Genomic DNA, 72,089 nt, shown 5'->3' with positions numbered 1-72,089 from the left:
ATATATGTATGTATGTATGTATGTATGTATGTATGTATGTATGTATACATATACATATACATATACATACATACATACATACATACATATATATATATATATATACATACACACACACACACACATACACACACACACACACATACATACATACAGTATTCAGCTTTGTTCGTGTATTTTCCCACGTCATTGTAGTTGTGCTTTTAAAGTTGTAGCAACATTTCGGCAGAATCTCATCTGCCATCATCAGGCTTCTGTATTGTGTTCGTCTGATGACGTGGGAAAATACCCAAACAAAGCTGAATACCATACATGTAAGTACCCGTGAAAACTTAAGAAAACAAGTACATACATACATACATACATACATACATACATACATACATACATACATACATACATACACACACACACACACACACACACACACACACATATATATATTTAATATAAAAGTAAAAATTTTATATTAAATATATTATGTTTTTTTTAAATTCGTATTAGTGGTCCTCGGGATTTAAAAGTATGAGTTTGGTGGTCCCTGAGGTCTAAAAGGGTGGAGACCCCTGCTCTAGTGGACATATAAATCATTACACGAAGTACAGAAATGTCTCTAAATATTTTTAAGATCAATTATACATTACGATGAGTGAGTATTGCATATTGCAATATTGCAACACATTCTCCATCTCAGCACTCATAACTCAGTATTCCAGTCATATTGAAGAAAAGTATTCAATTATCATTTTGTCAGATCCCTAAAAGTCATACTGCCATCCAATTGGGAGAAGGGGGAGCCTTGGATTCAATTAATTATTATTCCCTGTGACAACTGGTATAACTTGTATCCTGGTGCCGAAGTGCCCTGAGATTTTCTCACCTCTTGGGGAATGTATAGGAGGGAGGGCCATGTGGGTTGTTTCACTTTAATAGCCAGCGGAAGATGGCCATGGCTTATCTGTTTCTCAGAGTAGCTGGTACAATAACATCTTCATACCTGTGGATTGACTGAATCTGCATCTGGCTAAAGAGAGGGGCCTCTTTTGCTTTAATTCCACTTGCCTTGCCTAAGGGTATTCAGATGCTACTTTGGATGTATTGCTGTCACTTCTACTTAATGAAAGATTCCTTTTGATGTACTTCATTTCAAGAGTCTTCACTTTCTTAAGTTAGGAGAGGCAACCCTTACATATTTTGTGTTTAGTTCCCAAACTCACAGTACTTTTTATATTTCATTTTTATATTTATATTCAGGCAATTACCAACTACAAAACCTAGATCCTATAATTTTGTGTCTAGCAAATAGACTAAATTCTTCTTCCACCTTTTTCATAATTTTCTTTGCATTTTGAAAATGTTTTTTTCTCTCCGAGCTTAATTGTTTCCAGACATTTGCTTGCAGACATTTCATTACCCAACTCAATAATGAAAGTAAGTATTGCTTATATATAAGGAGCTTCACCTGCCAGTTTTTGTGGGGATGTAGTATTCTTTTTTACTTAACTGTTAATTGATTAAGTTCATCTGAGTGTTGGCTGCCACACAAAGTGAAGACTCTTGAAATGAAGTATTTCAAAAGGAATCTTTTATTCTGATCTTTTTCCTTCCTTGTTTTTTATTGTCTCTTTTGAATGGTGTGTAAATGTGGTTTATGTATCTATTGATAACTCATTCCAAACTTCTAGAAATTCACTTGCATCTCTGGATTTAACCTAGTCCAGGATGTTCAGTTTTCCAGTTGAAACTATGTGTCAACTCACAAAGCATCCCTGGCCTGCTCTCGAATTGACATAGGCAAGGGGAATGAGAAAATGAACAAAAGCACATTCCAATCTCTGTCAAGGCTGTCTCCGGGGTTGCACACAGTGGCCGGAGGGGAATGATCACTACAACCCATAAAATTGCTTCATTGGAGAATGTGACTGATGACACACCTTGGGGGGAAGGGAAAAACATAATCAGAGCTGGACTGTAAATTACATGGGGTCAGAGTTGACTTCATGTTGGAATGGTGTGTAAATGTGGTTTGTGTATCTGGGAGAATGTCAAAAAAGCGCTAGCTAAAACAGCACAAACCTATAAGAAACAGGCAAACAAACACTGAGCCCCACAACGGCCATTCCAACTGGGGGAGAAGGTCTATCTCTCCATGAAGTACTTGAGGTTAAACCTTCCCAGTAGGAAACTGGGGCCAAAGTTTATGGGGCTATTCCCCATAGTGAAGATCATCAACCCAGTCACGGTACAATTAAAATTGCCCTGACTGCTAAGGAAAATACACCTGGTATTTCATAGCAGCCTCTTAAAACCCGTGGTCAGGGGAAGAAGGTGGAGCCTCCTCACTGACGGACTGTAGATCACGACTCTCTGTGGCTATGGTCCGTGCTCTTTCGTTGGAGACCCCCGATCATTACGATTAGGGGCTGAAGCTGCCTTGGAGGAGTGGCGGAGTAAGGGGAAGCCGCAAGACAGGTTGAGGGGAGCCGCATCTCCCCTCCTGGGCTTGGTCTTTTTCCCCCCAAAGATGACTGCAGCGGTGATTTAAAATGGCCACCCCGAAGAGGAGGACTCAGCTGGATTAAGCTTTGTGCAGGAGGAAAAAAGAGGTAGATAACATCTGAACCGGGACAACTGGGCAATACAACTAAACAAAAGTACCCCGGGATTAAGGTAACATGGAATTTTTAAGAAAAGAAAAGTGAGCGGTAAAATTACTAAGGGACAGGAAAAAAAATAAGAAAATATTTTTGACAGCTAAGCGGGGCTTCGAACCGGGAAAGGAAGAAGCTGGAACTAAAGATTTAACTAAATTGGACTAAAATATTTTGGGAATAAACAGGCATAAAATAAAGCTGGACTTAAGACTGTCAAAAAATAATAATAATAAAGTTTACAAATTGGAGACAGGACTGTGCTGGAATATTGAGGTTCGAAAAACCCTAAACAAAAAAATAGGGGAAAAAGGAGAAGACTTTGTATAATGGAGAGTGCCACCTTTTGACAAAAACTTGAGCTCAAACAAAAGGGAAAGCATCCTGTTTCTGAATGAACTTGTGTGGATATAACACTAAAGAAATATTGAAACAAAGTAAGAATCTTAGAAAGTGAAAGCAGAACTAGAATAAAGAAAAAAAGCAAGGAAAGTCTGACTGTGGGATTGATTGATGTTTTTGGTATAGACCCTGGGCTGGAATAATTGAGAACTTTAGAAAATTGAAAGAAGAAAGAAGGAAAGTAAAAGTGGTTTTTTTGTGGACTTTAACGATCATAAAATACAAGAGTGTGTAATGATGATATCTCTTGGGGAATTAAAAATGGAACTTAAAAATATGAGAGAATTACTACAGGAAAGAGGCAAATCACTTTGCTCTGCGTTAGAAAAAATGGAAATGGCGATTGAAGAACAAGAAGAAAGAGTTTCAGAGGAGGAGGAGTCGATTCAAGGAGAAGACATTTTAAATAGACAATTAACACAAAGAACACTACAAAGAAGTGGGAAAAGAAGGAACGTTAAAAAGTTGAGATTTAAGAAGGCAATAAAAAGGGGGAATACCTGTGAAGTCGGGAAAGGCAGAAAGACCCAGCAGAAAAGGGGAAAGGAAGATATGAAGAAAGAGAGGGATATAAACTGGAATGAGAAAAGATATGGGGAAAAGAGGGAGAGGAGAAGCAGTAAGAAGCAGGTGCATGAAATAAAGAAATACGGAAATAGTAAAATGTTGAAAAGAAATTGTTTTTTCAGAGATAATGGTTGATGAATTAAAAGGGATTCTGCAGGGAGACAAGGGATAATAAGAATATTTCTGCAATTAAAAATATTTAGAAAATAGGGTAATATAGATACTGATAACTTTTATTAAAAATTAAGGTGGGAAAATATGCTGCGGAATCCAAATGAAAAGATGTAATGATTATTATTGTAACTTCTTAAAAATAATGGTTTATTGGGAATCAAGATGAGGGAATAAAGGTATATTTTAATCATTGAGGTGTCACACTCAAATAAGTAAAAGGGGGGAAACCTATACTTGTTTTTTTTCTTTAGTGTTAAAATTTGTATTAATCTAGAATTTATAAAAAGAATGTGTAATGGGAAGGAAATATGACAGACTAAAGAACCAACTAAATTAATAAGTTAATATAGACTATTAAAAGCAAGGAGAGACATTGGTAACCTTTTTATCATTATCATTATCATTATCATTAGGCAAACACATATTGTTTATCTTTATTTTTAAAATAAATATTAAAGGATTATATTTGAAATAATTGAAATGAAACAAAAAGATGTTTCGATTGAGATTAATGAAAGAGGCTAGAATTAATGTGTTTGTTTCTCTCCTTCCTGAAAATTTGGAATGGAAAAGGTAATAATAGAATTAAGTATGCATATATGAATGTATAATTGCTGTCATATTTGTATGTAAAGGTGATGACCCGGAAATATGTTGTCCACTAAAAAGAGATTTTTGTTTTTAATGTGAAAAACTGAATAAAATTTGTTTAAAAAAACATGGTCAGATTGACCCTGAGGCCACTACTCTGTGAGCCCCCAGATCCTGTGGTCATATGGGGCCAAACTCATTATGAGGTGCAGTGAATCCTTGACTCAAGGTGGCACAGGAGAACAGCTTCATTACCTAATCAAATGGAAGGGCTACCCCTTATCAGAGACGTCTTGGGTAAAAGAGTAGGAACATCCAGGTTCACCTCCTCATAGCTAAATTCCATGCAGACAACTCAAATAAGCCTGAGTGGGGATCGCAACCCTGAAATCTATACCCTGAAATCTAAAAGTTGTTTTTGCTTTGCATAGGTTGCCTTCAGGAAGTGAGGGGAGCCAAATGTCAACTCACAAAGCATCCCTGGCCTACTTTCAAGTTGCCATAGGCAAGGAGGATGGGAAAATGAACTTGCAGCACATCACTCAAAACAAAAGCACATCCCAGCCATATCTCTGTCAAGGCCATCTCCAGCATTATACACAGTGGCTGGAGGGGAATGATCTCCACAACCAGCAAAATTACTTCGTTGGAGAATGTAACTAATGACACACCTTGGGGGGAGGGGGAACAGGATCAGAGCTGGACTGTAAATTATGTGGGGTCAGAGTTAGCTTCACTTGGAACATGCTGACATGAAGCTCCTAATAAATAATTGGATTTCTTTTTAAGGTTGGCTCAAGGCTCATGATTTAATTAGGGCGTTGGTCAGAACCCTGACACTATGGCTGATCTGTCTATGTGTTATAAGATTAATTTTCATCATGTCTTCTGACTGCTAGTTGGTGTTCAGTCTTCTGTCTGTCTGTCCTGTTACAGTTCTTACATGTACGTTGTAAATAACTTCTGTTTTTTTTTCTTCTTCTTGGGCTATGGGGTCTTTTGGATAACCTATAATAAAATGCTTTGGAGAGCTTAGTTGATTTATGTGCCACACTGATAAGTTATAATAATTTGTCAGTTGTTTCTGATATATTTTTTGAAATATGGCAGTGTTAACCTTTCTGTAGCTTTTGCTTGTTGTGCTTGTTGAAAGATCAGACACTTTTTGATAAAGTAGCATGGGTATCCATTCTATTGGACAATCTTCTACAGGTAGTCTGGAGTTCTGGGGTGCTGTAGAGTGTTGTACTCAGTGATGGGATTAAAATTATTTTACTACAGGTTCTGTGGGCATGCTTTATTTGGTGGGCATGGCTTAGGGTCATGTGACTGGGTGGGTGTAGCTTGGTGGCCATGTGACTGGGGTGGGCATGCTTGGTGGGCATGTGACTGGGTGGGTGTGGCTTGGTGGTCATATGACTAGGGTGGGTGTGGCCAACTCAATGTCATTCACGTCAAGAGGTGCCTCACCCGGCCTCTCGCCTCCCAGCCATTCCTGGCACACCCAGCCTCAACATATCTATAGTTCTGTAAAAATGTTGTTCACCATTTTTTTTACTTTATTATCTATGTACTATAGATGTATTTTCATGGGCCACTGAAAGGAGGAAATGTGTCATGCCCCTGGTGGAGACTGACTCTGAGGAAGAGGAGGAACAGCCAAAAGGGAGTGGGAGTGTGGCTCCAGAGGTGGTGGAGGAGGCTGGGGAAGGGCAGAGGCCGGCTGAGCAATCAGAGGAGGATCCAGGCCCATCCCCTATCCATCCTAGGGAGGAGGGGATCAGGGAAAAGCGAGGTCTACTCAAGAGGAGATTACCATGATCCTCCTCGTGGCTTGCAGCTGGGAGCTATGTATATAAGTTTGTAACTGCGCAGTCAGAATTGCTGGGGTCAATTTAGTGTTTACTTTGAAAGAGGTTTATCTTTGCTAGCATTCTTCCCATGGACTCTCCTCAGTTATTTTCCTGGAGTTTATGATTAGTTATCTTGGCTTGCTTTGGAACTCTCGTCAATGCGGTTTGTTTTGGTTTTCTTTTTGCCTCATTATTTACTTTTGTGACTTTAAACTGTGCCTAATAAAACAGTGAAGTTAAGTTGAAGTCCTTACCGGATTTTAATGTATGTTTTGGGTTTTGGGTTATTTTGAGAGACTACGGGTCATCACAAAATGGCTCACATGCTTTGCCCAAGAGTGTGGCAACAGGCTTTTAAGGGGCTGCCAGAAAGGGGGGAGGCAATGTATTTTCCAAAGCACCAGAAGGCAAACAATATATTTTCCAAAGCACCAGAAGGATAGAAACTGAACAAAGAGAGAAGCAACCTAAAAGTAAGGAGAAACTTCCTGACAGTGAGAACAATTAACCAGTGGAACTGCTTGCCTCCAGAAGTTCTGGGTGCTCCAACACTGGACGTTTTTAAGAAAAGACTTGGACAACTATTTCTCTGAAATGGTATAGGGTTCCCCCCAGGGTCCCATCTAAGAGTTATTCTGTTATTCTGACACTTTTCCCAGGACTTCTCCCCAGAGTTTGGCATCTCAGAGTTTTCCTTCTTGAGCAGGGGGTTGGACTAGAAGACCTCCATAGTTCCTTTCAACTCTGTTAAACACACCTGTATTTATGTTCTGCATGTAAACCCTGAAAAATACCTGGGAAAAAGAAAGGCAGTAAAATCACTCGAGGTGTAGGGACAGTATAAAATATTAATATATGATAACTAATGGAACAATTAAAAATACCGCAAAGTTTTTTCTCTCTCTCTCCCTTCCTATTTTTCTTTCTTTCTCTTTCTTCCTTTCTTTGTCTCTGTCTTTCTTTTCTTTTTTTCTTTCTTGTGCTCTCTCTCTCTCTCTCTCTCACTCACTCACACAATGACACACACACATACCCCTGGTCTGACTGGGATGGCACAGGAAGGCAGAAAGCGAGCGGTGGGGGTGGCAGCGCTGCTATGGGAGACAGCCCCAGGAGTCCCCACTTTCCTTTTTGGAGCACCTCTTACCGCGACGTCAGACAGGCATTCCTCCCACGTGGAGTAAGCTCCTGCACAGCCCTGCCTCCCAGAAAAGCAGCAAGAAGCCTGCTTGGGTGGGGAGGAAGGAAAGCCACGACCCACCCTTTCTGGCTGGCAGCTCTGCTCCCCTTGCTCTTCCAGTTCTGGCACGCTGGCCAGCTTAGACATGGGACAGTTGATGCTCCACCAGCAAATGCTGCCCCGCCAGGTGCTCCTGTTGCCACCAGGAGCAAAAAGGCGGCAGCAGTTCTTGCCCGTCTCTCGCTGCTGCTATTTTGGGGAGGCAGGGCGTGTGAACTATCGCTGCCCTCTCCCCTCCAGTGATGGCATGAGCAGCGGGCAGAGCCAGGGAAGCGTTTGCTGGCAGGCTTACCAGTGCGCTGGAACGTGGAAAAGAGCAAGGGGAGCAGAGGTGCTGGCACGCAGGTCCACCCCATTGAGCCTACTGCACCAGGTGGGGAGGAAGGAAACCCCGGCCCACTCATTCTGGCTGGCAGGCATCAGCTAGGAGACTTGCACCAAAAAATAGAGGCAGCAGCTGCAGGCAACTCGTGACAAGGGCGAGATGTGGGCTGGCGGGGAGCCCAGTGGCTCTCAGCCCTGGCTTGCCTTCCCTGGCAGCCAGCCACTGGAGGACGCAGCCAGGGATGACATAGGGGATGAAGTGAGGAGATTAAGGGCCAGGCCAGGGCCTCTGAAGGAGGGGAAAATGGGTGACGCATCGCGCTTAAGGGAGAGCGGGTGGTGAGCAGGTGGCGAGTGGGCGGCGGCTCCAAGGCAAGGCTGGAGCTGGGAAATCATGCGTTCCCCAACCCAGCCAGGCAGCTGGTGGTTCCAGGCCTCAGGAAATAGCATGCATCCCTGGGGCCCCAGCCCCAAGGCAAAGGGTCAGCAGGAGGCATGCATTGCTTACCTTTGGTGAGCTGAGCTGACCGAGCATCAACAAGGCAACTGGCAAGGTGATTAGCTGAGCCACGTGGTGAAGGCAACATATAAAGGGCGGGCGGGGGTGGGTGGGGCGAACATCAAGCAGCCAGAAAAGATGAATGAACATCGAGCATCGAGCAGCCAGAAGGGGCGAGTGAGAGGCAACTGGGCGACTGGGTCGGGGGTGTGGCCAGCCAGAAGTCACTTCCGGTTCGGCGACCCATGCTAAATTCTTGCTACCGGTTTGCCAATCTGGTGTGAACCGGCTGAATACCACCTCTGGTTGTACTCATCTGAATAATGTTCTTACACAGCATCTCTTCTGATAAGTTTCTTTTTTTATTAGACAACATGTCTTTTTCAAACTTTCAGAAACTTCACTAAAGATTTTAAGTGTCCAGATTGAGTCTACATTCTTCAGTGGGAATTTTATTTTTCTCTCAGTGCAAAATTGCTTTTAAATTGTCCAACCAATTTTCAGATTGATGTATATGATAATGTGAAGTTATTTTTAGTCACTATTTATGCAATATGTGCCTTGCCCAAATTCATAGACCCCAATACATATTTACGTGTTGTTGTTAGTGTTTGGGGATAAACCCCTAGCAGAGTATGCAGCAGCAGTCAAGCCAGGCAGCCAAATGAGAGAGGAAGGGTTTTAGAGTATACACACACTGAACACAAACACTGTTTGTAGTTTAAATAGTTTTTAATCCAGTTAGAGTTTAAGCATTGTCAATCAGTCCGTATGTCATTCACAATATATCCATTCAGTAAGACTCACTAACTCAGTCCAGATAATAGTCCTTACTATATCTTTATCAGCCGATAAAGATATCTTCTCCTCCTCCGATGCCTTTCTCCAGAGGATAACGCTGGATATTCAGTAGAACGATCAAACAGTAGACAGTCACAGTAAAACAGTAGTAAACAGTTGTATCCAGCAGTAAACAGCAGTAAACAGTAAACAGCAAACGGTAAACAGTAAAACAGTAGGCAGTAGGCAGCAAGCTTTCTCCTGCTTCCTCTTATTGCAGTTTCTAACCGCACCCTTAATTGGCTAATTACATGCAGTGTGGTGCTTAAAGTTACAAACACTTAAACTATGATACCTTAGTTTATATATTTATCCACCCAAACCTTGTTGGGTATCAATGTTATACCTAACATTTGTGACGGAAAGGACCGATCCTGCTGTGAGTTTTGATTCTGATGACTCTGAGGATGAAAGGCTGGAGCCTGCTGAGAATTTGGAGTCTGAATTGTTAGAAGACACAGATGTGAGCCAGGGGGATGAGAGGTTATCACACAGACATTCTTCGCCTGAACCCTCGACCTCATTCATGCCTGCAATTGAGCCACAAAATGAGTCAGAAGAGTCGAGCGAAGAAGCTGACAGATCGTGGCTTGATGCCAGAACAAGAAGGAGGCTGAAACGTCGAGCTGTGGGGAGAACATCAGGCCAGACGTTGATTTAGGGAGATTGACACGCCCATCTAGGTGGTTTACGGAGGCAAACTCAGTTAGAAGGGAGGGCGAGTCAGTAATTAGCACGTTGCCTCAAAGTGTATAAAAGAACACAGCTGTGTGGGGGAAGATTGTCAGGAACAAAGTGACTGATTACGTGCAGAGGTTTTCAGCAGAGGCTCGGAGCTTTGAGAATTTGTGCCAGGACTGTTTTGATAAACAGGGCGTGTGTAATATAATCTTGTAGGACTCCTATCTGTTGGATTTAAGTTTTGGAACGGCTGCTTTTGGTTTTGTGTTGTTTGAACTCTGAAGGGGGAGCCATAACATTTACATATATAAATAAAAGGATTACACTTTATTTTGCACGATCATAATTACAGCTAAAACAAGCAATGGTTTTACATTATGTCAATCAAGTTTGTGTGAATAAAGACTTACTCATCTCACCTTGTATATTTGAATTAGCACATCTGTCCAGGCTCGCTTACGCACAGCCTCAAAGATAGAGTCATCCAAAACATGAATATAACTCTCATCTTCATTAGATTTTTGAATCTTTAAATAAAAATAAAATGATTCTGATTTACATTTTGGTTTTCTTTCATCATCTACCACAATGAACTAACATTAAGTATTATCTGAAATAAAATTATTAAGATGTTCTGCATATTTGGGTGGCATTGAGTTGTAATAAATTAGTAGTATTAATAAATCTGTGGATGCAGAAAATGCTGTGTTCAAAATACTATATAAGATTATAAAAATGGTATTATACGGATATTTATTTGGTAACGTGATCTGCTTTCAAATAAATATGCTTCAGTGAGTTTAGACTGCCATGCAGGAAAGGAGGGTGGGAGCATGTTATATTTCCAGCAAACATCCTTTGCAAATCTGTATATTTCCTCTTGATGTAAGTTTCACTAAAGCACTACTGCTGGCTATAGCTTGTAAATAACTCACAACAAAATAAAAAGTGGTAGATTTACATATTATAGTATTATTCATACAACCAGAGAAAAATCTTTTGAATTATTACAGTATATTAACATTAAAAATATGAAGTTTAGCTAAATTACCTTCAGCATAAGCTGCAAATGGGACCATATCGTATAATCTTCGAAGTCAAGAAGAAACTGAGGCATAATGTGGGAAAGAGACGCTCCTTGACTTCTAAAGTCAACATCAAAAGCAAAGTAATAAATAGAAACAATGCAAAATATTGGAAAAGAATGACTAACTTCAAGAGGTTTTATCCATAGCCATAAATTTGAAATCTTATATCCTCCAAAAAAGATACTTAAACAGATTACTTTTTCTCATAAGAACATTTGTCCCTCTTGAATAGAGGAGTAGACTATTGCAGGATTTCAAAAAAAACCCAAAAATAGGAATCCTAAGGATACTTGGGAATAAAAGCCATTGAACTCAATAGAATTTTCTACAGGTTAAGTATACATAGGTTTATGATTGCAAAATGCAGCATGAATGCTTGTTGAGCTTTTTACAAACAACTGTTTTCTTCTTTTCCATCCCAAATTGTAACTCCCTTTCTCATCTTTTCCCAGTTTATTTATTTATTTATTTATTTATTTATTTGATTTGCCAATTGTTTACAAGATAATAAGTATAAGTGTATACATAGTTGTGAATACATGAAATGGGTACATATAAGAAAAATAAAAGAATAAGAGAAACAATAGGACAGGGACGGTAGGCACGTTGGTGCGCTTATGCACGCCCCCTACAGACCTCTTAGGAAAGGGGTGAGGTCAATAGTAGACAGTCTAAGGTTAAAGTTTTTGGGGTTTGGGGAAGAGACTACAGAGTTGGGTAGAGTATTCCAGACATTGACCACTCTATTGCTGAAGTCGTATTTCCTGCAATCAAGTTTGGTGTGGTTTACTTTGAGTTTGTATCTATTGTGTGCTCTTGTGTTGTTATGGTTGAAGCTGAAGTATTCATTGACAGGTAGGACATTGCAATGTATGATTTTATATACCATGCTTAAGTCAGACCGAAGACGGCGTAATTCAAGGTTTTCTAGTTCTAGAATTTCAAGTCTGGTGGCATAAGGTATTCTACAACGAGTAGAAGAGTGGAGAACTCTTCTTGTGAAATATTTCTGGACTTTCTCAATTGTGTTAATATCAGATACGTAATGAGGGTTCCAGACTGATGAACTGTATTCGAGTATTGGTCTAGCAAATGTTTTGTATGCTCTGGTTAGTAGTTTGATATTACCAGAGAAAAAGCTACGTAGGATTAGGTTAACAACTCTTAATGCCTTTTTGGCTATGTAGTTGCAGTGGGCTCTAGCACTTAGATCATTAGAGGTGAGTATTCCAAGGTCCTTTACAGAGCTTGGGTCATCAACAAGATCTTGGCTATTCAGCTTGTATTTTATTTTCTGATTTTTTTTGCCAATATGTAGGACAGAGCATTTATTTGTTGAGATTTGAAGTTGCCATTTGTTTGACCATTCAGATACATAGTCAAGATCTTTTTGTAGGGTAGCAGTATTGTCTGTGGTATTGAACAGCTTTACATCATCAGCGAAGAGAACGCAATTGCTCTTAATATGATCACAGAGGTCATTTATGTAGAGTATGAAGAGAGTTGGTCCTAGAACACTGCCCTGGGGGACACCACTGTTGACAGGTACTGGATTTGATAGGACGCTCCCGATTTTGACCATTTGTTGTCTGTTTGACAGGAATGCTTCTATCCAGTTATTCAGTTGTCCAGAGATACCATAGGATTTTATTTTTAGGAGTAGTTTGTCGTGTACCACTGAATCAAAGGCTTTACAGAAGTTTATGTAGATTGCGTCTATTGCTTTGCCCTGGTCAAGTTGTGTCATCCATATGTTTTTGCAGTGTAAGAGTTGCAGATTACAGGATAGTTTTTTCTGAAACCAAATTGTTTATTGGAGAGTAGGTTGTTTGTCTCTAAGTGGAGGATGATGGATTGGTTAATAATTGATTCCATGACTTTACAGGTGACGCAGCATAAGGAGATTGGCCTGTAATTTTCAACTAGGCTTGGGTCTCCCTTTTTGAAGATGGGGATGACTGTGGCTTGTGACCATAGGTTAGGCAAGGAGCTGGTCCTGAAAGATTTTTCAAAGATTATGCTTAGAGGTTTGGCTATGGCAGTGGATAGCTTTCTTAAGAAGTAGGCACATATTCCATCCGGTCCAATAGATAGAGATGGTTTTAGATTGCGTAGTGATTTTTTAACATTGTCTTCTGTGAAATCGATATGTATTAGATCATTGTTGTTATCTGTGGTACGGCTAGGAAATACTGGGCATGATCCATTGCTGTTTACAAATACTGAGCCGAAGAATGTGTTAAAGATGTTGGCTTTAATGGTGTCGTCGTTGCAGTCTTTACCATCAGGTCCTATCAAGGGAGGGATGGACCTTGAGTCTTTTAGTTTGTTGTTTACAAAATTGTAAAAAGCACGGGTGGAATTGGTGCTTAGAAGGTTTTCCTCTTGTTTAATGTGATAATTGGTGCATTCGGTCTTTATCTGGTGGCATAAATTTTTGTATCGGTTTTTGAAATTGGCAACATGACCAGATTTGTTTTTCCGTCCCTATTCCTGTCATTTTATCACCATCTTCTTATTTACTGCATTTGATGGAAGGAAGGAGGAAATGAGGGTTAATATATGTACTTTTACATACTTTATTAATTTTACAAATTAGATAATTAAAACTATTTGCCTGTGAAATAAGTTAACACCTTTTAATTGAAATAATATTGATTTTATATTTTTGCCCTTATCTTCTTCATATGTGGAATATGGCCTCTAGCCAGTGTATCTATAATATATGTGGCTTTTTATTGTGGTTTTAGAGGTCAGTCTTCAAATTAATATTTTATTTCAGAATGCTTAGCATAATATTAGTACTTCAATAAATATGTACATATCTAGAAAACTTTTGAAACTATATGCAAATCATACTAGTATTTTCAAAGCACATACTTAAGAAAAGTGATCATTGTAGAATGTTGCCAGTGAAGTTGCACCACTCGTTGGATGGGATCAAAAGGCAAAACTTGACTTGAACTAATTCCAGGCAATAATTGTCCACTTAAATGAATCAACATGTCATAAATTGTCTTGGTATCCTTACCAAGATTTAGCTTAAGTTTTTCATCTGATGAAGTCATTTGAATTTTACAAATATCACTAGAGGATACAAAGAAATCTGTTTTATTATTAAAAGTAAGGTAAATTAAAGAACCTCCTATTGGAATATTTTGTTATTTTGTGGTACAGGTAGTCCTTGACTTATGACCACAATTGAGCTCAACATTTCTGTTGCTAAGTGAAATATTTAAGTGAATTTTGCCCCATTTTTTGACCTTTCTTCCCACAGTCGTTAAGTGAATCACTGCAGTTGTTGTGTCAGTCACATGGTTCTTAAGTGAATCTGGCTTTCCTATTGACTTTGCTTGTCAGAAGGTTGCAAAAAGCGATCACATGACCTCAGGATGCGACAACCTTCCTAAATATGAGTCATTTACTAAATATCTGAATTTTGATCATATGACCATGGGGATGCTGCAACAGTCGTAAGTATGAAAAGTGGCTGTCACTTCAGTGCCATTGTAATTTCGTATAGTAAGTAAATGAACTGTTGTAAGTCAAGGACTGGCTGTATTTACTATTTGATATGCTGTCTGACTACCAACAAGTCTAGGTAGCATAACAACTAAACAAGAACAACCGATGCAGTGCTAAACAAAAAATAAAAAAAGGCAGAAACAACAAGCCCAGAAAGAAGGAAGCAAGGGGGCTTCACACACACACAGACACACACACCAAAGGTCTGGGCAAAGACTCAGGTCTTCGAGGAAGGCCTTCTAAACAACAATGGGAAAATATGGTTTACTGACTAGTAATTAATTTAACCAAATAGGATGAACATTTATATTATTTTATTTAAAAAGATACACTATGAATAGAACACTATGCATAGTCAATGTCAAAGTTCCAGAAAAATCCAACTCCAATCAAAAACTCCGAGAAGGGCATTTTCTCAGTTTCCTTTTATTAGAGTAGGTATTACTGGCACATCTGGGAAAACCTGAATCTGAGACTTCCAGGTTTTCTTTTAGTAATTCAAAAGTCAAAACCCAACCCATCAGTCCATCATATGGTCCAATCATCAACTGTTCCAACTTGAGACATCCCTTCAACCACTCCTCCTCCAGGTGCAAGAATAACATGACCTTGACCAAAAAGAAGAATGCTATTATGTCTAACTACCAACACTCTAAAATCCCCCCCTACTTTTCCAGGCACAGGAATGTGGCAACGTGGAAGCTTCTGGTTCTAAATATGGCTTCCAAAGCTGACGGGCTGGTCAACTCATACATAAAAATATGGCGCAGGAACAAAAAGGAACTTACTTTGGGATTGGTTCGTGTGATGTGATAATGAGGGAAAAGGGATGGTTTGTAGTTTGGGACATTGTGGGAAATCTGGGAAACTTTTAGTTTCAAGATTCCACAGATGTTTCAGATGCTATTCTAATAAAGGTACTTTTGAGATGATGTCTGTCTTGGAGTTACTGACTGGAATGGAGGTTTCCTGGAATGCTGACATATGCCTCTTTTAACTATCAATGAAATTGATATTTTATTTTTTAATAATTTATATACTATCGAAACTCATATTTATCTGTGCATAACTCTTTGTCTGTATGTAATTTTTAACTGGGTGAAATGGTACATCATAGGGCAACAGTGATGAACCAATGTACCTTAAATGAGATAAGTTACAGAATGCATTCACAATCCAAAATCCATGACTCCCATGGAATCGGAATTTGGCAAATTTTATATAAGGTTTTATGGCATAATACAAAAGGGAGTAAAACATTCCCATGCTCAAATGTTTGACTGCTATACATGGATTGTTTTCAAGATAGACAAATCTCCGAACATCTTCCTGAATTTTTAAGAACTTTTCCCCTGAAAGCAATACATTAGTTGCTTTACTATTGTTGAAAACACTGAGAAATCTGATAAGGAAATACCAGTAAAACCAATAATACCAGTAATACCAGTAATACCAATAAGTCAAGGGTTGTCTAGTTTACAACTATAAATATAAATCACTGCTCTTTTCTCCAACTCATACTAAAATATTTCCTAAGTTTAATAAAGCATTCATTTAAAAAAGTTGTCTCTGATAATCTGTTCTTACTGTCTTAGAGAATATGGAATTGAAATTGGATTTGGTCCTTTAGACCAACCAAAAAGCGTAAACCAGTTCTGAGCTGCCATTACAATTTTCTGGAAGAAAGTATATTTTATTGTGTCTTCTGCAGGAAAAACTAATTCATTTGATGTATTCCTCCCAACCCATTTATTTTGGATGACAACCTCCTGCTTCTTTATGTTTTCATTTTCAAGGATTTTTTTCCATAAAAATACAGTAATTTAGTTATCATTGTACCACTTGCTAGCAAACCATTACATATTATTTAGTTATTTAACACTCAGTTTTTGCTGAAAACAAGATCAAATACTTCAGGTATGTCCAAATGTATGTGATTATGCTCCAATAATCAGTAAAGTCTATTTCTTACTTTGGAAATATAAGTAGTTATCCAATAAAATAAAAGTCATAGCTTCATATTGAATAGGTTAGACTTGATTATGAATATGTCTGTCAACTCATAAAACATTTTGTATACACATTTTATAGTTGACAACAGAAAGAAAGGGGGTGTTTTCAAACAGCAGGCAACATTGTGGAATGGAAAGTACATTCCATTCATATTTTCTTCAACAGACTAGTTAGATGACTGAAGTTTCTGCTGTGAAAAAATCGAATTGGAGAGCATGATTGATGACTCTTGGCTATGGAGGTCTTTTGTTGGATGATACACCCAGAGGGGTGAGGGGGAAAGCAGGATCAAGGGTGACAGTGAATTATGTATCTCAGAGTTGGCTACGCCCAGATTAGTGCCAGACGTAGAATGTTAACTTCAAATAAATCTTCTTTAGTTTTGGGAGTGTGGCTCGAGGCTCATGATTTAATTGAAGTAACTGCCGGAATCCTGACAGATAGCCAACTCTCCTAATTAATCACTGGGGTGCCTGCGTCCCGGCCTTTTCCATCACTCCCCGACAGTTGGGGTGCATGGAGAGAAACTCAGGCAGCCATGGCGGAGGCTATCAGGAGAAAGCTTGGCTTCCAGCCAGAAGCAAACAGAAACTGATAGCATAATTACAGAAGGAGAACAGTTCCTCTTCAACTCAGAGGAGAAACCTGTTCTGTTGGGAGGGACAAAACCAGATAAGTACCTGATGGAATCCCTGGGGAGATCCATAGAGCAGCTGGAGGGATATGAACAGGCCACCATTCGAGATAACAGCCTGTCCTGCCACCCAAAACAGGGGAATTTTTACAGGGCCTTTTGAAGTGGGGAGAAGCAGGCAAGACCGTAGCTCTCCCTCTCTACATACCAGGAAAAAAAGAGCCCAAAGTGGCAGCCAGTGCCTCCCCCACGCAGCAGGCAGTCCCTTCCCCCTGTGCGAACTAGAGCTGGGGAGGAAGGTCAGCCACCTCAAGTGCAGGCTTACAGAGGGTGACAGGGAGAGGAAGGAGAAGAGCCCAATGAACTGCCCTGGTTCAGGGGGAAATTTGATGGAGACCCAGACCAGCTAGCTTTATTCATTGACTCATCTGAGATCCACCTGGAATGCTATGGACACCTCTACCCCTCCCCTAGAGCCATGGTGAATGCCATTTCTGAGGGGCTAGAGGGAGAAGCAAGAGGATGGCTACCAACCATCCACAAGAGAAGGGGCCCCCAACTACATGATGTAGATGACTTCCTACAACTGCTAGAGGTCAGATTTGAGGAGGCAGAGAAGGACCCGTAACACGGAAGATGAGCTCAGCAGCCTAAAGCAGGGAGGGCGGCTCATCAAGGAACACATCCATGAATTCAGGAGAATCAGTGGGAAGATACCCCTTTTGCCTGAACAGATGGTGGTTCATTTTTTCAGAACCAGCCTGGACAAGCAAATTAGCAAAGTAACTGCCTATCCGGACATCTTGAACTAACTCTCTGAGTGGTTCTGAGTGGCCATAAAAGTTGATGGGGCATTATGTGCTAATGATACAAGAAAGCTGTTGGGAGCCAAAGAGAGAGAGCAGCCAGATCAGAGACCACCCAGCCGACGGGGACACCACACCACGATGATCAGCCCTCTCACGAAGTCCATTTAAATGTTACTGATGTGGGGGAGTAGGGCATATAGCAAGGGCATGCACAACCTCATATCTGAAACCAAGTCTGGAACCAACCAGAGCACGACCAGAATGAGGCCCCAGACTAAGACATCTCAGATGTCCCTTCAGGTGGCAGAAGTCCCTCCCCACCCAGCCAAAGGGGGGGGGGCAATCTCAGGCAACAGTGATCAGTTGCCAGATTCTTATGACAGCGACGACGATGGTATAAATGACCCAATGGTGGGTGGACTGGTTCCCACTTTCGTCTTCCCAATAGGGCTCACGGCCCCAAAAACAGAAATTATGGGGACTTTCCAAGCCCTAATAGATTCAGGATGCACTAGGTGCCTGATCAACCAAACCACGGTCCTGAAACTGGGGATCAGAGTGAAAAAGCTGACCCACCCAATCCGTTTCGAACAAGTAGATGTGTCAGATGGTGCTCCATTCAAAATCCAAGAAAGAAATACTTAGACTCCATTAATTAGAGAAAATATATCTTTTACTGGAAATCAAGTGGCAGCAACAAAAGAATTCTGAATCTGAGAAAATGAGCACTTAAATCACATATACAAAGTAATGGCAATGTTCCCACCCCCAATATTTCAATTGGCTCATCCAATTAAAAGTTGTGTATAGCATCATCCAGGTGGTGATAAGGCCTCTGTCCATTGACCTTGTCATATTTTGATAAAGAGTTGCGGCTGCGCATAGCATAGGCTAGAAGCCTAAGCAAGAAACTTCCCCCCCAACTTATACAGTTCTGTTTTGTAAAACCTCCAGCTCGCTTCCCATAATCATGTCCCCCCTCCTCTCCCCATTACTTATGACAGCTGAAAGATGCAAAGCAAAGGAAGAAAATCTTGAAGGCTGACATTCACCCCCCCCCTGAAAAAGAGGCGTTAGTCCTGAAAAAGAGAAAGAATACAAGATAAAAGAATAATATACATATAACATCGTAATACTCAAGTTCAGGGTTTATCAGGATATTTCGTACGAAATGCCTTGACAAGCTTAGCAGCTTGAACATCCTTCTCATTCACCCATTCGGAATGGGAAGGAGCAAAATGTTTCCAAACAACTAAATATTGGAGCCGACCTCTTTGTTTCCTAGAATTCAAGATTTCTTTAACTTCAAAATGTTGCTCACCTTCAATTAGCAAAGGCACGGGGGGATCGACCTGAGCCGGTCTCAGGTCGGAGGTAGGTTCAGGTTTTAACAAACTAACATGGAAGACAGGGTGGATTCGTTGGAGGGTTTTCATTAATTGCAGTTGGACTGCCACAGGATTCACAATTCGTTCATTTGGAAAAGGTCCAACATACTTAGGTCCAAGCTTTTTTTATTTTTGTGTAGTCTGCAAATATCTGGTGGATAAGAAGACTTTGTCACCCACTTGATATGGTTTTTGTGGAGTTCTCCTTTTATCTGCAAATTTTTTATGAGCTTGATGAGCATCATCTAATGCTTTATGGGTAACAGGCCAGGTAAACTGGAGTTGGGTTATCCACTCATTCAATGACTGAATGTTAGGTTTCTCCTGTGGAAGCTCGGGTATAGGTACAAAGTCTTGTCCCAAAGCCACTTAAAATGGAGTAAACCCAGTACTGCTGTGTACCGAATTGTTATATGCCACCTCAGCTAATGGCAATAGGTCAGCCCAATCATCATGCTGATAATTTATATAAGATCTAAGATACTGTTCCAATACAGAGTTAGTCCTCTCACAAGCCCCATTGCTTTGTGGGTGGTGGGCAGAGCTAAAGCCCTGGGCGGAGCCCAATAATTTCAGGAACACCTTCCAAAAGTTTGAGGTAAACTACACCACTAGCCTCTAAGGCCTTAGAGGATGAGCATAAAAGACTTGAAAAAGAGCTACAGAAAATGCCACAGAAAAAGGACATCAAGCTAAAAATGGATATAATTAAACATAAAATGGGTCAAATAGAAACAGAAGAATTAGCACAGAAAATTAGAGGTGCTAAACAGAATTACTTTTTTTTTTTTAAACAAGTTTTATTAATTTTTTTCAAAACACACAAGTCGTCATTATCCATTACATATTTAAACCTTTTTCCATTATAAATTTAACAAGTCAGATAAACTATAATTCTGTTTTAAACCATTTCCATATAAACATACAAAAACCTCTTATCCATTTTCTCTTTCTTTCTCTTTACTCTTATTCCATTTTATTATTATTATTATTTCATCTATTTCTTTCTGACTTAGTTACCATTATTCTCATTCTATATTTCTGCAAGTTTCATTAATTCTCCCCCCACCCAAAAAAAAACATATATACACAACACACAAAACATAAAAAAAAGATCTTTTTGGAAAGTAACTTGGACCCAGGTATTTCTTTCTTCATGGACTTCAACTGTATTCATACTCATCTTACATATCATTACTTATTTTGTTTACCATTCTATATCTTCTATATTAACTTCTCCCCATATTTCACTCTTTTTAATTCTATCTTAATTAATCATCTTAATTTGAGTCATTATATTTGTATCTTTTGTCCATTCTTTATTGTACCTTTGTCTCATTCCTTATTAAAAAAAAAGAAATTTCTCCTGAAATCACTAATCAGAGTATGATGCCTTTCTATCTCCCGACTAAATTAATCAAATTAATCTTTAGAATACCCAATCCGATTTTGCTTGGTACATTCTAACTGAATAATACATCCAAAATAATTAAATACATAGTTAAACAATAGATCTAAATATTAAAAACAAATACTATAATGAAAATTTTATAATAACATCAATCCCATAATCTTATTAAACTCTTTAATTATTAAAGCTCAATATTCTAAATCTCCCCTCATATTATATTTTAAAACCAATCATTATTAACATTTCAACATTTTAATCTCTTATCAACTCTTAAGCCATTTAAGTTTTCTATTTCTAATACAATACTACCATATCATCTTATGTACCTTGCAAAATCTCTTTGAAGAAATTATACTTATCCTTTATCCCTAAAAAATTCCTTTTTCCCATTTAATTTCAAAACTTTGTAGCTTTTCTCCACCTTTTCCCTTTCTTTCTTCTCCCAACAAACCTTTCTACCCCCTTCTTCTAGCCTCTGCCTTACTGGCTTCCCTTCTCTGTCGTATTCCTCTTCCCTTTTGTTTACCATCCTTATATTGATTTTGCACCTTGTTTTTCCCTTTCTTAAATGTTTTTTAAATCTTAAGTCCTTTATTTCTCTTCTCTTCCCTCTTCCTTCCCTCTTGGTCGAGTTCTGAGATTTATTAAAGATGGTTTCCTCTCCTTCTTCTTCTTCTGCTGTCTTCATCTGCTGCAATGTTTGTTGATAGTTAATAAGCGCCATTTCTAAAAAAAGGAAGGCTTCTTTCAAACCAGCTTTACCATTTTTTTTTGCTTGCTCATAATCTTTTCTCAGTTCCTCAATAGAAGGAGCCATTATAAATCTTTTCTTTTCTTTTCTCTTACGACAGTCAGAATATTCCAAAGGAAAAATAAGACAATCCCAAAGTTATCAGTCAGTCCAAACCAAGACAGAGTTCCCACTCTCTCCTCCTAGGGTAGTATCAATCAGAGAAAAAGAAAGTCCAAATCTGTTTCTTAAAATCTTATTGCAATATATTTTAGTCTTTCAATCCTTAAGGCATCTCCTCCAACAAAGTCTTAGCATACAAATATTTTTTTTTAGTCCTCTCTTTTCCCACTCATCGCTTAAAGCCAGTTTTCACCTAAAAAAAAATAGATTTCTTAATATTCACTTTTTATTCCGTAGAAAAAGAGGGTAAGCTATCCTTTCAGCACCATTAAACTGCCGCTTTTTTCCTCTTCTCGAAGGTATCATTCAGAAAGTCATACTTTTCAGGAATTTTGTTAAATATGTCTTAGAGTCCTAGGAGCCAAGAAAAACTTTCTCCTTTCAAGCACTTTCTCCACTTCCTCCTGCGCATTCTTACCCGGCTGCCAGCTTCTTTGTGGCGGCCATTACGGACCGCCGCTGCACCGTCCTGGGAAAAGGGGGTTCTGCCGGCCGGGAGGGGTCTGCAAAACCCCAAACCCTTCTCCGGATCCCCTACCTTCAGCTGCCCCTGCAGGGCAGCCTAGCTCGTACCCGTCTGGGTCGGAGCCCCAAAAATGGCTAGCGCGGCAGGGATCGCGCAGCTTCGCAAATCCCTGCCGCTCGCGAAGCCGACAAACCGGAAGTCCCCTAAACAGAATTACTTTGAAGACGCAAACAAACCAGGTAGATGGTTAGCATACAAATTGAGCAAGGAGAAAGAATCAAGGAAAATATTGCAATTAATAGATGACCAAGGCCAAGTTTGCCATGGTAGCAAAGAGAAGAAGGAAATCATTCAAGACTTCTATGGGAAATTATATACGCAAGAGAATATTGATGAGGAAAGAGTTAAACAGTACTTACAGAATGCTAATTTGACTGAAAAAAATGTTAGAAAGCAATATAACGATGATGGAGTTAACTGAAGCACTCAAGAAACAAAATAATGGAAAGGCACCAGGCCCAGATGGACTTCCGGCAGAATTTTATAAAACATTACAAGAATCGTTGAATCTTCCATTGCTAGAAGTTATGAATGAAGTTATGTTAAAGAAGAAGATACCTAAATCATGGTCAGAAGCCTATATTACACTTATTCCAAAAGAGGAGGCCGACCCATTACAAATTAAGAACTATAGACCCATTTCTCTGCTAAATGCAGATTATAAAATTTTTGCTTCAATATTGGCAGAAAGACTTACAAATATTTAAATAACTTCATTCACCCTGATCAAAATGGATTCATGTCAAAGAGACAAATCAAAGATAATATGAGAGTAATCTTGGATACCTTGGAATACTATGAGGCACATCCTGAAAAACAAATGGCTCTGATATTTCTAGATGCACAGAAGGCATTTGATAATGTTATTACTGTTGGAACAGATGGGTTTTGCTAGAAAATTTATTCAAGCAATAGAAGCTATATACTATAAGCAAACAGCAAAGGTAATGATAGAGGGAGAACTGACAGACTCTATCAATATAAGAAAAGGAACAAGACAAGGGTGCCCACTATCACCTTTGTTGTTTGTGTTAACTTTGGAAGTGCTAAACAGAAATATTAGAGATGAAAAGAATATAACAGGAATGAAAAACAAAAAGGAAGAATTTAAGCTGCAAGCATTTGCAGATGATCTGGTTTTCATCTTAGAAGACCCTTTAGAAACAGCATCAAAATTGATAGAAAAGATAGAGACATATGGAAAGGTGGCTGGTTTGAAAATAAATAAAGATAAGACAAAGATCTTGACAAAGAATATGCTATTAAGACAAAAGGAAGAACTGGCAGACCTATTGAAAATTCAGGTCACGAATAAGATCAAGTACTTGGGGATATATTTGACAGCAAGATGTAGTACATTAAAAGAGAATAATTATATCAAACTTAAACAGCAGATAGCACTAGATCTGGCGAAATGGGAAAATTTACAACTGTCTCTAATAGGGAGAATTTCAACAATCAAGATGAATATATTACCCAGAATTTTATATTTGTTTCAAACAATTCCAATTAGGCTTGGAAAAGACTACTTTGAAGATCTAAATAAAATTGTGTTGAAATATATATGGCAAGGTAAGAAAGCGAGAATAAAGTTGAAACTTTTGCAAGATGCTAGAATTAGAGGAGGATTTGGTTTGCCTAATTGGGAGTTGTACTATCAAGCTACAAATCTGATGTGGGTTAAGGAATGGATAACACTAAGAAATATTAGATTGTTGACATTAGAAGGACATGATTTGTTGTTGGGGTGGCATGCTTTTTTATGGTGTAAAGGAACTAAAACACAGGGGTATTTTAGAAGACATTATATACGGGAGTCTCTGTGGTTAAACTGGGAGAAGATTAAAAGACAATGTTATTTGAAAATTCCAGTCTGGTTATCAATTATTGAAGCATTTTCTTATCCTATAATATACAAAAAGGAACAAACAGTTAGATATGGTGAAATATTGAATGAAAAGGGTGAACTCAAATCTATACAAAAACTAGAGGAACAAGGTATAAAGATGAATTGGTTTTCATATGCGCAAATACATTCAAGGTATGATAAAGATTCTAAAATGGAAGGTTTCTATGATAAATTGACTGATTTAGATAAGATTTTGACAGGTACTGATGAAAAGGTGATTAAAAAACTGTATGGATATTTATTAGAAATTAAATTAGAAGAAGAAGAAGTTAAAGAAACTATGATTGCTTGGGGGAAGAATTTTGGATATGGGATCAATTTAGAGAAATGGCAAAAATTGTCTCAAAATTATAAAATGACAATGTCAACAGCGTATAAAGAAAATTTGTATAAGATGTTTTACAGGTGGCACTTCCCCCTGACAAGAATAGCAAGAATGTTCAAGAATAAATCCGAAAAATGTTGGAAATGTCATCAGACACCTGGCTCATATTACCATATGTGGTGGACTTGTGCGGATGCTAAAAAATACTGGACTAAAATCCACATGTGGTTGGAAAAAATGACAAAAAAACATATAGACTTGAAACCAGAGATATTTTTATTGGGAATTTTACCTGAAATATACAGTAAAGACTTGAAATACCTGATTGTAAATGTATTAACAGCGGCTAGGATTGTATTTGCTAAAAACTGGAAAAATGAGAAAATACCATCACAGGAGGAAATCATTAAGAAAATATTGGAATGTGCTGAAATGAGTAGATTGACATTTGAAATTAGAGAACAAGAGGATAAACAATTTTATAAAATTTGGGATCTTTTCTATCAATGGTTAGACAATAAAATACAGTAATGAAATATGTAGACTTTTCGAAAATAATAAATATATAAAGATGTACTTTCTTATGATATCTACAAAATGATTTTAGGATAGATTTGGGATGATAATATGAACTGTTATAAAATAAACTAAGTAAATTATGATTATCTTGTAAAATATGAATGAATAAAAGTATAGTCAAATGATTAATAATGATACTAAAGTATTTAATTTTTGATTGAAAATATGAGATTATATGCAATGTAATTGTAATTGAAGACTACAAAATGGAAGCACAAAACGATTTGTAAACCAACCGGCACACTGTATGTACACATATGGAAGATAGCTTGATGTTTTTATGTTTGTTTGTTTATGTTTGTTTTTAAAAACCAATAAAAAAATTTTTTTAAAAAAGGAGTGGCCTTTACTCTGATAAGGAACCACAGTCATCCCAGACCTTTTTTGGTCCGAAAACTGCTGGCAAGGCATGAGTCTTGTTTAGGAGGCTCCATTCATCAGGACCCAGTAGGGCCCAATTGAATTTCTACATCGGAGGGGAAACATGGGATGCTCTAGCTCAAGGGTCAGGGTAGGCTCCCTGGGAGAAGACTTGCTTGATACCTAGGATGAAAAGAGGCAGTTGCCTGTCTAGGTGGGCATAAAAAAAGAAAAAGAAAAAAGGTTGTGTAAGAAGTGGGCTTTGGTCAGGGATGAAGCTGGAAAATCAATTTGGCTAAATAAAGGTACTTAAAAGGGAAATATATAAATAGGTAGGTTGGGATTTTTGTTTGTTTTGTTTATCTGTTTGTTTGTTTATTTTTCTCTCTTCCTGTCTTCCATGCAACCACATGGTATGCTTATTAAGAGTTGTGCCTTCCCTAATTTAACTGAGATTTATGGTGGGAATGAAAAGTGTGTGTAAACCTGAGAGTTCTCTTTTGTTTTTCTTGACTTTGTGTATATGTGTGTGTGTAAATCTTTGTGTGCTCTTGAGGTAATTTTAACTGTTAAATATCTCAGATCCCTAAAGATATGAATTTTAAATTGTTAGAAAAGAGTTGGGAGCACTGAAGGAAAGGAAAAAAGCCTTCATTTTGTTTTGTCTGGCCCACAGAACAGAGTGAAGAAAACTGAGTTCAATTTTCTTTCCTCTCTTTGCTTTTAACCCAAGGTTATGTGCAAATGTTTTAAGTTCATTTACAGAAAAATTTCAGCCTTGCACTTACAGTATGTGTTTAAATGGTTTTACCTATTCATCTTTTTCCTGAAGCATGTGAATCCAGTTTTTTTCCTTTCTCATCTGTTGTGTCTCCATTTTGTTGAAACTGATTTATCTGTTTATTAACTGCAATAGTGATGCATTGTTTTTTCCTCAAACCTTGCCTGCAATCTATCTACCACCCCCCACCCCAAAGCTCTTATTCTGCAAACAATGCCTTTCCTCACCCACAAAAGCGGGGAGGGGACCTTGTTCTTATCTTTCAGCCCTGCAACATGTGGAGACATTCCATCCATTGGAGTCAAAGAATTGGGTTTGGATCCAGTCTTCCACTGAAAGTTATCACAGCAACCAGAGTGGAGCAGACCTTAACAAGCCTGACTGACCAGGCATACCACCAGGGCAAGCCTAATGCCACCCAGAGACATGAAGGAGAGGATACTGAGATGGACCAGTAAAAGACTAAAAGGCTCTTTTCAATCCCCAGAAGACAGTTGGAAAGTTTATGTGGGGGTGGGGGTGGGGGGTGAAAATTCATTGTAAGGTTTTCTTTCTTGTCTCATTTATATTGTAATCAGTTTAATGTATTAATGTAAGGATTTTATTTGTGTGGCTGGCACAGCAAATTCTGAACATCTTGGACTTCTGTTTGGTGGGAGGGAAATTTGTCCAGCATGTTTGTATTGTCTGTATTGTAAAAGTAGCTGCATACACAAGCACACACACAGAGACACGCCATTTAGAATTAGACAGAGGACTAATTCACCTACCTCCACACAAAACTTCTCCCAGCTTCCTTTTTTATGTTTTTGTGGAGTTTTGTTTTGATCTGTGGCACTAAGGCCCAAGTAGTCATATCTCCCTGCTAATCCCATGGGGGAGAGGGCATCCCTCTCAGGCAATTCCCTCACTTGAAGAGGTAGCAGAAAAAAGAGATCTCCAAATCCCAAGCCCTGATTGTGACTCACAAATGATGCTGCCCAGTTGCCCAGTAAAGCAGGATATGTTGCACTGGTGGTTTCATGAGTAGGAGTCCCAAGGATCTCCAAATCCCAGAGTCACAGGGAATTTAAAATTCCCTGTGTGCAATTTTAAAAATACTAAATAGTCTGGATTACACAATGGCTAACCTCAATTTGGCCTCACAAACCCTGGAAACTAAGAACTAGGGCAAGTTTAGTAACCATCCCTTGGAAATGGGCAGTGTTATGTATTAACATACTTACCTACAATTGGTCAGTCTGTGGAGGCGGGAAAATTAAAGAGCCGTCACTGGCCACAGCTGCGAGCAGCCTGACCATAAAAGGGCTACTGCGGTTTCTTCAGTGCGCAGTTTTCTAGAGAGAAGTAAAGATGACTGGTTACCAAGCTAGTGTCCTGAGTCTCATTCCCGTGGTCTAACCCTGGCGACGAGGGTGGGATCTTGAGACAAAGGGAACTAGCCAGCACGTGGTGACCAACGAACACCAGCAACTCATCGAGACAAAATGAGTGGAAACAACACGCCACCTGCACCGTTCGATCCAGCAATCAAAGACTGGGAATCGTACATTGACCGATTTCTCATGTTCCTCGAAGGGAGCGACCTCAATAACATTTCCGAACACAGAAAGAGAGCCGTCTTCCTCACACATTGTGGGCCTGCCGTATTCAAAATGGCCAAAGCATTAGTGGCACCCACCGACATGAAAACAATGGCCTGGCCGGACCTGGAGCGAATACTGAGGGCTCACTACACACCAACCATTTCCTGCTTCATCAAACGACATGAATTTTATCAGCAAAAAGAAGGCAAGAGCATCGGCGATTTCGTTGCAACTCTGAGGGACATTGACAGAGCGTGCGAATTCCTAAACATGGATGAGGCCATGAGAGACTGAGTGGTCCTGGGACTGAGAGATCTTACACTACAAGGCCAATTATTAACTAAACCCAAAATAACACTCGAAGAAGCAATAGAAGAGGCTACTGCAGCAGAAGCAACACAGAAATTGGCGGCTGCCATGCGGAAAATGAATAAAGCACCACCGGAAACCTCAAAAAACACCACCACGACCCACCACGAGGACATCGAGTCCACATCGGGAGATGAAGAGGGAGATGTGGGGGTAAATCAACTCCACTCGGAACATAGCAGAAGGGACCAGAACGGAAAAAGGAAGGGATTCTGTTGTGCCGGCTGCGAGGGGAACTATCCACATTCAGAGTGCCATTTCCTAGACGCAATCTGCAAACATTGTGAATGGCGGGGACATATTGCTAGGGCATGCCGAGCAAGGAAAAACTACGGCCCTAGACAAAGATGGAACACACACACACCCCTGAGAGAGGGAGAAACAAACAGAGAGCCGTTGGAACCAAGACAACCGAAACAGGTGAGGAAAAGAGGCAAGCAGCGGAAGAGATGAAACACACCAGACGGTGACCATTGGACACTCAAACATGACAAACGCCCATAAAGTACATGTCCAGGTCACCATAGAAGGCCAGCCTTGCCGGATGGAAGTGGATTTAGGTTCATATTTATCAATGGTATCATGGGACACCATAAAAAGACTGATACCAGACATCAACTGGGAAGGACTCGAAAGACAAACACTAACACTGAAAGATTACCAGGGGAACAAAATCCCCATAGTGGGCACCAGGCAATTCAAAGTAACATTCAAAAAATACACCCTAATCCTCCCACTAACCATAGTTGACTGAAATCGACCAAGCCTACTGGGACTTGAATGGTTTGCACCATTGGGAATCAAAGTCACAGGAATAAATAGCATCACCGAGACAGAGTGGGAAGAGAACCTGATGGAAGAATTCCGAGATGTGTTCGATGGAGAACTGGGCAAGTACCGGGGGTCCACAATTTCCTCTAACCTAAATCCAACCATAACCCCTATAAAGTTAAAGGCGAGGCGGGTTCCTTTCGTGCTTAAACCAACAATCAATGAGCAATTGGATAAACTCATTGCACAAGGGGTCCTACGCAAAGTGGGAAACCCCAATTGTTACACCAATTAAACCAGATGGGTCTGTGTGCACCTGCAGAGACTACAAAGCGACCACGCGCTCCAACAAAGCGCATACCCTGTCCCAGTGGTACAGCATCTATTACATTCCCTTGGGGGGGGGAAATCTTTGCGAAACTAGATCATGCACAGGCATACCAACAATTACCCGTTGACCCCAAAACAGCAGAAGCCCAGACAATCATAACACACAGGGGGCATTTAAATGCAACAGATAACAATTTGGTGTCAGCGTCACCCCAGGGGTGTTCTAGAGCTTAATGGAACGCCTATTTCAAGGGATAAAAGGGTTGGTACCATACTTTGACGATGTCCTCGTATCAGCCAAGGACAAAGAACAATTGCGGGACCGCCTAAGGGAAGTCCTAAGTAAATTCAAGGAGGCAGGGCTAAAAGTAAAAAAGGAGAAGTGCCAATTAGCCACCAGCTAAGTTGAATTCCTAAGATACCTTATAGACAGCAAAGGAATTTACCCCACAGAAAATAAGGTCAGAGCAATAAAGGAAGCCCCCAGACCCATGAATAAAACTGATCTGCAAGCTTTCTTAGGACTCATTAACTTTTATAATATATTCCTACCACAGAAAGCAACCATTGCGGAACCACTACCCAGGTTGCTTGACAAGAAAGCAACCTGGGCCTGGGGGCGACAGGAAGAAACAGAATTCTAGGAAATAAAAAACTTGATCACATCAGACCGCGTACTAATACAATACAGCAAAACACTCCCAATAACCCTAACCTGCAATGCATCCCCTTTCGTCATCAGCGCTATCCTCAACTACGTATTACCAGAAGGGAAAGAAGTACCCATAGCATTCTATTCAAAAACTCTGTCATAGCCAGAGCGGAACTACAGCCAACTAGACAAAGAGGCATTGGCCGCTGTCACCAAAATCAAGCGTTTCCATAAATATACCTATAGGAGGACTTTCACCCTAGTCACAGACCACAAGCCACTCCTGGGCATCATCACAGGAAACAAAGCTCCACCTAACATACTGTCACCCCGGATGACAAGGTGGTCAGAATTCTTGGCTGCCTACAACTACAAATTAACATATCAACCCAGAAAGGACATAAATCATGCTGACGCGCTTAGCCATTGCCCTCTACCTGACCTAAAGGACACAGCATCAACCACATCTACCCTCCAAATAGAGACATTAGAAAACCTACCCATAACAGCAGCAGACATCGCTAGGGAAACGACTAGAAACAAAAACCTGGCGCAAATTTTAAATTGGGTAGGAAAAGCATGGCCAGAGACTGAGATTGACGAGAACGCCAAACCATTCCGGAATAGACAAACAGAACTATCAATGCTGAAGGGGTGCGTACTATGGGGGGATCGGGTGGTTATACCGGACGTTTTAAGGGAAAGCTTACTAAAAATGCTACACGAAAGACACACGGATATTGTAAAAATGAAATCCCTGGCAAGGAGTTACGTATGGTGGCCAGGGATGGATAAGGAAATAGGGGATTGGGTGGCAACGTGTGAATGCTGCCAGTAATCTAAGCCAACACCTCCTGCAGTGCCAAAACATGAATGGGAAACACCAAGGGGACCATGGTCAAGATTACACATTGATTTTGCGGGCCCAACCAAAGGATACACATTTCTAATAGTCGTAGACGCTTACTCCAAATGGCTAGAGGTAAACATCATGCACTCTACCATGACAGAAGCCGTCATTAGACAGCTCAGGAAACTTTTTGCAACACATGGGTTGCCAGATTTAATTGTATCCAACAACGCACCACAATTCACGACAACACCATTTGAAGGATTTTTAGCACAGCATGGGATAAGGCATGCACTGACAGCACCGGGGCACTCGTCGACGAACGGATGGGCGGAACGCATGGTACGTTACATAAAGGAAACATTACAAAAGCTAGGGCCCAGGGACACACAGGAAAAGATAGATAAACTACTAAGCATACAGCACATAACACCCAGTGCCACAACGAATAAAAGCCCAGCAGAATTACTAATGGGGAGGAAACTAAGATCACACCTAGACAGACTGCACTCCACAAATAACCCAAAGAAACCAGCAGACTCCTCCAGTAATTGCCGCACATTTCAAACAGGGGACCCAGTATACACAAAAAACCTTACGGGGGAACCATTATGGATACTGGCAAAGGTAACCCAAATAACCAGTCCCCATTCTTACAGGGTAGACACCGCGGATGGCAGGAGCTCGAAGAGACACATAGACCAGCACAGATTGAGAAATATGAAGGGTGACACAGGCCAACCCACGGAGAAGCAGGGAGACCCCTCACACAAACATAACAAAACCAGGGAAGTGGGGGAGACCCCTCAAACATAACCATAGGGGAGGGGGAGACCCCTCAAGCAAACAAAACACAACCAGGGAAGAGGGGGGGAGACCCCTCAAACAGACAAAACACAAGTAGAGAGGGAGGGGAAGACCCTCCATGAGCAAGAAAAACAACAGAACAAACCCTGACAACTACACACATCCACTACTAATGATAGCCCCGGTCGTAAAATGCAAGCACGTACCTGAGACCAGGGAAGAAGACAGATCGGGGAGACAGGAACAAGCCCAGAGGGAGAGTGGGAAAGTGGCCCCTGGCGGGAGCAGCCAAACCAACTCAACCGGCCAGGAGATTCCTGGCGGGAGCGACATGGCCGACTCAACCTTCCAGGAGGTTCCAAGAAGAAGGACGGGAGGAACAACAGACCCGTCCGAATAGTCCAGAAGCCAACCCGCAACTGAGCTGTGCAGGACCAGTCAAACCATAAAAGCCCCGCCTACCTACGTGATTATGTATGGTAGGCGAGGCCCCGATTGGTTGGACCAGACCAGGTGGGGAGGGGTGTTGTGTATTAACATACTTACCTACAATTGGTCGGTCCATGGCAGCGGGAAAATTGAAGAGCCGTCACTGGCCACAGCTGCGAGCAGCCCGACCGTAAAAGGGCTGCCGCGGTTTCTTTGGCGCACAGTTTTCTAGAGAAAAGATGACTGGTTACCAAGCTGGTATCCTGAGCCTCATTCCCACGATCTAACAGGCAGCCTGTAATTTAAAGGCAAACCATGGCTGTGAAGAACTTTGGAACTTGTGCTTGCTTGAAACCTGACTGTAAGCTCACAGAAAGTGCATCAAATTTCTGAAAAAAATGGCATGGAAAATTGGATACTGTAAATTTCTTTCCAGAACCTTTCCCCTGGCTGCTAGACCTTCATGGCTGAAAGTGTTTGGGAGCCATTGAAGGAATCCTTTTCTCTATCAATGCCTTCTCCTTTGCATCAGAAAAATTAAAAGCACCCATCAAGTCTTCCTGAACTGATCAATTTTTAATCTTTTGTCAATAACATGTGTGTTCCACCCACATATTTTGGCAAAAAGGGATATTGTAGAAAGTTAGCACCCACCCCTCTCCTAGAAGAATGAAACATTCTAGGAAATTTTAAAAAGGCAGAATATGATATTTCCCTGGATGAGAAAAGGAGAAATCTTTTTTTAAGACAGCAGCTTCCTGCAGCACCCTGCCCCTCCCCAGCTCCAGGGTAATGGCATAAAACCCAGGGACTCTCAGCATCTCTTCCCTTTGCACCCACGATTTCCAAGGCATGTGATTTTGTTGCAGGAAATTAAGAGACTCAGACCTTGGAATAAGTTGGTTTTATTTGCATAAACAGGTTCAGATTATTTTAGCCAGAGCTACTTCTGAACAAATTTCTTATAGAACAGCACATGCCTATATACTTCTTCAAAAGGGGCAAAACACAGAAATATAACTTGTCAGTCAGTCATTCATTGGTTACTTGAAACACAGCTTTCTCCTTCCCCTGTTGCTAGGCTAGGATGGCTGGATGTCACAAACCCATCTTGCTAAACTCCCTAGCTTGTGGGGTTTTTTTAATTAAAGTTTTTAATTACATATATTTATAATCCTTTTTTTAAAGGGTTTTCACACACACAAAATACAAGTAAAACATCTTTTTTGAAAATAGCATGATCCCGGGTTGCACTTCTTTATACAAACACAAACTCAATTTCATGCTTATTTTTGTGTTCTATTCCATATCTTATTACTAATTTGCATTTTCTATATATTTGCATTTCCTATATAGTTTTCCCCCTCTTTCAATTTTCTCGATTTTATTTTGATTATCTCATCTCATCTCAATTCAAATCATTATATTTATACTTTTGTCTGTTCTGTTTCAATTTCATATTATCTTTTCTCATTAAACAAATTTTCTCCTGTAGTTATGTATGACACCTTTATATCTTTTAATTTTATCCATTCAACTCTTATTTAAACTTCAATATATACCTTAAGGTTATAACATTCAATATAATACATAACTTCCAATCGAATTCTGCTTGGTACATTCTTATAATACACACCATATTCTTAAAAAAAGGATTATAAATATATGTAATTAAAACCCTCATTCCATTCCAATTCAGTTCTATCATTAATATTCATTAAAGTCTTAACATCTTTAACATTTCTTTTCAATTAAATATACTTCCTTAAAGACACATATAATCTCCATAATTAATTTTTCCCTTATTTCTCTTCACGTTTTATAAATCATTAAATATTCATTTTGTTACATTTATTGACAAACATTCCACTAAATTACAATAACTATTTTATCAGACATTTTAATCATACATTGTTTCATATTTTCTGAAATTATTTCTATTTCTAATATAATAATACTATCTTATGTACCTTTGCAGAATCTCTTTTTCAATTAGATTTTCACCCATTATCTCTAAATAGGCCGTTTCTCTATATTTTGTTTCTGTCCTTTATAACTTCTTTTCCTTTCTTTCTTCCCTTTCTTCTTCTCCCTCCCCTTTTTACCCCCTTGTCTCTCTATTTCTAATTCTCTCTTCTGCATTTCCCTCTTCTGTTGCTTTCTGATTTTATACTTATTTTTCAATCTATTCTTTTTTGGGGTTGTTTTTCCCAGTCTTAAACTTTCCATTCTCTTTTCCCCCCTTTCCTTTTTCCCCCCCACCTAAGATTACTTGTTCATTAAAGATGGCTTCTTCTTTGTCCCAATCTTCTTATTCTGCAGGCATTTCTAGTTGTTTCTCATAGTTCCAAAACTCCATTTCTAAGAACTGAAATACGAAGCCAAAAGAACCTCTCCCTTCTTGTGCATCTTCTTTGTACTTTTAAAGTTCCATTTTCATTTCTTCTAACAGTGGAGCCATTTTAAACACTTTTAAACAACCACCCGATTGATTTCAGTCATTCAAATGCAGTAACCAAGAATCCAGAGATCACCAAGTAATCCAAATACTCCCAAGCTGTTTCTTCTTATTTCTTTTTTCACTTTCTCTTCCTGGGGTTTTACTGTTTTGTTGCGATGTTTCAGTTAAGATGTATCTTTTGGAAGTCTTGTTGAGATTTTGCTGTAAGTTCTTTTTAATTCCAGGCAGTCTCCTCCCTTCCAGATCCTGCCCTTTTATTCTTTTTCTCTCCTTTCCTGTTTTCAAAAGCTTTTAATTATCCAGAAATCTTTATTATCCCTTTGACTTTTTATTTTCAGCATTAAATGCCTATTAATGTCAAAGTGGATTTTTTCCAATTTCTTGCTTAAGTCTCTTAGCTGTCAGTATAGGAAAAGGAGAAAAAAAACCCAAATCCTTTCCCTTTTCTCTCTCCTTCGCTGCTTAAAAATCTTCTTTGGGAACAGTTTTTTTTTAATAGTTTAAATTCCAGGGTACCTTATTTGTTGCTTTTGCTGTTTGACCCGGTCAACTAAAACTTTCTCTTCTTATCTTCCTCCTGCACATTCTTTTCCGGTTGAGTTCTTCTTTGTGGTGGCCATTTCTGACCACCGCTGCTACAACTGCTTTCGGGAAAGGGAGTAATGGCCAGCTGAGGAGGAGAGACGTGGCTCTCCTCAACCCTCCTTCTTCACCACCTCTACAGGGTGGCTTAGCCCCAAAACCAGCCAGCTCGGGGCGCTCCAGCGGCGAGCACAGATCAAAACCATGCAGTCGCGGTTTTGGTCTGTCGCCGAAGAAGCTCAAATCAGAAGCCAGCCCTAGCTTGTGGTTTTGTTACAAGCGAGACAAGGTTTCTTGGCAAATATGACTTTGTGACCGATAGATGATCCTTGTGGTTTGGCTTTTCACACTTTCTTGTTCTTTTTCTTGCTAATATCACATATTTCACTATCTATAAAACTTGTATCATTATTTCTCTAAAATTAATATATTTTTATGTCCTGCCCTAATTCTGTTCATCAGTAAACTTTCTTTCCAAGCAACTTCCATGAATCCAGTGTCTTTTTCCCACTTGGAACTGAACCCAGGATATTTCTTCCAACAGTCACAAGTGTGAAAAAATAATCACTTTTTCAGTGCCATTTTAACTTCAGTTACTAAACGAACTCTTGCAAGTCGAGGAATACCTATATCCTAAAACATTCTTTCCCTCAGTCAGATCATTTATATACCAATTTCTATTAGGAGTCCTGCAAACTTTCCAGGAACAAAACTGAGAAAGTATTGGCTTGCATTTTAGTTGAATTTTTGGAAAACTCTTTAAGGGAACTCAGTTCTTTGCCTAAACTCTGAAACCATTTCCGCTGCCTTATGCCCTTAACTGAATTGAAAACACAAATTATTATACATGGAGAGAACGGAGAAGAACAAGGGAGTGGTCACTCTACTAAAACAATCAGAATAAGCCGGGGCGGGGCAACGGCCTCTTCTCGCACAGCTTTTCCTCCCATATTCACGCTTTACAGCTTGGCTTTCTTTCCCCACCATTAGGAACTATGGGGTGGAGTTAATTTTTGGAATGACGCTTGCGCAGAACGTGCTTTTTGAAACCGAGCTGTAAGGAATAGTTGAAGCGCTGAAGCCGTCCGTAAAGGCAAAAAGAAGGTGGGTTCGGGGTTGTTAACAGGCGACCAATCGGCGGGTGAGTGCACGGATGAGGGAACGAGCGTATTGCAATCTGCGGAAAACAAATTGTTCTTACGTGGCGAAAACGGGGTTCCCAGGAAGAGGACTTTGTTTTGGAGCCGTAAGAAAGTTTTAGGAAGATTTGGATTAGCAGCGCTGAGCCAAGGGACAGAATATCAACTTGATTTCCCGTGCTTGGAGATCCTTGGTGGGCCTTGGACTCGCTTGCGATCCCATATCCGATATGCAAGCCCCGCCCGGCTGCCTGCCAATTTTAGCTCGAGGTCCGGGGATTCTCGATATTGAAGAAGGTCCTGTGCTGCTTGTCAAAGGCACCTCGTGCTGATACTCTGTATGAAGCTGGTCCTGATATTGCTATGAGTGGTTCTTTGCAGTAGCGGTAATCTGGTTGTGAAAATACACTTTCAGCCCTCTTTTCGGAATAAGTCCAATGTTAGGAAGCCAAGGAAACTACGGTTTGAGGATTTGGAAAAGCGTTCGGGAGAGGCAGTGCATGCTAATATATCTAGTTGTAAATTATTCTTAATGCAAAGATTAAGTTTAAATCAGACGCAGCGAAATTTAGGGGAACGTCGTATCCGTTCTCTAGTTGAGAGAGCTATAACTTCAATCATCCCAATGAAGTGGTGTTAAAAAAATAACTTCCCTCAATTTCTCTGCTCTTCTCGGCGTTAATCGCTCACTTTGTTCCAATCTGATTCTGTCGAGTTAAGCAGGAAACTCGCTCCATTATGTCATCTAGTTTCTTCACGCAGCTTCCGCGTTGTTTCGTGATGATGGGAATAGCAGTCCAACTGGAAAATATTCTGGGAAAAACTGTTTCACTTTTAGTTTTTATCTATTATAATGTTTGCTACCGTTCATACATGGTGGTAGCGTTGTTATTGTTCTTCGTGGCGTTTGTTAACAACAGGCTGCAACTTTTGCTGGCTACATCCAATACTTCACATTTTAATTTTCAGATTTGTTACTGTGTTGGTGTAGTCAGTGGCAGCAGTTCCTACAAGCTATGATTTATTTATGTCGGTAACCATGTACATTCTGTACTTTGAATCAAAGGGCATGTGTGTCTTTGCTTGTTTCTTTTTAAAATTCCAGAAATATGTTAAAAGTTGCTTAAGCATTTGTGTTTTGTAGTGTGAAACAGGACTAAAATACATGGGCAATGTATAAGAGACAATATCTCTGTATACATCAAACTCATATATATTTGAGGGAGGTATATATCTTGTAATGCATTTTTAAGAAGTTTTCTGCATTTTGAGCATTTAAGCCTGTTCAATCATTTAGAAGTATTTCTAAAAAATGTTTTTAAAAGATTTTAGTTGCAAAAAATAGTGGTTTTACACAAATTCCTAGAAATAATTGGGAAATCTAATCAGTTCCACATTATGAGAAACTGGCTATTGTAAATCAAAGTTAAACATACTCTCAGTATTATTTATATTTTATTCTCTTCACATATACTCATTATATACAATTTATGTACACTGAAACTTACTGGATGACTTTGAACTAATCACTCTCAAAGAGAATGTGCCATGACAGGATCCAACTTTCAATACCTGTAACTTAATGCCATCTTTACACAAACAGCATGGTGGTACTGATCTTATTTTGGAAATTTCATTGATTAAAACATCTAGCTTTAGAATTGGCACAACAAATTAAAAGAGTAAAACAAAACTTTTTTGAAAATACCAATAAACCAGGAAGATGGTTAGCATATACATTGAAAAAGAAGAAAGAGAAGAAACTGATAAGTAAACTACAAGATGAGAGAGAAACTTTACAATCCCAAGATGAGTCCAAAAAGAAAATAATTCAGGAGTTCTATGGGAAATTATATGATCAAGAAAAAATTGCAGTGGGAAAGATAAAGCAATATCTAGAGAAGGCTAAACTACCCAAAACATCTGAAAATGTGAGAGCAATGCTAAATGAAAAAATAACAGTGATGGAATTAACAGAGGCAATAAATAGACAAAAGACTAATAAAACATCAGGGCCAGATAGACTACTCGCAGAAGTGTATAAATACCTTTAGGATATATTGAATTTGTCAATGCTAGAGATTTATAATGAAGTATTATTGGAAGGTAAGATGCCAAACACATGGATAGATGCAAATATTCATACTGAAAGAAGACTCAGACTTAACACAGATAAAGAATTATAGGCCTATATCACTATTAAACGCAGATTATAAAATATTTGCATCAATAATAGCAGAAAGACTAAAAAGATTCTTCAATGAATTTATCTCAGACCAAAACAAATTTTTACACAAAAGACAAATTAAGAAAAATGTAAGAGTTATCTTACTTATGTTGGAATATTATGAAATGCTCTCTGATAAACAAATGGCATTGATTTTTTTAGATGCACAGAAAGCAATTGATGATGTAAATTGGCAATTCATGTTACAACATAGTGCATGGAGTATGGTAAAAAGTTTATGAACATGATTAAGACCATATACTTCAAACAAATGACAAAAGTGATAGTAAATGGGGACTTGATGGCAAACTTTTAACATTCAAAAAGGCACAAGACAAGGATGTCCGCTGTCCCCATTACTATTTATATTAACGTTGGAAGCATTAAATAGACATATTAGACAGGATCCAGAAATAAAAGGCTTGAAAATAAAAAGAGAAAAATACAAACTACAAGCATTTGCAGATGTCTTGGTATTTATTTTAGAAGAACCATTGGAATCTGGCCCTAAGTTAATGGAAAAAAATGAGGAGTATAGAGAAGTAGCAGGATTGAGAATAAATAAAGAAAAAATGAAAATATTAGCTAAAAACCTTACAGATAAACAGAAAAATGAACTGACAAAGAAAATAGGTCTTCAGGTAGTTAAAAGAGTAAAATATTTGGGAATTTATTTAACAGCTAGGTGTGCAACTATTAAAGAAGATATAAGGTTAATACAAACAAATTAAACTTGACCTGGAGAATTGGAAAAATTTGCAATTGTCAATGATAGGAAGAATAGCAACTATAAAAATGAATATCTTGCCAAAGCTACTGTTTCTGTTTCAAACGATTCCTATAAAGCAAGAGAAAAAAATACTTTGATGAATTAAATGCAATAATTTTGAAATATGTTTGGAAAGGGAAAAAAGCGAGAATGACTGAAAATGTTACAAGACTCAAAGAAGAATGGGGGCTTTGGACTGCCAGATTGGGGCCTTTATTACCAGGCCTTTGCACTAACATGGGTGAAAGAATGGATAAATCTGAGAAATAGAAGTTTGTTACTGCTGGAGGAACATGACTTCCAAGTGGATCGGCATACCATACCTCTTGTGGTATGGAAAAAATAAAATACATAAGTACTTTCAAAGACATTATGTAAGGAACGCTGTACTCTTAATATGGGAAAAAGTTAAAGCAAAAAATTATATCAAAATTCCAGTCTGGCTTTCCACAATGGAAGCACTTACATACCCAAATGTTATAAATTTGGAAAAAAATTGTAATGTATAAAGATATTTTAAATGAGAAAGTGGAACTTAAAACTAAACAGGAACTACAAAATGAAGGTGTGGACCACCTTATGGTGGCCACATTTGCAAATACAATCAACATATGTGAAAGATGCTAAAATATATGGTTTTTAGAAAGAACCAACAGCACTTGATCAGATACTATTAGGAACAGGTGAAAAATTAATAAAGAAAATATATAGTTAATTATTAAGCCTGAAAATGGAAGATGAACAAGTGAAAGAATGATAGTATGGGCAAAAAACTTTGAATATATAATAGAATTAGACAAATGGCAAAAACACTGGGATAGAAATTATAAATTGACAATGGCAACTACATACAAGGAAAACTTATATAAAATGTTTTACAGGTGGCATGTGCCACCGGCAAGACTAGCAAAGATGTTTAAAAACATGTTCACCAAATGTTGGAAATGTAACTACACACCAGGCTCTTATTACCTACCATATGTAGTGGACATGTCCAAAGGGGAAAAAATGGACGAAAATACATACTTGGTTAGAGAAAATGATAAAACAACATATAGACTTAAAACCAGAAATAGTTTTGTTAGGTATACTGCCAGAAAAAATATAATAAAGGGAAGGTATATTTAATAGTACATGTTTTGATGACAGTGAGAATTATAATAGCACAATATTGGAAAAATGAGGAAATCCCTGCAGAGAAAATTAGTATTTTGCGGAAATGGGTAGGTTAACATAAAGGACAAGAAGACACAGAATACTTTCTAATTTGGAATTTGTTTTACCATTGGTTAGATAATAAAGTTAGAAATTGGAAGAATATTGTTATACATAATTATTAAATATTAGTAAAGAATTATATATCGGTATACAGCCTTGTTGGACTCCTTTCCCAATTTTGAACCAATCAATGATTCCGTGTCCAGTTCTCATTGTTGCTTCTTGACCCGCATATAGGTTTCTCAAGAGACAAATAAGATGGTCTGGTATTCCCATCTCTAAGAACTTGCCACAATTTGTTGTGATCCACACAATCAAAGGCTTTAGCATAGTCAATGAAACAGAACTAGATGTTTTTCTGGAACTCCCAAGCTTTCTCCATGATCCAGCATATGTTGGCAATTTGATCTCTAGTTCCTCTGCCTTTTCGAAATCCTGCCTGTACTTCTGATAGTTCTCTATCCACATACTGCTCGAGTCTAGCTTGTACGATTTTAAGCATAACTTTACCAGCATGTGAAATGAGTGCAATTGTGTGATAGTTTGAACATTCTTTGGCATTGCCTTTCTTTGGAATTGGAATGTAAACTGTGGCCACTGTTGAGTTTTCCAAATTTGCTGGCAGATTAAGTGTAGCACTTTTACTGCATCGTCTTTTAAGATTTTGAATAGCTCAGCTGGAATGCTGTCACCTCCACTAGCTTTGTTGTTGCTCAGATTTCCTAAGGCTCATTTCACTTCACATTCTAGGATGTCTGGCTCGAAGTCAGTGACCATCCCGTCGTGTTTATCAATTCCTGGCAAACAGATGGGGAAGAAATGGAGGTAGTGACAGATTTTATTTTACTGGGCTCCAAGATCACCACAGATGGGGACTACACCCAAGAAATTAAAAGATGCTTCTGGAGAGGAAAGCTATGGCAAATCTAGACAGCATATTAAAAAGCAGAGACATTATCCTGCCAACAAAAGTGCATATAGTCAAGGTGATTGTTGTCCCCAATTTGGGTCTGAGCCTGGTGCCAATGATGGACATCAGACACAAAGTGCAGGTTTTCTGATTGCTTTTTATTGGAGTACTCCAAGGAAAAGGGATCCTGGTCAAAATGCCAAGAGCCAAGAACAAAGGATTGAGTAAGTTTTATACGTTTTCACTAAAGGAGAAGGTGAGACAAAGTGAGATAATAAGAAATACTATCTAATAAACATTTAGTAATAATTCTACAATTTGTTCTATTGGTTTCTAGCTGTCCCTATTCTCAAGTCTTGGCTAATGAATGCCCTAGTAGTTATCTAATACGCATTTGATTTGCTGCAGGCCATCTCTATTCCTAACTTTTAGCTGAGGTCTGTAAGTTGTCTAACTCGTATTACTTTTATCAGTTTTCTAATTAGCCAGGAGTTACAAGATTTACACATGCATATTTCCTATGGATAAGAATTCTTTGTTCTTGTCAGACAGATTCCACAATTACAGGCTTCCTGATTTACTTTCCTGTGTGTGTATGACCTTGCTTTATTTTAGCAGACAGCCCATCACTATGGTTTTCCCAGTTGCAATGTATGGCTGTGAAAGTTGGACCATAAGAAAGGCTGAGCGCCAAAGAATTGAGGCCTTTGAACTATGGTGCTGGAGAAGACTCCTGCGAGTCCCTTGGACTGCAAGGCGATCAAACTGGTCAGTCCTAGAGGAAATCAAATAACTGCTTTTTAGAAGGCCAAATCCTGAAGATGAAACTCAAATACTTTGGCCACCTAATGAGAAGGAAGGACTCACTGGAGAAGCCTAATGCTGGGAAAGATTGAGGGCAATAGAAGAAGGGGACGACAGAGAATGAGGTGGCTGGATGGAGTCACTGAAGCAGTAGGCATTAGCCTAAATGGACTCCAGAAGATGGTAGAAGACAGGAAGTCCTGGAGGAATGTTGTCCATGGGATCATGGTGGGTCAGACACAACTTCGCAACTAAGAACAACAACAAAAGAATGTCATTACTATTATCACTATTTGTAAATTGATTCAGACAATACAATGCTTAGTAAGCACTTAAAGAAAAATGTATAAATAATTTTAAAAAAACATCTAGCTTAATTTTTGGACTCTCGTGAACAGTTTTGGACTACCCCAAAACTTGTACACTTATGCTACTTTGATCTTGATAAAGATACACCTAAGCATGAAATTTGGATTTTTTCCTACATAGGCTAATATGGCTGTGATTGCTTTTGGTATCAGTAGATCAAACTGTTTTTAAAAAGGAAAAAGATATGGGGGAAATGCTTCTTTTTAACCTTACAGGTGTGAACTCAATACAATAAGGTTTCAATTAAGATAGTTTCTTTACATTTATTTTCATTGCATTACTAATCTCTGGCTGAACTAGTCCATCAAAACATTGAATTTATGTTAGGAAATGGCAAATGTGATTTATATTTCCTCTTTCCTTTTCTTCAGCTATCATTCTCAGTTGTTGAGAAATATCAGTAGCCCTGGACTTCCGGTTTGAAGGGCTTCGGCGACAGACAGAAATCCGCGATCGTGCGTGGTTTCTGTCTGGGCTCGCCGCTGGAGCGCCCTGAGCCGGCTGGTTTCGGGGCTAAGCCACCCCGTAGAGGTGGTGAAGAGGGGGGAGACCGCCAGCAGGGTCGAGGAGAGCTGCATCTCTCCTCCTCAGCTGGCCATTACTCCCTTTCCCGAAGGCGGTTGCAGCGGTGGTCAGAAATGGCCACCACAAAGAAGAACTCGACTGGAAAAGAATGTGCAGGAGGAAGATAAGAAGTGAAAGTTTTGGCTGACTGGGTTAAATTGTAAAAGCAACAACTAAGGTACCTTGGAACTTAAACTTACAAAAAATAACATCGCTCCCAAAGAAGAGTCGGAAGCAGCGAAGGAAAGTGAAAAGGGAAAGGTTTGGGTTTTTTTTTTCTTCTCTCTCCTTCCCTATACTGACAACTAAGAGACTTTAATAAGAAATTGGAAAAATCCGCTTTGACATCAATAGGTAATTAAGCTGAAAATAAAACAAAATGCCAAAGGGATAATAAAGATTTCTGGACATTAAAAATTTTCTTTTTCATAAGCAGGAAGGGAGAGAAAAAGAATAAGGGCAGGATCTGGAAGAGGGAGGAGACTGCCTGGAATTAAAAAGAATCTACAGTAAAACTTCAACAAGACTTCTAAAAGATACATTTTAACTGAAACTTTGCAACTAAATAGTAACCCCAGGAAGAGAAAGTGAAAAAATAGAGCAAAAAAGAAACAGCTTGCGTGTATTTGGATTATTTGGTGATCTTTGGATTTTTGGTTATTATATTTGAATGACTAAAATCAATTGGGTGGTTGTTTAAAAATTTATACAATGGCACCACTTCTGGATGAATTGAAAATGGAACTTAAAAAGTACAAAGAAGATGCACAAGGCGGGAAGGGTTCTTTTGGCTTCGTTTTTCAATTCTTAGAAATGGAGATTTGGAACTATCAGAAACTCTGCTGGTTAAAGCTCATCTTAAAAAGGACATGGTCACTGAGGACCTTCCCACGGAGGGAGAGGATCAGGAGGATTTCCTGTTCACTGAGAAAGCATCTGTAGTGGATGCTGTACCTGTGCCCCAGATGTTTCTGAACCTGATCAAAAAGCAGTGGGAGTCCCAAGAATTTCAGTTGCAAGCATTGGCAGATGATCTGGTTTTCATTCTAGAAGACCCATTAGAAACAGCATCAAAATTGATAGAAAAGATAGAGACATATGGAAAGGTGGCTGGTTTGAAAATAAATAAAGATAAGACAAAGATCTTGACAAAGAATATGCTATCAAGACAAAAGGAAGAACTGGCAGACCTATTGAAAATCCAGGTTACGAATAAGATCAAATATTTGGGGATACACTTGACAGCAAGATGCAGTACACTAAAAGAGAATAATTATATCAAACTTAAGCAGCAGATAGTGCTAGATTTGGCGAAATGGGAAAAATACAACTGTCATTAATAGGGAGAATATCAACAATCAAGATGAATATATTACCCAGAATTTTATTTGTTTCAAACAATTCCAATTAGGCTTGGAAAAGATTATTTTGAAGATTTAAATAAAATTGTGTTGAAATATATATGGCAAGGTAAGAAAGCGAGAATAAAGTTGAAACTTTTGCAAGATGCTAGAATAAGAGGAGGATTTGGTTTGCCTAATTGGGAGTTGTAATACCAAGCTACAAATTTGATGTGGGTTAAGGAATGGATAACATTAAGAAATACTAGATTGTTGACATTAGAAGGACATGACCACAGATATATTAATAATTACAGACCAATCTCACTTCTAAACGCTGATTACAAATTATTTACCTCCATTATTGCTAATAGATTAAAAGAAGTTTTAAACCCACACATTCACGTAGACCAAAATGGATTTCTCCCGTCCCGACAAATAAAGAACAATCTAAGAACACTTATTGATGTCTTGGAATTCTATGAAGCCCATCCGGAGAAACAATTCGCACTTATGTTCTTAGACGCAGAAAAAGCATTTGACAATTTAAATTGGCATTTTCTAATTCAAAAAATTTACAATATGAGTCTTGGCACTAAATTTGAAAATATTATAACAACAATTTATGACACACAACAGGCTAATATATTAATTAATGGGGAACAAACAGGTCCAATAAATATAGAAAAAGGTGTTAGACAGGGCTGCCCTCTCTCACCTCTTCTCTTCATATTTGCCCTAGAATCACTTTTAACACGCATTAGGCAAAACTCTGAAATTAAAGGATTGAGGATCAAATCAGAAGAATATAAATTACAAATGTTTGCTGACGACATGGTCTTCTTTTTGGAAGAACCTATAGAGAAAGGATACAACTTAATAAAAGAATTAGAACGATTTGGCGCAGTTGCGGGACTAAAAATTAATAGAAAAAAGACAAAATTAATGACCAAAAACTTACAGAAAATCAGAAGAAAGAATTAGAAGTAACGATGGGGATACAGGTAACAAAAAGAGTCAAATACTTAGGAATATGGTTAATACCACAAGGTAAATCACTGAAAGAGAATAATTATGATAAATTACTCCAACAAGTAAAGAAAGATTTAGAAACCTGGAGCAAGTTGCAGCTTTCTCTATTGGGCAGGATTGCCTGGGTTAAAATGAACATACTACCAAAATTTTTATACCTATTTCAGACAATCCCAATCAAGTTACATAAAAAATTCTTTGAAGAACTAAATAAGATAACACTCAAATTTATTTGGCAGGGAAAGAAAGCCAGGATTAATGTAAAGGCATTACAAGATTCGAAGAGTAGAGGGGGACTAGCTCTTCCAAATTGGGAATTATATTACTCGGCAGCCACCTTACTATGGTTAAAAGATTGGGTGAACCTACTTAACAAAAGAACTCTATTATTAGAAGGGCACGATTTACAGAGAGGGTGGCACGCCTTTTTATGGGAAGTAGGGAAATCCAAGCAGTCATACTTTCATAGACATCTTATCAGGGACTCACTGTTAACTAATTGGAAAAAAGTACGCAAAAAAACACTATCTAAAAATACCGATTTGGCTATCAACAATGGAGGCAATGGTACACCCTAATAACCTGGACATAACAAAAATGATTAAATACAAAGATTTATTAGACCCACAAGGAAAACTGAAAACACAACAAGAATTACAAGAGCGAGGATTTAACATTGATCAGTGGTTATATATTCAAATCCACAGTAGATATAAACAAGACAACAAAGATTTTGGAATTTATAACAAACCGCAGTACTTAGACAAAATTTTATTAGGACCAAATAAAAAGAATATATCTAAATTTTACAAATACTTACTGGAAGTAGAACTAGAACAAGAAATAGTCAAAGGAAATATGATAGCCTGGAGCAGGAATGTTGGACGAAGTATTACACTATCAGAATGGGAAAGGATTTGGAATAGAAATATCAAGATCACAAAATCGGCAGCCTATAAAGAATATACATGCAAAATGTTTTACAGATGGCACCTGCCCCCTTCGAGGTTGGCGAAAATGCACCCCAACACGAGTCCAAAATGCTGGAAATGTAAAAGCATAGATGGAACCTTTTTCCACATGTGGTGGTCATGTAAGGAAACCCAGAAATACTGGCAAAAAATTAGAAAATGGTTGGAGGAGATAACCAAAGAACAAATTGAATACAAACCAGAGTCCTTCCTACTAGGGATATTCGACAAACAATTATCCAAAAAGATGAAATATGTAACAATTCACATTTTAACTACGGCCAGGCTAGCGTTCGCTCAGTGCTGGAAATTACCTTACAAACCCACAGAACAGATGGTTATCCAGAAAATATTAGAGTGCGCAGAAATGGATAAATTAATGCTAGCCTTAAAAAACAAAGAGTCCTCAATATATTACAACAACTGGATAGACTGTTTACAAGAGAAACCTAGTTGAGAGTAATTCAAGTATAGATACCAATAAGATGTGCGTATACAATACAACTTAAGAAGAATAGATCTTACAGACTGTCAAAAAGGCTATTGGTTTTTTTATATGTTTCTTTTTCATTTCTCTCTCCTTTTCCCCCCTGTTTCTTCCTTTTTACATCTCTCTCTTTCTTCCTTTTCCCGGCCTTTGCCAAGGCCTTGTTTTTTGTGTATGTATTGTAGATCTGTTTTTAATTGTAAAATTAATAAAATTTATTTTTTTTAAAAAAAAAAGAAGGACATGATCTGTTGTTGGGGTGGCATGCTTTTCTATGGTATAAAGGAACTAAAACACAGGGGTATTTTAGAAGACATTATATACAGGAGTCTCTGTGGTTAAACTGGGAGAAGACTAAAAGGCAATGTTATTTGAAAATTCCAGTCTGGCTATCGACTATTGAAGCATTTTCTTATCCTATAATATATAAAAAGGAACAAACAGTTAGATATGGTGAAATATTGAATGAAAAGTGTGAACTTAAATCTATACAAAAATTAGAGGAACAAGGTATAAAGATGAATTGGTTTTCATATGCACAAATACATTCAAGGTATGATAAGGACTCTAAAACAGAAGGTTTTTATGATAAACTGACTGACTTAGATAAGATTTTGACAGGTACTGATGAAAAGGTGATTAAAAAATTGTATGGATATTTGTTAGAAATTAAATTAGAAGAAGAAGAAGTTAAAGAAACTATGATTGCTTGGGGGAAGAATTTTGGATATGGGATTGATCTAGAGAAATGGCAAAAATTGTGGTCTCAAAATTATAAAATGACAATGTCAACAGCATATAAAGAAAATTTGTATAAGATGTTTTACAGGTGGCATTTCCCCCCGACAAGAATAGTAAGAATGTTCAAGAATAAATCTGAAAAATGTTGGAAATGTCATCAGACACCTGGCTCATATTACCATATGTGGTGGACATGTACGGATGCTAAAAAATATTGGACTAAAATCCACACATGGTTGGAAAAAATGACAAAAAAACATATAGATTTGAAACCAGAGATATTTTTATTGGGAATTTTACCTGAAATATTTAGTAAAGAACTGAAATACCTGATTGTAAATGTATTAATAGCGGCTAGGATTGTATTTGCTAAAAACTGGAAAAATGAGAAAATACCATCACAGGAGGAAATCATTAAGAAAATATTGGAATGTGCTGAAATGAGTAGATTGACATTTGAAATCAGAGAACAAGAGGATAAACAATTTTATAAAATTTGGGATCTATTCTATCAATGGTTAGACAATAAAATATAGTAATGAATTATGTAGATTCTTAGAAAATAATAAATATATAAAGATGTATTCTTTTCTTATTATATCTACAAAATGATTCTAGGATAGATTTGAGATGATAATATGAACTGTCATAAAACAAATTAAGTAAAATACGATTATTTTGTAAAACATGAATGAATAAAAATATAGTCAAATGATTGATTAATAATGATATTAATCTATTTAATACTTGATTGAAAATACAAGAATATATACAGTGTAATTGTAATTGAAGACTATGAAATGGAAGCACAAAACAATTTGTAAACCAACCGGCACACTGTATGTATATATATGGAAGATGGCTTGATGTTTTTATGTTTTGTTTGTTTATGTTTGTTTTAAAAACCAATAAAAAAATTTTTTTAAAGCAGTGGGAGACCCCCTCGCCCCAGTGGGTCTGAGTCTACCTTATTTAATGTGGACAAGGACGTTTTGGACATTATGGAAGTGCCAAAGGTAGATGGCCCAGTGCTAGCCCTAACTTCCTCATCTGTCATCCCACCTGATGCGGAGGACGTTTTAAAGGCAGAGGACTTGAAGGAGGAGATGGCACTCTGGAGAGCTCATCAAGCCGATGCTTGGGCCATCAGAGCATCGATGACTGCGTCTTTTTTTACTCGGGCCTCTTTGTGGTGGCTGAGGCAGCTCCAGGGCAGAATCCCACCTGAGGATCTCAGGGTACATCAGGACCTGAAGAAGATTATAGCTGTGGCTCAATTGACTGCTGATGCCACCCTCACGTCAGCCAAATTTTCTTCCAGAGCCATGGCCTCTTCCATAACAGCACGTAGGTTTCTCTGGCTAAGAAATTGGCAGATGGATGTCAGAACCAAATGGAAGCTGGCATCAGCTCCCTTTAAGGGAGAGAGACTTTTTGGGGAGGCCCTGGATCCCTTTTTGATGGAAACCGGAGACAAGTGAAAGATCCTGCCCTCCCAGGGGAGGCGCTTTGATTACAGGTCTCCTCCCTACTACAGGAAGCCCTCCTTTAAACAGGGAGAAGCTGGGGCAGGCTTTCCCTGTCAAAGTAGGCCCTTCTTCCAAAGATCCTCATCTCAGGCCAATAGACAGGCCTTTGCTGCCAGAGGGCATCAGAGGCAAGAGGGCAGAAGGTCATTTAGGGGTTCCAACAGACCCTACAGGTGCAACAAGTGACACCCGAGCCTCATCTCCTGTAGGGGGCCGTCTGGGACTGTTCTGGCAGAGGTGGGAACAGCCCACAGCGGACACTTGGATCCTGTCAACCTTACAGTTGGGTCTCTCCCTGGAGTTTCTCTCCTCCCCCGCAAGAGCCTTTGTGTGCTGCCCTGTCTCCAGGGACCCCTCAAAGAGGGATCACATGGAATTGAAGATCCACCATCTGCTGGACATTCAGGCCATCCAGCTGGTTCTGGTAGACCAGGAGAGACAGGGTTTCTATTCAGTGTTGTTTGTGATTCCAAAGGCCTCGGGGGTGGGTGGGTGGCGAGCAATCCTCAACCTGAAAGGGCTCAACAGACATCTAATCTACCGAAGGTTCAAGATTCACTCCCTCCACTCCATTCTAGAGGGACTGTGGGAGGGAGATTTTTTGTCCTCAGTAGACTTGACGGAGGCCTACCTCCATGTGCCCATACACCCCAACCACCGTCAGTTCCTGAGGTTTTGCTATGGCGGCCACCATTTTCAATACAGGGCCCTCCCATTCGGCCTGTCATCAGCCCCGCGGACTTTTACCAAGCTCCTGGCAGTGGTAGCGGTACACCTCAGAGCCTTACCCATAAGGATCCATTGCTATTTGGACGACATCCTGATAGCATCCTCTTCCTGACCCCAGGCAGAGGAGGATCTGATGTCGACAATCTGGATTCTTCAAAAGCATGGGTTCTCGATAAACCTGGACAAATGCCACCTAGTACCATTGACTCGGCTCTTGCATTTGGGTGCTATCATAGACACCTTGGCCGGGCAGGTTTTTCTCTCACAGGAGCATCGATACAGTATCAGGGAAGTCACGTCGCTGATCCTGTCTTCCAGAAAGGCGCCTATCATCTTGCTGTTTCAACTTCTCGGCAAAATGATATTATGCATCAGGATTGTCCAATGGGCCCGCTTCCATTCCCAAACCCTTCAGTGGTTCCTGCTCCCCTACCAGAGGGCGTGCAGGGGCAACTCACCAAGGAGGGTTCGCGTTCACTTGCCAGTTCTTCATTCTCTCCATTGGTGGCAGTCCCAAGCCATGGATCAGGGATGCTTGTACAGGAAGCCCCAGAGGATTACCATCACAACCGATACCAGCCTGTATGGTTGGGGAACCCACTTGGAAGTCCAGGTCACCCATCCTTATTCCATCGTTCACAGGAGTTGATTTTGCCGAACTTCTGTTCAGAGCCTACCCATGCACTGGAGAGAAAATGGCACACCTTATACATTAGGAGGGCCCTCCGTATTTACATTAAAAGAACCTCTTCTCTTAGGAGGATGGAAGCCCTGTTCATTTCCTTTCAGCTGTCAACTTTGAGTCGCAGGGTGACACCTTTCACAGTAGGTCGCTGGCTCAGACCTGCATTGCAAAGGCATATGAGTTACAGAGCCTTCCTGTACCCAGGAGAATCTCACTGCGCACTCAACCAGAAGTGCAGCGACCACCGCAGCCTGGGCAACGCAGGCATCGATTCTGGATATTTGAGCTGCGACCTGGTCATCGGTGACACCATTCATGAGTCATTACAAAATTGATTCCTTTGCCTCAGCAGAAGACGAGTCCTGCAGGGTGTTCATGTAGAGGTGGGGACTTCCGACCAATCCAGATCCCACCCATAGGACAGCCATTAGCCAGTTTTGGTATGTCCCATCCTGGATTAAATCTCTTCAGCTCAGTGGAGAAGGGGCATTGGTCCTACCTGAATGCTTCTTCTTGGGGAACCGAAGGGAGAATCCAGTCCCATCCTGTATTCTGTCAGGTCGGAGTAGGGAGGAAATGTCCTTCTTTTTTTGTGGTATCAACTGAGCTATCAGTTTGAGGACGAGGAGCAGCTGAATTCACTTCAACGTTGTTCAGAACTAGGGACCGTTACCAGGGGGTGTGTCCTCAGTTTTTCAACTCGGTCTGCAGAGCTAAGAAACTAGCTGGATTCTCCCTTCGGCTCCTCAAGAAGAAGCGTTTAGGTAGGACCAATGCCCTATTTCTAAACTTCTCTCTTGATAGTTATTCCCATTATTTTCTCATGCTTTGTATGTGTATTCAAAACTTCCAACACCAAGTAAAGGAGACAAAGGGTATCCTTGTCTCATATCCTTTTGAAATTCACATGAGTTAGTTAAATCACCATAAATAAAAATTTTGCTTTCTGTGAACTGTAAACAGATTTGACTCCTTGAATAAAGTTCTCTCCAAAGTCCATTTCTTCCCGTACTTTAAACATAAAAGCCCAATTTAAATTGTCAAATACCTTCTCTGCATCTAAACACAATAAAGCTGCCTGTTTCTCGTTATGGTATTGTAAATATTCAGTAATATTCAATACAGTCCTCATATCTCTTAGCTGTCTCTTTGGCAGGAAGCCAGATTGGTCTTCATGTATATATCCTGGTAAAATCTTATTTAGTCTTTCTGCAAAACTGCAGCAGAGTTTATAGTCCTTATTTAATACTGAAATTGGTTTGTAATTCTTTGTCTTTACAATGTGCTGACCCTCCTTTGGTGACAACATAATATTATTCCCAAATGTTGGAAATTATGTCAGCCAACAAAAACTTGGGTCAGTGAAAACAAAGAAATTTTATTTAAAACTTAAAAGAAAAGGGCAGTTTGCAAAGCCCAGTGGGGTCTCTGAGCCTGAAATTTAGCTAAGAAAACCACACTTTTAAATTCCAACAACATTACATTATATACAGTTCATGGAGGCACTGGACTGAAAAAGAATGAATTTCTGAAAGCTAAGCACTTCAAAAGGAATTCTTTATTAAAAGGAAGTGATCCCAGGTCTAGTCAAAGCAGAATCTAAGATGCTTCCAGGCATACAGTAATAGATAAAGGGAGTTAGAACCCTTCCCCTTATTTAAATGTGGATTTAGTCAAACAAAGAACCAACATGTTAATTCCCCCCTCCCCTTTTCTGTGAACGTATGTTAGAAGGGGTTCCCAGGGAGTATCTTCCAGAGCTGGAATTTTTATGGTCTCTTCTCCTCTTGCTATCTCTCCAAGAGGTGACAAGTTTCTACACATCTGGCTCCAGTCCTCCAGTTGTATATCATGTGCAAGTTATACAGATTCAATATAAGATTTAATATATTCAGGTTACATCAAAAAGGATTACTTGTACCAACTTCCCCCCCTCCTTCTTCCATTGAAGCATGGCAGATACACAGATCTGACAGTTCATTTCTATCACTACGCCCCTTTCCTCCTCCTTCAACTCAATTGATAGGTCCTCAGGGGTATCCAAGGAGTCTTTAGAAAATTCTTGGTTTCATGGTACCTCCCATACCTTTTCATTTAGTATCAACTTATAAAGTATTCTGCCTATGTGGCTCCTCTTATCTCCTTAGTGTTAAGGAATGTACTTTCAGCATCTCATCAAGCCCTCTTTCTAATGGTCTTAGAGTAAAAGAATACCTATTTCTAACACTGCTACACATGATTATAACATATCTATATACCATATTACTTTTGAATTCTCTTATTCCTTACACAAAGGTGCTTTTTTCAAGAGGCAATTGGACTTTCTGGGTTGTTGTTTTTTTAGTACGTTTCACTTCTCATCCAAGAAGCTTTTTCAGCTCTGACTGGATGGTGGGGGATTGGAAGGATTTATATTACTTGCAGACAGCTGGACATTTGCATTCTTTTAGCAGATCATTAAGGCTACCTGGAGGTTTATCCATGTCATCAGAGTCACTTGAGTAGTGCAAATTGGTGTGAAGCCTTCTTGGAACTGTTGAAAGGACTGTGTTGTAGATTGGAGATAGATGATGTTGTATCCCTCCCCCTCTGTTGAGAGAGGGCTGTTCAATTTTGACATAGATGGCCTCTAACCTCTCTTTGACATAGAGGCCATAAACTTCCAGGTAGTCTTAATGACCTGCTAAAAAATGCAAATGTCCAGCTGTCTGCAAGGAATATAAATCCTTCCACTCCCCACCATCCAGTCAGAGCTGAAGAAGCTTCTTGGATGAGAAGTGAAACGTCTTCAAAGAAAGGGCTCAACAGACATCTAATCTACCGAAGGTTCAAGATTCACTCCCTCCACTCCATTCTCTTTAAAAAAGGACAACCATACAATATTAGCTTCCTTCTACATTTGAGTTATTCCCCCCCCTCCCAATATATCATTCATTGTGTCTTTTAATGGTTGAATAATTTCCTTCTCAAAGCACTTATGGCTTGTAAAGCCATCTGGGCCTGGAGCTTTACCTGATTTAATTTTTTATAATGGCTTCTGATATCTCAAAGACAGTTATTGGATCATTCATAAGTTGTCTCTGAGTTTGTGATAATTTAAGCAGCTGTTGTCTTGAAAGATATTCATCTATTTTTGACATATCTAACCTGTCTTTATATAAGTTAGAATAAAAATTATGAATTTTTTTTTGATAAGTTCATTGTTATTACATTACTGCCTTCACAAATTTTCTCAATCATATCTTTTTCCTTTCTGTTCTTATATATGTATGAGAATATACCAAAAATAAAACAACAGACTATGATAATGAAGCCAGGGGTGGGATTCAATTTTTTAACAACCAGTTCTGTGGGCGTGGCTTAGGTGGTGGGTGTGGCTTGGTGGTCATGTTATTGGCTGTGTATGGCCAACTCAATATCACTCGAGGCACGCATCTCTTCGCCTGGCCTCTCATGACTGTGGGGATGCTGCAACAGTCGTAAGTGTGAAAAATAGTCATATGTCACTTTTTTCAGTTCCATTGAAATTTGAATGGTCACTCCACACAAGCAAAGTACCAGCAAAGGGGGGGGGGGGAAATCCAGAGACATTCCTGAGACAGGAAGTCTAGTCCTGCCAAGAATGTAATAAGGGTTAATGGAGAAGCAGTTTCTGTAAGCAATACCAGAATGTTTCCTTCCTGCCTTCCTTACAGGATTAGGGCAGAAATTTCTTCTAACAACTGGTTCTCCAAACTGCTTAGAATGTTAACAACCAGTTTTAACGAATAGGTGCGAATTGGTAGAATCCCACCCCTGATCAGAGCCCATGGGATGCTTTATTATATAAGGTATTGCAGTACCGGAACCCTAACCCCAAAACAACCGTTTTAGGAGAAAGGAGACACTCCCCTTCAGTAAATACAGCCTTATATAGGATTATCACATTTAACAGATTACATAATACTTCCTGTTTTCCATACATAGAAGTTATACAGTGTTTCTCATAAGAAAGTCCCATCCTCCCATGGAAATCCCCCAACTTTTCTCATTATCGTCAAATTTCCAGTTTTTCACTTGAAAGATTACACAAGAGATCATTAATAATTCTATAATGTCAGGGCGACCTTCTTATGAATCTCAAACCAGGCCAAGAACATAATATTTTGCAATTCTATAGACCTTTAACAGAGTAACAGATTGATAACAATTTCATAACACGTTCATATCAAGTTATATAAATGTTCTGATCTCTAACAGGTCAAACTAAGAACAAACATGGAGTCTGTCTTGCCCTTTATATTCTTAGGTGTATAAGGTATATTTCCACATATAACAATATGCCAACCATCTCTCCAGTTTATTTGCAAACTCAAAGTGTCTTTGTTTAGCGTACTTCAGTTTTGTTTCTATTTCTTGTTCTGTTAACATGGACAGTTGTTGTCATAGCAGTTTAATTTGATATAAAGGTCCATAGGTGTATTTTGCAATTTGATTTCTCTCTGTCTGATTTCATCTAGTATCTTTTGTGTCTTTTCGTGGGATTTTTTCTTCTCTAAGCAATTATACTGTATAAAATAACCCCTTACAACAGCTTTACTAATATCCCACACAGTTGTTAAACTTGTCCCTTTACCTGATTTATTATTAAAGTATTCATGTACGCCATGTGCACAATTATTAGGCAAGCTGTATTTTGGAGGATTAATTTTATTATTGAACAACTACAGTGCTCTCGGTCAATCCATAATAAACCTCAAACCTGAATATTTAAGACAGTTAAAATGAGGTTATGGTTTTCTTAGGAGAATATCTATGTGTGCACAATTATTGGACAACTATTAGTGTGCAGAATAATTATGCAACTAAATAAAAAATGAAAATTTTTCCATCTCATTTATGTTCATCTGTTAAAGTGAGAATAATAACCTGTCATGACCCAGGGCAAGGCACGGAGGCAACACAGCCAGCTGATAGTTTGAACTCCCCTTTATTGCCCCAACTTTCCCCCAAACAGTCCCATGTTTATGGCAAGTGCTCACACACACCTCCAGCAGCCTCTGGCTGCGAGTAATCCAGCAAAACACTTAGCACAATGGCTTCAAGGTCAGAAGTCCAGCGAGGCAAAGGGAACAAGGCAGCATAAAGGCAAGAAGTCCAGCAAACTCCAGACATCAGCAATGGCACATGAAACTCCACGAATCCTGACAAGCACCTCTCCACACGGGGTCTCCTTAAGTCTCAATCCCCAGATGTGCCTTGTGAAGAGGGGCAGGGCGCTCTCCTCCTGAATTGTCAGGTTGTCCTGCACTGCTTCTGCCTCCTCTCCACTCTCCATGCTCGGGGATCAGGAGGGGGCAGTCCTTGCTTGTTGTCTGAGTTCCATTGCTCCATTGCCTGCCCTCTCTTTCCCCCTCTCTTGGTCATCCTGTCCCCGTTCTTCCCTGCTGGCAAGCCATTCCAGGCCTGAGGAGCCTTGTCCTGCTCCTCCCTGTGTTCCTCTGGAACCAACGAAGCCATAGTCTGTGGGCCTCAGCTCCAGCTTGTCATCCTCCATGGACTCAGGCTCCGACGGGGCCATGACACAACTCAAAATTTACAAATAAACATTTCTGACAGTTCAAAAAAAAAATCAGTGACCAATATAGCCATCCTTCTCCATAACAATCATAAGCCTTCCATTCATGGAGTCTGTCAGTTTCTTGATTTGTTAATGATCAACTTTTTGTGCAGCAGCAACCACAGCTCCCAGACATTGTTCAGAGAGGTGTACTGATTTCTTTCACTAACTCTCCTGTTTAAGAAGGACCCACAAGTTCTCAATAGGGTTTAGGTCAAGTGAGGAATGGGGACATGTCATTATTTTTCATTTTAAGTCCTTTACTGGCTAGCAATGCAGTGGAGTATTTCAATGCATGCAATGGAGCTTTGTCCTGCATAAAAATCATGGTGGTCGTGAAAGATGCAGAATTTTTCCTGTACAACTGCTTAGAGAAAGTGTCTTCTAAAAACTGACAGTAGGTTTTTGAGTTGATTTTGAGTCCACCTTCAACCCAAAAAGGTCCAACTAGCTCATCTTTAATAATACCAACCAGTACCCCACCTCTACCTTGCTGGCGTCTAAGTCAAAGTGGATCTCTGTGCCCGTTATTGATCCAGCCATGGGCCCATCCATCTGGTCCGTCAAGAGTCATTCTCATTTCATCAGTCCCATAAAAACTTCAAGAAATCTGTCTTCAGATATTTCTTGGCCCAATCTTGCCATTTCAACTTATGTATCTTGTTCAGTGATGGTCAGGTTTCAGCCTTCCTTACCTGGGCCATGTCTCTGAGCACTGAATATCTTGTACTTCTGGGCACTCCAGGTAGGTTGCAGTTCTGGAATATGACAGCACTGGAGGATAATGGATTCTTGGTTAGCTTCACATTTGTTTCTTCTGAAATCTTTAGTATTTAATGTGCATATTTTTTCTCAACACATTTTTGCGACCCTGTTGACTATTTACAACAAAACGTTTGATAATTCTGTGATAGCACCCCAATATCTTAGCAATTTCAAGGGTGCTGCATCCCCCTGAAAGACTTTTTACTATTTTTGACTTTTCAGAGTCTTTTTTAGCCCATTTTGCCTGAGGAAAAGAAGCTGACTAATAATTATGCACACCTTAATGTAGGACAGGGGTGGGCAAACTACGGCCCGCGGGCCACATCCAGCCCGTTGGTCTGTCCAATCCGGCCCGCCCCGAAAAAAAATTGCTGGGCATGGCGTATTGCCCTGCGCCGCGTGGACCCCAAAGCTGCAAAACAGTGTGGAGCACTCTCGGGGTAGGAAAGAAAAGAACGTTGCAAAGGCCTCGGCTGGGAGTTCGAAATCACCTTCGAGTGCGACCTCTCTGAAGGTGAGTCCCCGCCGATCCCCCTTTTTTTTCCAGGGCTTCCAGGCTTAAACTTTGCAAAGGCAAAGTTTGCAGGCGGGAGCATCTTCCCGCCGAGGAGCGGGAAGGGTTCAGCCCAGTGGGCGGGCGGGCTGCTTGGAGCGGGCTGCTTGGAGCCACCTAAAGCTAGACCACTGCTGGTGGAGCCTTGCCCTGCCTTGGTGCCCCATTTCCCGGCTCGGCGGTCCTGCTCCGTGTATCTGCCATTCTTCAATGGAAGAAGTGGGGAGGAGTTGATAGAAGTAATCCTTTTTGATGTAACCTGAATATCTAAAGTTTTGTATTGAATCTGTATACCTTGCACGTGATATACAACTGCGGACTGGAGCCCAGATGCCTGGAAACTTGTCATCTCTTGGAGAGATAGCAAGAGAAGAAGGGGCCATAAAAATTTCAGCTCCAAAAGTAAACTTCCTGGGAAACTCTTCTAAGCTACTTCCCAGAAAAGGCGGGGGTATTAACATGTTGTTTCTTTGTTTGACTAAATCCACATCAGAATAAGAGGAGGGGTTCTAACTCCCTTTATCTATACTGCATGCCTGGAAGCATCTTAGATTCTGCTTTGACTAGTACTGGGATCACTTCCTTTCAATAAACAATTCCTTTTGAAGTCCCTAGCTTTCAGAAGTTCATTCTTATTGTTTGAAGGGAGAGAGTCTAGGCCTTACATAAAGCAGGATCTGCAGTAGTGGTCAACCTGGAGAGGAATTTTTTTTTCTCCTTCTATAGAGAACTTCATTCTACCAAAGGGAACCTGAGAAAATGTCTGAACATAGCAAGGAGCAAGGGGAAGCTGAATGCTGGGGAGAAACTTCGACAACTACCCAGCCAGACACTGACTTTGTGTACCCCATCGAAGACAGTGAAGCTGCCTGCGAAAATTCCACAAAGCCCTGATGGTCTATAGGCATAGGAAAGAAAGACAACTGGGATGGAAGAACCAGGGGAGTAACCCTCACCCAGGGTAACCGTAAACCCAGGTGGAAAATGGAGCTGGAGGCCCTCTCTTATCAGGAAGAATGGGTCGAGGAACCACTGGCAGATGACTGACTGAAACAGTACATAAATCGTCTCGTGAAGGAAATCCTGGAGGACCTCAATGTGAGGGATGAACTAGGTCACCAATGAAGGAGAGCGAGTGAACCAGAAATTGAGAGAACCCAAGCCGTCACCCCTGATCCAGCTGAGAATGATCGAGCAATGGAACAAGCCGGTGCACCAGCAGTGGTGCCAGGTACCCGACCCCTTGCCTCTCCAGAGCAGGGGCCAACCCTGGCCAACCCAGAGACATACAACTGCAGAGAAAGATCCCGCCCTTGGGGGTGAAATTCAATAGGGACCCCCAGAAACTGGGATTCTTCCTGGTGCAAGTCCTCACCTATATGCAAGAATATGGGCAGAACTTCCCCACCCGTGGACTCGAGTGTGAGTCATCACCCTGGCCCTAGAAGGAGCAGCTCCCAGATGGATAGTGACCCTCCACAATGTCAATGCCCCAGAATTGAGGAATCTCGATCGATTCATGACAGCCCTACGTCACTGCTTCAAAGACCCCCTTGCTGATCAAAAAGCCCGCAACTGCATTAGGATTGTAAAGCAAGGCCATTACCCTGTTGCCGAATACACCAAGAATTTTGCAACCTGGCCAACCGAGTCAACTGGCCAGAAGATATCCTAGTCTGTTGGTTCAAAGATGGACTCAATGACGACCTGTACACTGCCTGCCTGGCCCATGGAGCTCCAAACCTTCTGCATGAATGGTACCTGATGGCAGAGGAGGCGGAGATAGACATGGCCTGTAACCAGTACTGCAGTGGCAGAGTTTGGAGAAGATCCCCACCCCAGGGGAAGCGGGAGTTTTTCAAACCCCAAACCACCATGACTCCAAGACCATCTGGCTGTTTTAAGTGTGAAAAGGAGGGGCACCGCGCAGCAGACTGCTGTTCAAAAACCCCTGCCAGAAAGCCAGACCACCCAGGGGGGAACCCTGGAAAATCCAACCCCTGAGGAAAAGAAACAGCTCTGAGAAGCCGTGAGGTTTCGGACCCCCCCCCCCAAACCCAGAGGAAGAATCCCCAATGCCTCAAGGAGACCTGAGCCAATCTGAAAGTGATCCAGAAGAAGACCTGCTGGTAAGCGACCCAATAGAACCACTCACTCTACCCCTAAGACTGTTTATCCCCAGCCAAGGGAAGGGGGAGGAAGGAGCAGCGTTACTGGATTCGGGATGCACCTGTTGCCTAATCAACCCCACCCTAGTAGAGAAATTGGGAATCCACCTAAGGAAAATGGAAAACCCCATTGCTTTCTGCCAATTAGATGGAACTATAGCGGGGGAGGAACCAGCCAGTTTTGCCACAGAACCATTGAAAATCTGGGGAACCATAGCGAGATGCTTACATTCATTGTAGTCCCAGGAATGGAAAGACCACTAGTCCTAAAACTCACATGGCTACAGAAATGGAATCCAAAAATAAACTGGAAGAGAGGAACTGTACAATTCCAGAAACAGGTAGCATTTGCAAACATCCCGGGGTTTGGGGGGGAGAACAGAGAACCAGCCATGGCTGGCCAGCCGACTGAACCCGTTAACATCCCCAAAGAGTATCAGGATTTAGCCCAAGTATTTAGCCAGGAGGCTTCTGATGAACTCCCACCTCATTGTGCCACAGACTGTTTCTCCCCTTTCTAATCTGCTCAAGAAGGGGGAGAAGTTCCATTGGGGTGCTGAGGAGCAGGCAGCTTTCGAGGCATTGAAAGTTGCCTTTGCTTCCGAGCCTATCCTCAAACACCCTGATCCAGGCCAGCCATTTGTGGTGGAAACAGATGCTTCCGATGTGGCTGTTGGTGCACTGGTCCTCCAGGCCTATGCTCCCGCAGGCACCTTGTTCCCGTGCGCTTATTATTCCCGGAAGTTGTCGGCTCCAGAGCGCAACTATACGATTTGGGACAAGAAGCTATTGGCAGTTAAGGTTGCTTTTGAGACATGGCAGCACCACCTGGAGGTTTGGACGGATCATCGCAATTTGGAACACCTACGTACAGCTCGGACATTGAACCAGCGTCAGGTGAGATGGTCCTTATTCTTTGCTTGATTTGATTTCCTGGTGACCTATGTTCCGAGTGGAAGGAATCAATGCACCGACGCCCTATCTCGGAAGCCCGAGTATACCTGAAGGGAGGATAAAACCTTGTCCCAGACGGTGATTCCATTGAAGTGGTTTGCGGCCACCTTTGTGGCAGGACCCATTTGTGACAGCTCGATGTCAAGAATTGGATGAGAATGGGAGACGAGACTCCTTGGGCATATATTGGGGACCTGTTACGGTTCCGTGATCACATTTATGTGCCTGGAGGTCCTCTTCGTGGACTTATCCTACGTCAATGTCATGATAGTCCGGCGGCAGGATACTTTGGGGTGTTCAAAACACTGCACCTCATCTCTAGGACATTTTGGTGGCAGAGACTTAAACATGATGTGTCGGGACATGTGGCATCCTGTGGGATCTGTCACCAAGCCAAGTATGCTCCTGGTGTGCTCCCTGGTCTACTGCAGCCCTTGCCCACACCAGAACGACCGTGGGGGGAAGTTTCATTGGATTTCATCGTTGAATTACCACCATCGAATGGTGCCACAACCATTTTGGTGGTGGTGGATATGTTGACTAAAATGGCCCACTTTATTCTGTGTGCGGGTCTTCCATCGGCCAAGATAACGGCTCAATTGTTTATCTCCCATGTTTTCCAGTTGCATGGATTACCAGACCACATGGTATCAGATCGGGGGGTACAATTTACAGCACACTTCTGTCAGACCCTACTCGTGAAACTGCAGGTTCAGGTGTGTGTCGTCTGCTCATCACCCCGAAACTGATGGAGGGACAGAAAGAGTGAATGCTATTTTGGAGCAGTACCTCCACTGTTTCAGCAATACTCAACAAGACAATTGGGTGGAGGTGCTGCCGGTGACAGAGTTTGCTTATAACAATGCTCAACATGCATCCACCCATGTGTTCCCTTTCTTTGCTAACTATGGGTTTCATCCACAACTTTTCCCTTTAGCCCCATCTGATTCCCCAGTTCCGGCAGTGGATACGTTTTTGCAGGAGTTAAAAGCCGTGCACCACATGGTCCGTGATCAACTAGAGAGAGCCAAGGAAGACTATAAACGGTTTGCAGACTGACATCATCGTGATGTTCCACCTTTAGCGGTCAGCGATCGGGTTTGGCTCTCTACTCAATATTTACCAATGACGCGACCATTGAAAAAGCTCAATCACCATTACTTGGGACCTTTTCTGGTCGAGGCGGTGATCAATCCTGTGGCTTATCATCTTTCCCTGCCACTGACCATGCGTATCCATCCTGTTTTTCATCGTTCCCTGTTAGTCCCTGCCTCGCCCTACAGTCCGCATAGACCGGCTCCATCACAGCCGGCCTCAGTAGCCCCTCTGGGAGAGGAGGACTACGAAGTGGATAGCATCCGAGATTCATGCCAGTTGCGGGGCCAATTTCAGTATTTGGTGGCATGGAAAGGTTATGGACCAGAGGACTTCACCTGGGTCGATGCCACTGATGTTCATGCTCCTCGTTTGGTCCAGGACTTTCACGCTCAGTTTCCTCAATGTCCTCATCTGGTTGGTCCTGGGGGAGGGGGCCCTGCGGTGGGGGATAGTGTCATGCCCCTGGTGGAGTCTGACTCTGAGGAAGAGGAGGAACAGCCAACAGGGATTGGGAGTGTGGCTCCAGAGGTGGTGGAGGAGGCTGGGGAAGGGCAGAGGCCGGCTGAGCAGTCAGAGGAGGATCCAGGCCCATCCCCTACCCATCCTAGGTCACACAGGGATGAGAGGTTCAGGGAAAAGCGAGGTCTACTCTGGAGGAGATTACCATGATCCTCCTCATGGCTTGCAGGTGGGAGCTATGTATATAAGTTTGCAACTGCGCAGTTAGAATTGCTGAAGTTAATTAGTGTTCACCTTGAAAGGCTTATCTTTGCTGGCGTTCTTCCCATGGACTTTCCTTGGTTATTTTCCTTGCGGTTTGTTTTGGTTTTCTGTTTTCCTCATTATTTACATTATTTGTGACTTTAAACTGTGCCTAATAAAACAGTGAAGTTAAGTTGAAGGCTTTACCGGACTTTAATATATGTTTTGGGCTTTGGGTTATTTTGAGAGACTACAGGTCATCACACAATGTTTCATGTATTAGAATATGTGTTTGAGCTTAGTTTCTACTTTTTCTCCCCATTTTTGTTATAATTAATAATTTTTGCTTATGCTTGATTCACTATGTTACAAAACTCATCATACAGAGTTATCTTTTTACATTTACTATGTTGATAGTTTATTTTAAAACTTAAGGTTTTGCTTCTCTTGAATCTGCTGAAATTAAAAAGAAAAAAAAATTGAGTAAATATGTGTATACTGTTTTCAATCTATTTTTTGTTCATGTGTGAATTTGTAAGAATTTGCTTTCATATTCTTATTATTCATTTTTAAAATATGGTTTTCTTTTTTCCAGTGCACCTTGTAATAAACTGCATTTTGGTTCCCAAAGTTTCTCTTGATTTCTCCAGTAAGCTGTTCCGAGCATCCAGGTTGGGGTAATACTTCCATCTGCTGTTCAATAGGCTGAGCAAAGTTCTCAGGATCCACCGCTTGCTGCTTGTGCCAAGTTTTAGCTCAGCCTGTCGTTCAAGCTAGACATGTATCGCTAACCAGGATTATTGGAATGCTACTGTTTTAAATAGATCTTCCCGGTGAGAACAGCCCTCGGGGTTTTTTTTTGCATCCTTTTCGGACTGTTATATTTTTCTTTTTTCTATTTTGGAGGTTTTCCCTCTTTTTTTGTTAAAATGCTGACAACCAACATCGAATTAACAGCTGTCCATTGGTTGCAGCAGGCCCTTAGCTGCGGGCCATAGCAGTGCAAAGAGCGGGAGCTTGATTCCGCTGCTGAAGCTTCTTTCTAAAAATCAGAGGGTTCACCAATACAGCTGACCTGAGCAGGAAGTGTATTGGTGCAATTCCGTTCGGTGCATTCCTCAAGCGCTAATTTTCCTTTTTTCTTATTTTTCCCCCACTCGCACCAAGACCTCCCTTGGCTGCCCAAGACCTTTCAAACTTTGTGCCGGCAGTTTCAGCAGCCAGCGCCATTTTGGATTGGCCTTTTTTCATGCCAAAATTCAAACGGCAAAAAAGGCGACTTTCCTTTGCAGTCCACAGTTTTCTTCCCTCAATCAGCTGTTTTTTCTTGCGAACCTTCCGGCAAGTAGCCTCAAGCCTAGAGAACTTGCACCGAGGTAATTTCTCTGGCCTTTGAGATTCGGCACCGAGGCTTTTCACAGCCGGCACAATCTGGGTGGTCAACAGTTCACACCTAGGCCAACAGTCAACAGTTCATGCCTATTGTCAGCCTGCGCCTTTAAAACTGTCCTTTATTAAGAGATGGTTTTTTGGGGAGCTACAGGCTGAGGGTTAAATTGGATTTTTGATCCCTCAGCCATAACAGGTCAGCTTCAAACTATTTCTTGGATTTATTTTTTGATTATTATTTTTTTGGAATTTGAATTTAAATTTTAAAATTCAGGAAAAAGAATTGGATTTTTTTAAAAAAAAAATTCTGCAGGGACCTGACTAATATTAATAGGAGTCACTACCCACACTCCAGAGCAGATTCCCAAGTGGGCAATAGCCACTATCTTATAGGTATAATCCTATTAAACACACATGTTTTTCAGGCATGCAATGGAAGGAGAAGGCTCTATTTGTTCCAGTGAGTCAGGGTCCAGAATATCTGCCAGAGCAATAACAAGAAACAAAACTAAGGCCTCTCATTCCAAGAAGCCCTCAAAGGCAGCAGCAAAATATGAGAAATGCCACCAAAAGGCACTGGAGAAACATCTGGAGAGGAGTCTTTGGGAGGCTGAAAAAAACTGACAATCAGCCGCCCCAGCAGTTGCGGTACTTTTTTCTGGGTCCCTTTCAGCCCCACCTTAGGATCTTTTGGTCACCAATAGGGGCAGTGACAACCTGAGAGCCCTACCTTGGTCACCAAGAGGAGCACCTGAGGCCTTCGTTCCTCAGGCCCTGTGACCAGTCATCAGCAACAGGACCGATTCAATGTTCTCTGTTTCTATGCCAACAGGGCTACAAGCTCATCAAACCAAGAGACCCAGGCTAGTGCCTGAGGTTACCTTCACCCCAACTACAGCGGGGCTCCGTGCAGAGGAATTCTTCCCTCAGGACATTCCCCCTTCTATGCAGTTTTGGATGTCGGAGGCAATCAGACATGGCATTGCCACAGGTGTGCAACAGACCTGCCAGATGAGGTGTCAGATATCAGGCTCTCTCCAACAACAAGGGCATCCTCAACCCATGCAGCTCAGGGCGGACCTCCCTGACTTCCAGGTACCACTCCAACCCATGCACCCAATGGGAAATCTACAGGAATTTCAGCCAGAACCTCATCCCATGCATCGCATGGGGAAACCAGCAGAGGGTCAGGACCCCTACTCTCCCGTTTCATCAGATGATACTGATTCCTCCCCGTCGGAGACAGAGGACCAACTAGACAAAGATATGTCAGAGGATGAAGGACTAGCTCCGGAACAGCCTACATTCATGGGACTGTTCTGCCCGCATCTTTTCAAGTCCTTGTTGTTCAAGACCAAAAACACAGCACATCTTGACAACCCTTCCATTTCTTCAGAGCCCGCCTTGAACATGGGAGAGTCAGATGATTTAATTTTTTTGGAACCAATAACAGAGACAGAGGTCATACCAGTCCTGAAGATGTTTGTGGATATGGTCAGATGACAGTGGACCTCCACAGGCTCCTATCCCAACCCTATGGGTTATGATAGGACATTTTACAATTTGGCTTCAGATCTGACTGGGTTGCTTCAGACACCAGTAGTTGATGAACCTAGCAGCTGTGGCCCTAGCAGCTTCCTCCACCATGCCCAGCAAGGCGGAGGATGCTTTGAGACCAGAGGATAAGAGGGCAGAGCTAGCACTATGTAGGGCGCACCAGGCAGATGCCCAGGCTATTAAGATGGCCACAGTCGCATCCTTTTTCACCTGAACCTCCCTAAGGTGACTATGCCACCTGCAAGATTCCATTCCGGCCACTAACATTAGAGCCCATCAAGACATAGCAAAATTAGTGGTGGCCACAGAATTTTCTGATGATGCTACCCTCAATGCGCTAAAATTCTCATCCCATAGCCTCCCAAATCACAGCCTGCCCCCTGTTATGGCTCTGCCGTTGGCAGGCAGATTCCAAACATAAATGGAAGTTGGCAGCTGCTCCTTTCGATGGACAAACTTTTTGGGTCAGCTTTGGATCCCATCCTGGTAGAGACACAGGACAGGAGGAAGATATTGCCTTCCCAGTCCTGGAGGTTCGATTATCACCCCGCCCAGTCCTTTCGGAGAACTTCCTTTCAAACTCCTTACCAGGGAAACAACTTCCAAAGAACCCAAAGGTCCTTTGGTTTCCATCAGGGACAACAAACTGATAGGACAGGGTTCAGATATAGGAACAGGCGATGAGCCCAAACTAAGAGGCCCTTTTGTGGAGCTGGGAGCAAATCCTTTCATCGGTCCAAATGAACACCTAACAGACCCTCCCATTGGAGGCTGACTGACCTTTTTTGCCAATCAGTGGGACATGACTACCACAGATGCCTGGGTCTGGGAGACTATAAGATCAGGTCTCTCCCTGGAGTTCCTCTCCACACCCCCAAACTTTTTTATGCCTTGCTCTATTTCACGGGATTCCACAAGGAGGAACCTTATGGAGACTGCAATACAGCATTTGTTGGAGACCCCGGTATGTCCCCGGTATGTCCCATTCATCCGGTCCCACCACATCTCGGAGTGGTGGTGGAGAGCAATTCTAGACCTGAAGCATCTGAACCACTTTCTAGTATACAGGAGATTTAAAATGAGTTCCCTACAATCTATTCTTCTAAATCTCAGGTAGGGAGATGTCTTGACCTCAGTGGACCTGACTGAAGCAAACCTGCACACCCCTATAAAACCTACGCACAGAAGATTCCTGTAGTTTTGTTATGTCAACCGCCATTACGAGTACAGCATCCTACCATTCGGCCTGGCTTTGGCCCCCAGACTTTTACAAAAGTGCTGACGGCCTTAGCAGCACATCTCAGGAGCATGCTGGTTCGCCTGCAATGTTATTTAGATGACATTTTAATATAATCCCAGTCTCATCTGCAGGCAGAGATAGAGCTATGAACCATGGCCCGAGTCCTTCGGGACTATGGCTTTTCAGCAAATCTGGACAAAAGCCATCTGACACCTACCACTCAACTTCTGCACCTGGGCACCATAATCAACACGGTGACAAGCGAGGTTTTTCTCTCACCTGATCAACAGGCCAGCCTCAGGGAATTGTCCATTTGCATTTGAATTCTCAAAGAGTGCCCCTGGCCCAGTTATTTCAACTTCTGAGGAAGATGATTTCCTGTATTACAATAGTTCCTTGGGCCCACCTCCATGCCAGGACTTTGCAATGGTTTCTGCTCCCATTCCAGAGATCCAGCAGGAACAATTCCATGGCCAAGGTCCTGGTCCCACTGAAAGTTTTTCTTTCACTTCAATGGTGGACTTCCAGGAACATCACCAGGGACTGCCTCTTCAGAGAGCCACACTGATTGGCAACTACTACCAATGCCAGCCTCTTCGGCTGGGGAACTCATTGTCAGTCCTTAGTAGCACAGGGTCGCTGGTCTCCAACAGACCTAAATTGCAGCATCAATTGGCTGGAACTCAGGGCAGCCCATCTGCCCCTCTGCAAGTTCCAGCACAAGATCCAGGGACAGCATGTCCTTCTGACAGAGAATGTGGCCACCAAGGCCCACATAAATCGACAGGGCATGCATTCAAAGTCCCTCATGAGGGAGGCAGAGAGGCATCTCCAATCCATCACAGCAGAGCATATCTTGGGACAGCACAACATTCAAGCAGACTGGTTGAGCAGGGCCACTGTCGATCATTTTGAGTGGCGCCTGCACCCGAGCCTCTTCCAGGAGATATTGGATTGGTTAGACAGAGACCCTCTTTGTCAGGAAGACAGAGGCCCTCTTTGTCTCATTCCAACCCTCCACACTGGGGAGGAAAGTCACAGCTTCAACAGTGGGTAGATGGCTTTGAGCCATGATTGTGAAGGCATATGTAATACAGACATTACCCGTGTCCAGAGGAATCACGGCATACTCCATCAGGAGTGCGGCCACATTAGTGGCTTGGGCGACACAAGCCGCTATCGAAGAAATTTGTAGGGCAGCGACGTGGTTGTCACCGTCATCCTTCATAAGACATTACAGATTGAACATTTTTGCCTTGGTGGAGGCTGCCTTTGGCAGATGTGTCCTGCAGAGGGTTCACATGGTGAGGGAGACTCCAAACCAGATGGAGGCCCTCCCGTAAGGACACGCCAGCTTGGGTATGTCCCTGACCTGGATGCTCGGAGCAGCTCACTGGAGAAAGGGTGTTGGTTCTTGCCTGATACTCCCATTCTCTGGGAGCTGTGAAGAGCATCCAGCCCCACCCAGATGACCGTCTGGTTCTGGTTCTGATCCTGGTCAAACATGATGAGCAACGGTGAAGGAAGAACAATGGTGTAATCTACCACTTCGACTTTGCCAAAACTAGGGGCAAGTGGCAAGGGGGCGGATCCTCAGAACTTTGCTCAGCCTATTGAATGGCAGACGGAAGTATTACCCTGAACTGGATGCTCTTCACAGCTCCCAGAGAATAGGCCTATCAGGTAAGAACCAATGCCCTTTCTCTTTCTTACAAGATTGTTCTGGTTCAAAATGGTCTTATGCATTGTTATCCAGGAACTACTCAAAGGGCTTATTGGAAATAATTAATCAGTCATTTCAGATGTGAAACAGACTTGACAAAGTGTAACATGCTTTGTTTTAATTTCTAAAATTAAAATATGGTGTTATGTATGTAGTCATATTAAATGAAATTCAAAAACAGAACAATAAGATCTGCATTATCAGAAGAGATTCACCTGTAATTCGATTTGTGCCACTTAATATTTCTTGATTTAAAATTGTTTTATCTCTTAACAAAAGTTGTTTCCCTTTTCCTTTCAGCACTTTCTAGAGAAAAGTGTTAACATGGATAGTGGTAAGTGCATGTTATTTATCTGTGGTCCATAACAAAACTTATCATTCACTTTGAAAAATGTGTAATGCTGTACAAGTACCTTTTTATCTCTGTGGGTAATTTTTTTTTGCATGTCAATTGCCCCTACTACCTAGTTTTTACATATTTCAAGAGTAAGACTCTCCATATCAGTTTTCTCCATTCCAACAATGCAACCTGACAGGAATTGCATCATTATTTTAACATTAAATTTAATTTGTGAACTATCCATGATGGGTAGATAATAAGATCACCCCTTCTTCTCCCACCCCACCCTCCAATATCTGGCACTAATTAAGCACTTTTAGATCAGATTATCGAGGGGAAATTATTTGTAGCTGCACATAGGTTCTTTTCCCAAAGTTCTCTATAATTATTTATTATCCAGACCCAAATTCTATATACATGCTATTGTTCCTCCTCCAGCATGGAAAAAAAGCATTGAATATAAAACAAATAGGGTGCCAATACTTCCTTTTTTGTGTGAAATCTGTCTTTTTTCCCTATCCCTGCTTAAAGTAAGCACAACATACATCATTTGAAATACTAATTGTCTATTAAATTTAACACTTAGGAATTGGATTTTGAGTATCCTCAATCATTTTCTTATTACTTTGCAGTTAGCTCCAGCATTTAAACAACCCCAAATATTTATGAGTATAGTATACACATACAATGTTTGTGTGTTCATAATCCAATAGATTAAGCGTTACATACATAGGATGAGGTTTATAGCTGAAATATCTGAAACATGTTACTTGATGCTGTTTTAAATCTTACTATACTCTCATCCTTATGATGAGTTCAGTTTGATTAACTGAACAGGTTGTAGAATTAACATTGTTGCCAAATAGACACAAACAGTACATCTTCATGCTGCAGAATATTATTATCCTGAACATAAATTTCTCAACTTGTAAGTACTAGTATTTCCTTGTTTTCTGCAGTATTCCTCATAGAGGCTAAGGCCAATTCTGTCTTAAAAAGATACCCACGGACCAATGGACTTTTGGAAGAACTTAAAAAAGGAAACATCGAGCATGAATGTTATGAAGAACGCTGTGATAAAGAAGAGGCAAGAGAAGCATTTGAAAATGATGAAAAAACAGTAAGTTACCTACTAAAAATATAAAATATTCTTTACATATTTATCTAATATTTTTCCATATAATACATGATACTACATTAGAACTATAGCATGCTTTGTGTTGTCATCTTAAAGAATGAGGCTAGAAAATAACTACTAAATATGAAACTTTAGATTTTGCATCTACATGATCTTAGCTCCTTTTTGCTGAATCATTCCAGAATGATCTTTCAGTAGGCTTATAAGATTTCATCATGTGACTATTTTTATTCAGCTATTTTTATTATAACATGAACAAGTTAAATTTCTAGGGATCCCAAATTTAAATTCCTCCTTTTAGAGATTAATTTGTAAAAAGGAACTAGTTTTTTCTTTGTTCTGTCTTGTTTTCTTTATTTCAAATGCTTCTATTCCACTTGTCATTCAAACATACTGCAATTAACTAAATACAAAGTCAAAGCTAATGGCAAACAACCATAATTATAGTACCAGTAGGTAAAAATTGATTATAATAACACATAATTAACTTTTTTAGGCAGAATTTTGGAAAGATTACACCAATGGACTCTATGGAGGAAGTAACCCAGGACAGAACTGGTACCCATTTTACCTAACGTTTCCTCTAGTCATTGGCCTTTTGGTGGTGGTTCTTATTATATTTGTCACATGGAGATGCCTGTTCCAAAAAACCCCACATGGACAGTCCATGTACACCCAGAGCAGAAACAGGGAAGATATAGGTGACAGAGCCATTCCTGATCGGAGAAATCCCATCCCTCAGTCATTCAGCGTTCTTCATTCTCCCCAAGAAGAAATATTTGAAGGCAGTGGACACTTCCCAAGGTACTTGAGCTACACAGAGAGACCTATGGATTTCTTATCAATCAGGTTGTCAAACTGTGAACCACCACCATCCTATGAGGAAGTTACTGGTGAAAGTAGCACACAAAGAAATGAATTTGCAAATCATTTGGATCTGCCTCCTCAGTATGAGGACATTGTGAATAGCATTTCAGTACTTCATGTTAACATCAAATGAAAGAGAATGATGAAATGCTCCCTTTGTAGAAACAAATGAACCCTAACACTTTTTAGCACTTTATTATAGCTTGGTATTTCAAAGATTGCTACTGTATTATGCCAATTCTTATTCTATAACTTTGGTTTATTCTGTGAGAATCCCTACATTTGGGAAACAAAATAGTCTTCAGCGTGATTATATATTAACACTAGGCATGGCATTATTGTCATGGCATACTTTTTCTACTATTGAAAGTGGTGCTAATAAATAGCTCAATTATAAAAATTGATTGTTTAAGCAGATGGCAACACAAGACTGACTTTATCTAGGTTCAGAAATTAGGGAAAATTGGTCTTGATTTCTATTTCAATGGGAAAACCTCCCAGGAATAGCAGGACTGTAGACTAAACTACGAAGTTAAGAAAAGATCTTGAAGGCAAAGGGTGAACCACTTCTGTATTGCTGTCAAGAAAACTATATAAATGTATCCATGAAATTGGAAGTCAAGTTTGGCTTGAAAAAGACTTAACCTTGAACAAAATAGGTACAGTAAGAAATGCCGACAATTTTCCTCTCAAAATAAGTATTTTTGGAATCCTTGTATAGCAAAAACAAGCAAATCATTTAGTAGGAATAGTCAGGTTTGTCTCTAAAATCTACTTGTTACAATGAACACTAATTAAAACTATGTTGATGATTAACTATATTTAAGCACATGTATTTTGATTGTTCAGAAGAGTATTAAAGACGTTTTGAGATGCTTTGATCTATATTTCCATTTGTAAGCACCTTAAAGACTATGATTCTGGAGACTCACCATATTCTGTTTTGACTGGCAGCTTTCTAATGACAACAGCTTTTCTTCAGTCATTTGTGCACTGAGTATAAAAGCTTGTAGGAGCATAATCACACTGGTTTGCACCTCAGTAAGGGCTATAACATCTTTATTTTTCCCAATAAATCTTTCTTCCAAAATCATTTACATAAAACGAGTGAATCTTTTAGGCAGCCAGTGTCATTGGAATGACATCAGCCAATAAAATAATAACTCATCCAGTTTAAATAAGGCCTGAACAGAGTTAGTAGTCAGTATTAATATAATTTTCCTTTTGTGTAATAACAATATACTACAGCAGGGGTGTCAAACTCAAGGTCTGCAGGCCACATCTGGCCTGCAATGTGGTTAGATTTGGCCCATGGGACTGCCCTGGAAACAGCAAAGGACCAGGCCAGCCGAGCGCTGATCTACAACATGGTGGTGGCCATCCAGGCTGGAATGCAGTAGGCCTTAGATCCTGAAGCCTATGATGACCCACCCCCATCCTGCTCCCTGGGCATGCACAGAGGATGCACTGAGCACGGATGGAGTCTGTTGAGGTAATTCCCCATTAGGAGAATGAGTGCATACAGGGAGACGTATTTGAGAGAAGTGTTTGAATAATACACA

The 72,089-nt window shown here is 40.4% G+C and overlaps 1 protein-coding gene across 3 annotated transcripts; it reads left to right on the top strand.

Moving 5' to 3' along the window:
* Nucleotides 1–35,844: 35,844 nt before the first annotated feature.
* On the top strand, nt 35,845–71,346 carry PRRG1 (proline rich and Gla domain 1). Of its 3 annotated transcripts, none has more exons than XM_026686158.2 (4): nt 35,845–36,024; nt 68,483–68,516; nt 69,482–69,642; nt 70,157–71,346. In XM_026686158.2, the coding sequence occupies exons 2-4, from the start codon at nt 68,507–68,509 to the stop codon at nt 70,658–70,660; spliced, it is 675 nt and encodes a 224-aa protein (XP_026541943.1). In that variant the 5' UTR covers nt 35,845–36,024; nt 68,483–68,506; the 3' UTR covers nt 70,661–71,346. The 3 variants fall into 3 exon arrangements, with proteins under 3 accessions (XP_026541943.1, XP_087822965.1, XP_026541944.1); XM_087966839.1 differs by having other exon boundaries at nt 35,899–36,061; nt 69,494–69,642; XM_026686159.2 differs by having other exon boundaries at nt 35,901–36,061.
* Nucleotides 71,347–72,089: the final 743 nt, after the last annotated feature.

This window comes from Notechis scutatus, chromosome 5 (genome assembly GCF_049901735.1).
Source record: "Notechis scutatus isolate UNSWTSFEM ecotype Mainland chromosome 5, rNotScu1.2, whole genome shotgun sequence".
NCBI classification, from domain to species: Eukaryota; Metazoa; Chordata; class Lepidosauria; order Squamata; family Elapidae; genus Notechis; species Notechis scutatus.
This window is presented reverse-complemented; position numbering and strand designations above follow the sequence as displayed.

Excerpts from the sequence above, each read along its gene's own strand:
- PRRG1 (XM_026686158.2), top strand. Across the intron at positions 69,643-70,156 it reads TTGAAAATGATGAAAAAACA|GCAGAATTTTGGAAAGATTA; the intron begins GTAAGTTACCTA and ends TAACTTTTTTAG.